The following is a 72089-nucleotide window of genomic DNA, read 5'->3' as shown; positions in this document are numbered from 1 at the left end:
AAAATAAACCTAAGAATGACCTTGGGAGCTTGCATTAGCTGGACCATCAATTCAAGACCTCTCCATGGTGCTTCTTAAATCCATGCTGCTTGAAAAGTGATATCTATAGAAATGTAGCTCCTCCTGCAGTTTGGGTTTTTTTTTTTTTTTTTTTTTTGGAAGGAGTTACAGTATATTCATCTTAGTGAGAAATAGCAACATGTGTTTCAGAGAGAGACCACAAAAGGAAGAATGCATTTTACAGTGGTTGTTAAAAGCTGTTTAAATTCTTAGTAATCAATTATTGAAAAATTGAGCCACAACCCACAGTTTGATTAAACTAGGTCAAATTTAAGTTTATGGGACTTGACTTTTTGTAAAGTTAGCCAGTGTGGCAAAGCATCACCACAGAGGTTGTGCTAAACAGAGCCCACAAGACTCTGTTTATCTATATGTACTTCTGATCATGGCAGTTTTCTTTTCTTACTGTGCTTTAAGAAGCAACTAAATACACTGAGTCTATATCACTTGAAAACCTCAAAGTTCAAAGGGCTCTGCCAAATTGATCGAATTACTTACTTAACCTTTCTCAGTTTCCTCATCTAAATACACACCTCAAAAGGATATAATGCAGATTAAATAAGATAATACATCTAAAACTTTATGGAAAAGTAAAAGCACACTTAGAATTAAATAACAGTGATTATTAATTGAGCCTAGTACATTATCATATTCCCTGTTTTCAAAGGAGGAAAAGAAAGCTCAAGTGCTAAGGACACCTGTTTTAGTCAGGGTTTTTTTTGTTTGTTTTTGCTTTATTTTGTTTTTGTTTTGTTTTGTTTTTCCTGCTGTTACTAAGAGACTTTACAAGAACAATTTTAAGGAGGAAAAGTTTATTTGAGTGCTCATGCTTTCAGAGGTCTCAGTCCACATACATCCAAGTCCATTCCTCAGGTCCTGCAGTAAGGTAGAACATCACGGTGGAGGAGCGTGGCAAAGGGAAAAGGTTCATGTGATAATCAGAAAGCAGAGAGAAACTCCACTTGTGAGATACAAAATACATACCCAAAAGGCACAATCCCCAATGACCTACCTCCTCCAGCCACACTCGACCCACCTTCAGTTACCACTCAGTTAATCCTGTCAAGGGATTAATTCACTGGTTGGGTCAAAGCTCTCAGAACCCAACATTTCTCCTCTAAGCCTTCTTGCATTGACTCACATGAGCTTTTGGGGAATACCTCACATCCAAATTATTACACTGTCAGAGTAATAAGTCAAATGACTTCATAGGGCCTAGCATCTGGGCATTATGACCTGTCTTCCCACTACCCTGACATGTGGTCCATTCAAGACAAGAACACAGAAGAAGGAACCTACAGAGCTGAGAACACTGACCTCCATCAGGGCATTAAGCACATGGGAAGTCAGGTTCTGGTCACTTTATCAGGTCAGCAAGAGTGCATCAAATTATAGCAAGGCCTAAGAGGCAAGCCTGGGGTTGGGGATCAGGGAATCAGATGGAGAAGATAATATTCTGAGATGTTTAATGGGGAAGACAACACAAGAAATGTGTGAGTGTAGCAAGAGGGTTGAGGAAGTTAGTTATAAAGTTGGGAGGGCTATAAAATTCTGGAGAAACCAGGAAGATGAGGCATGCAGAGACACATTTTGTCTGGGTTATTTAGAATATAGTTGTATTCTCAGATTGAGGCTTGGAAACCAAGAAATCATGGATACAATCTTGTGGCTCAGTGAAAATTATTTCTCTTAAGAAGCCTGTGTGTTACACAGCTTTAAAAATGGTGAACAAAGGTTCTCTATCCATCTGAAATATAACTTTATGTTGAGACAGTGCCCTCACAGTGCTGCAGACTTTTGAACCACCCTGTAATTGGTATAACATTTAGCTCATCAGTAATGGTATGTACCACTTACCTCCAATGATTAGTATCCCAGAGCTCAGCATTCCCTGAGTTTTTCCTGTGTACTGATATACATTTGTATGTGACAAAAGTTAAATCTGAAGCACTCTGAATGGAAATCAGAGATTATCATAAATGTTAGCTTAGGGCTAAACTATCATTCTTTTTCAGTTTCTTAATACTCAAAGATTATTTTCACTTCATTTTTAAGTTAGAGTAATTTTACTTGCTGTGAGCTTCAAATATCCTAATATTGAAAGAAGCTCTGACCACAGCACATACTGCTTCCATATATTTCTCCACACAGTGACAAAGGTGGCAGTAATTCCTAGCTTATGGAGAAGCCTCCAGTTGGGAAAAGACCAGATTTCTCAATGGTTTCATGGTGGAGAGCTTTCCACTTGTCCAGGAAATTTTATGATAGCTAGAAATCAGTGCTGTTGTGTTACGATTCTACATTGAAAACCTTTCAAGTCTTAATTATTCAGTTGGAAAAATATTAATTCTGATGCTGATACATCTATGTTCTTGACTGAAATGAAAGAATACCTTGCTTCCCAAAGTGACATAATTAAAATATTTCTTACTACTAATAAATTGCCAATTATAATTCTAATGATAAACATATAATCTCATTTCAGTCTACATAAGTCTTAAGATGTAGGATATTTATAATTCTCTTTTAAACAAAGAGAAATTGAGGCACAGGCAAGGGAAATGTTTAGTTGTCAAATGGACAAGAATGAACATAGATTATTTTGACTGAGAGGTCATGTTTTCAACCATCAAGTTTAAACTATGCACTGACTGTACATCAATATCATATGCTATGCTTATGGCAGAGACTGCTTCCTGTTCCCTGAAACTTACTTCCTCTTCTTAGCTCAGCAATTAAACTGTATTTCCCTCTTTTACTTTTAGGTGGGTATCACTATGTGACTGAATTCTGCCTAAGGGGATGAGAGCAAAGGGAAAATTCATGCTTCTTTTAGTCTGGCCCATTACCATTCCCCATATGTGCCTTTCTGTCCTATTTTCCCTTCTATTGGGGGAATGCAAAAGACAGTGAATCCTGAGGGTATGAGGGAAAGAGGCACAGAGGGAAAGAGGCTGGGTAACTTAACTTGGAATGAGGAAGAGCTTCCCTGCCAACCTCACCATTTTATGAACAAGAAATTCATTTCCATTGTGTTAATGTACCAACATTTAAGGAATCCATTTGTTACTTTAGCTTTACCTTCCTTTAACAAATTCAGAGTTTTTTTTTTTTAATACAGTTTCATGGTCTGTACTCTAGATCTCCCACACCAAAAATTCTGGGATGCATCTGTAACTTCAAAAGTCCCTCTGTGTCAATTTAATGCATTTGGGTGTTAGCAATATTACACTTCATTTTCACCACTGAATTTTCCCTTTCCCAAGCTAAATCCTTCTACCTAGTTAGAGAGCTTAGGAAAATGTTTTTCTATTTTCAGTTTCCTTGGATTAAAAAAGATTATAACCCAACAATTTTCATAGATTCACAAAAGTTCCACTTATTTTTTTTTTGACAATTCATCCAATTAGGCTAGATTTGGTGATACATGCCTATAATCCCAGTAACTTTAGAGGCTCAGACAAGAGAATTGCAAGTTCAAGGCTAGTCTGAGCAACTTAGCAAGACTTTGTCTCAAATAAAAAATAAAAAAGGCTGAGAATGTAGCTCAATAGCAGAGAAACCCAGGTGTTTGATTCCTAGTGCCAGTAATTAATTAACTAATTAATTAAATAAAATTTATTGGACTCAGAATTTAAACTTTATCTTTTCAGTCATAATCAGGACCCCAAGTTACTATTTTTTTTCTTTCTTCTTTTTCTTTCTTTCTGCCATTATCTATGTGTTTCTCTGTCCATTTGTCTTTCTATCACAGCTGAATAGCTGTCTCAATGGATTTTCATTCTACTTTACTGCAAAGGTTTTCACTGTACATTTTCTGATAAATAACATACAGCAACTACAATATAGGACTTTACAACTATTCATGAGTTTTAGTGGGAATGAGGGATGTTTTAGTTCATTTTATGCTGCTGTCACACAATACATAAGGCTGGGTTCTTTTTGAAGAAAAGAGGTTTACTTAACTCAAGAGTTCTGTAGGCTCAAGAGAATAGCATCAGTGTCTACTAGGCTTTGGTGAGTGCTCTACAGCAGATGGCAGGAGCACATGTAAGATGAGATCACATGTAAAAAAGGAAATGAGATTCAGGAGAAGTATCAGGATTACTTATAATAATCTGCTTTCTTGGGACTTCCCTTGAGAGTAAAGCATTAACCCCTCTTATGAGGTGTAGCCACCATGACCTGTTATCTCTCAGGCCTCATTTTGTAAAGAGTCTTCCATCTCAGCACCATCATAGTAGGGACCAAACTTCTAGGGTATGAAATGTCCAGAGCCACACTCAAAGCATGTCCAAACCATATCAATCTTTAACAGATTCCAGTTATAATTAGACCTCCACTAGCTATTTTTACAGTTTGAAATTGGCATCATATTTTACATTATTTTATCCATTTTTTGACTGAAATTGATTCTTGAAACCAACTGAACACAGTAATAAGAATGATCTCCTCATAGAAAAAGCAGTCAAGAAATTCATCTGGAAAAATAAGAGACCCACAATAGCTAAATCAATCCTTAGCAAGAAGAGAGAAGCAGGTGGCATCACTATATCAGAACTTAAACTATACTACAGAGTAACAGTAACAAAAACAGCATGGTATTGGCACCAAAACAGACTGGTAGACAAATGGTACAGAATAGAGGACACAAAGACTAACCCATATAATTATAGCTATCTTACATTAGACAAAGGTGCCAAAAACATACTTTGGAGAAAAAAAGCCTCTTCAACAAATGGTGCTGGGAAAACTGGAAATCTATATGCAACAATCTCTCATCATGCACAAAACTCAATTCAAAGTGGATCAAGGACCTAGGAATAAAACCAAAGTTTCTGTGTCTATTAGAAGAAAAAGTAGGCCCAAATCTCCATCATATCAGAGTAGGCCCCTACTTCCTTAATAAGAGTCCTACAGTGCAAGAATTAAAATCAAGAATTAATAAAAGGGATGGATTCAAACTAAAAAGCTTCTTCTCAGCAAAAGAAACAATCAGTGAGGTAAATAGAGAATCTACAGCTTGGGGGCAAATTTTTACCACTTGCTCATCAGAGAGAGCACTAATCTCTAGGGTATATAAAGAATTCAAAAAGCTAAACACCAAAAAAATCAAATAACTCAATCAATAAATGGGTCAAGGAACTGAGCAGACACTTCTAAGAAGAAGATATACAATCAATAAACAAATATATGAAAAAATGTTCAACATCTCTAGCGATTAAAGAAATGCAAATCAAAACTACTCTAAAATTTTATCTCACTCCAGTCAGAATGGCAGCTATTAAGAATACAAACAACAATAAGTGTTGGCAAGGATGTGGGGAAAAATGCACACTCATACATTGCTGGTGGGACTGCAAATTGGTGCAGCCAATATGGAAAGTAGTATGGAGATTCCTTGGAAAACTAGGAATGGAACCACCATTTGGTCCAGCTATACCACTCCTCAGTCTATACCCAAAGGACTTAAAAACAGTATACTACAGGGACACAGCCACATCAATGTTTATAGCAGCACAATTCACAATAGCTAAACTGTGGAACCAACCTAGATGCCCTTCAGTAGATGAATGAATATAGAAAATGTGGTATATATACACAATGGAATATTACTCAGCAATAAAATCATGGCATTTGCAGGTAAATGAATGGAGGTGGAGAATATAATGCTAAGTGAAGTTAGCCAATTTCAATAAACTAAATGCCGAATGTTTTCTTTGGTATAAGGAGATTGATTCATTGTGTGGTTGGGAGGGGGACCATGGGAAGATTAGATGAACTCTAGATAGGGCAAAGAGAAGGGAGGGGAAGGGAAGGGCAAGGGGGTAAAAAAGATGCTGAAATGAGATGGATGTCATTACCCTAAGTACATATATGAAAACACAAATGATGTGGATATACTTTGTATATAACCAGAGGGGCAAAAAAAAAAAAAAAAAGAGATTGATCTCCTCATTAAATACCTTGAGTGTTTACGATAGGATGACACTCATTTGTTAAGAGGATATATATGAAGAAAGTCTTTGATGCATTTAGATCCACTGATAATGAGAAGATCATTTTCATGTAACGCTAGTTAATGTTTCACAGAGTGTGTGCCAATTGCCCTCTACTGACTTTGTATGAGTCCAACAGTCCTCAAAAGAATCCTATGAGAAGAACACTATATTTTTTGTCCTCATTTCATATTATGGAAATTGCATGGAGTCATGTAGGAGCAGGCCCAGGGTCACGGGTGGTAGTGCGAGAATATGAGCACATACAGCTTGGCTTTAAGCTCTATGCCTTTAACCATCACACACAATTTTTATAGATAGGTATTGACCCTATGTGATTTTCCTTATCTAAAGTATATTCATTTTTTCCATTGCTTTATAATAAGTTAACATACATTTAGGAGATCAAAACAACAGATACATTATCTCACAGTTTCGATGGTCAGCCTAAGTGGACCTTTTGCTCAGGGTTTTGCAAAGCTGCAATGAAGATATCAGGGTACCATCTGAGTTTCAAAGTCCTTTTCCAAGATCACATAGTTGCTAGAATAATCCATTTCTTCAGGCCTACAACAAATGGCAGCCTGCTTCTTCAACAACACTGGGAGGATCTCTTTTTGACATCAGTGAAGTTCAAAACTCCATTTTTAAAGGTTAACAACCTTTTAAGTAAGTTCCACAAGGTTAATCTCCCTTTTCATGACTTTTCAACTACCTTGGTGTCTTACTTACATTTGCAAAGCATTTTCATTCTTGCCATGTAATGTAACATAATTGTGGATACAGCATCAAGGAGAGAGATGATGGGGCCATCTTAGAATTCTGCCCAGACAATGGCACAGAGAGTATGACTGATCTCCTCTTCCATGAGTGAGGAAGACTGTTATATACTATCACATTTGGACAATGAGATGATATTTCCATGAGGACTTGATGCATAAATCTCCACTTATACTTGTATCATGGATTTGTTAAAAGAAGTTTTATTTATTATATTTTCTGTCTTTAACCTTTTCTAAAACTCTTTTTACACTTAAGGAAGATAGATAGCACAAAGAAACTAATGTTTGAAATTGTTTTGTAAATGTACGCTGTTGATTAGATTTCTTTGCCATTTCCTAAAACTACTCAGTCATTGTTGCTCTATAATCACCTGTTGGGTAAAAATAAAACTCCATAGTGTGACAGGTCAAAACTCCTCATACATTAAGTAAACATCCCATGTTGTCCTCATTTCTTGGCACTGACTCTCCTCTCGTGCCTCTGCATCTTTCACATGATGTGCATGTGCATGCTTAATCTTATCTGGAATTCTCTTCACACTTTATCACTCATCCCCCACCTGCCTACTGCTGAATCCTGTGGCTCTTCAAGACATATCTCTTAAGAGATATGTCTTGAAGAGATGTGTCTTGAAGAACCAGAAGAACTTTTCTATCCCTGGTATAGCTTTATAATGTTGAATTAAGTCATCACTGCTTTTATAAAATTTACAAGCTGTAGAAAAAGGATTGGAGTTTTAGTTTCAGCCGTAAGGAAGAAATGGGGGAATAATACTGATCCAAGCTGCTTCTGAATAACTTTATGTCATTCTAGATTGAAGTACATAATAAGGAAAAAACATAGGTAAAAATAAAAAGATTTTGGTAACTTTGGTTAAATAGAAAATATAACTTTAACCTGTTTTGTCAATAGGGTAACAGACATTAAAACAATTTCATATGCACTACTTAATGCCTGACACTTCACTCTATTCTGACTCTCCTTTTAATCTCTTTGAAGATTTGATAAACATTTTACTCTTGACAGAGTACATGAATGACTTAAAATATAAATGTGATAAATCTGAAATGACAAAAAAGCCAGCTTTGAGGTATTTTCACAGTCCAACTTGAAAATTTTTAACTATTAAAAAGCAATAATCCTTTTTGAAAAATACTGATTAGTGGGATAGCTGGGTCATATGGTGGTTCCATCCTAGTTTTTTGAGGAATCTCTATATTGCTTTCCAGACTGGTTGTACTAATTTTCAGTCCCACTAGCAATGCATTAATGTATCTTTCCCCACATTCTCACCAGGATTTATTATTTGTATACTTGATAATTGCCATTCTGACCCAAGTGATATAAAATCTCAATGTAGTTTTTTTATTTCTTACATACATGACAGTTGTGGAATTCATACATTTCCCTGATTGGTGAGAGGTTGCACATTTTTCATATATTTGTTGGCCATTTGTATTTCTTCTTTTGAGATGTGTCTATTTAGTTCTTTTGACCATTTATTATTTGGGCTTTTTAGAAGTTCTTTATTCTAGATATTAATTCCCTGTCTCAAGAGCAAGTTGCAAAAAATCTTCATCATTCTGTAGGCTCCCTCTTAATAAGTTTTTAAATTTGATGCCATTTCATTTATTTATTCTTGTTATTTTTTCCTTACACTTTATGAATCTTGTTAAATAAGTGAGTGCCTGTGCCAATATGTTGAGGTGTTAAGCCTACATTTTCTTCTAGAAGTTGCAGAGTTTCTGGTCTAATTCCTAGGTCTTTGATCCACTTGATTTTTGTGCAGGGTGAGAGATAGAGATGTAGGTTTTTTTCTTCTATATATTGATATCCAGTTTTCCCAGCATAGTTTGTTTAAAAGGCTATCTTTTTCTTAACAGATATTTAGGGTACCTTTTTCAAAGATCAGATTATTGTATCTATGTGTGTTTGTCTCTGTGTCTTCTATTCTATTCCATTGGTCTTCATATTTGCCTTGATGCCAAAACCATGCTGTTTTTGTAATTTAGCTCAGTAGTATACTTTTTTTTTTTTTTTGAGAGAGAGAGAGAGAGAGAGAGAGAGAGAGAGAGAGAGAGAGAGAGAATTTTAATATTTATTTTTCAGTTTTCGGCAGACACAACATCTTTGTTTGTATGTGGTGCTGAGGATCTAACCCGGGCCGCACGCATACCAGGAGAGCACACTACTGCTTGAGCCACATCCCCAGCCCCTCAGTAGTATACTTGAGATCTGGTATTATGATGCCTTCAGCATGGCTCTTGCTGCTCAAAATTGCTTTGGCTACTCTGGGTTTCTTATTCTTCCAAACGAATTTTAAAACTATTTTTTCCTAGTTCTATGAATACTGTCATTGTTATTTTGATGGGAATTGCACTGAATATAATAAATATAATGCATTTAGAAGTATGGCCATTTTGATAAAATTAATTCTTCTTATCCAAGAACATGGGAGGCCTTTCCATCTTGTAAGGTCTTATTTGATTTCTTCAGTGTTCTATAGTTTTCATTATTATATAATTCTTTCCTAACTTCCTTGGTTAGATTTATTCCCAAGTATTTTACTTTTTTGAGATTTGTGAATGGGGTAGTTTTCCTGATTTCTTTCTCAGCATATTTATTATTGAGTATAGGAAAGCAATTGATTTATGTATGTTGACCTTATATCCTGCTGCATTGCTAAATTTATCAGCACTGGAAGTCTTCTGGTGGAGGTTTTTATTTGGGGAGGGTATCTTCTAAATATAGGATCATGTCATCAGCAAATAGAGATACTTTCACATCTTCTTTTCCTACTTGTATCCTTTTAATTTCCTTCTCTTGTCTGATTGGTCTGGCTAGATTTTTAAGGATTATGTTCAATAGAAGTGGTGAGAGTGGATAGTCTTAAATTGTTCCTGATTTTAAAGGAAATACTTTCAGTTTTTCTCTGTTCATCATGATGTTGTCCTTAGGTTTGTGGAATATAGTCTTTACAATGCTGAGTTCAGTTCTTTCTATCCCTGGTATAGCCTTTATAATGTTGAATTAAGATCCTTCTATCCCTGGCTTCTCTAGTGTTTTAAACATGAATGGGTGGTGCACTTTGTCAAATGCTTTTTATGCATCTATCGAGAAAATCAAGTCCTTAACTCTATTTATGTAGTATTTCACACTTATTGACTTGTGTATGTTGAATCAACCTGCATCCTTGGGAGTTACCTGAAAAAAACTAAAAACAGCATATTATAGTAATATAACCATGAATATTTACATACAATTCACAATAGCCAAGCTATGGAACCAGCCCAAATGCCCGTAAACTGATGAATGGATAAAGAAAATGTGGTGTATACCCACAATGGACTTTTACTCAGCCATTAACAAGAATGAAATTATGGCATTTGCCTGTAAATGGGTGGAACTAGAGATCCTTTTGCTCACTGAAATAAACCAGAGTCAGAAAGTCAAGGGATGAATGTTTTCTATCATATATGGAAGGCTATAAGAATAAGGGAGGAAAATAAACAGGGGGTGGGGGGATTCTATGAAAATAGAAGAGACAACAGTGAGGTAGAGGAAGGAGATTGTGGGGAGAGAAGAGAAAAGAGATATGGTAGGAAAAGAGGGATAAAATTGACCAAACTATCCTATGTACATATATGAATATGAATTTCATCTATATGTATATCTATAAAGCACTAATTTTTTAAAAAATAGAGGTAAATAGAAGAAAGACCAGTAAAGGAAAGGGAAAGGGGAGTGGAAGGAGGAGAGGGTAAAGGGAAATAATGGCGACTGAATTAGGGCAAGTTGTATATGCCAACACGAACCCCAATATTATGTATAATTATAATCCACTAATAAAAATCACTTAAAATACTAATTCACAAATGAGTTGAGTTCATAATGCTATGAATCCATGATGATATTAAAAGTAGGAAAAAATAACATTATGAAAGAAATTGTAGCACAAAAATACTAAACATAAGTAGATGTTCTTACCTTTATTAATTTAAAAGACTTGTAGGATTGACCCATGTGAGTTTTCCATCCTTCCAATAAATTTATATTCCTTTATAAAGCATAGATACATACTTTTACCTACAGATATAAAGAAAGTAGATGAAAAGAACTGCAAATAATCTCTGGAGTTCTGAAGACATAAGAAATGAACAAATAATAAGAAAGACTGAACCTTGAAGTATAGAAAGAGATGTACACACACGATAGGTTGAAAGAAGAGAAATTTGCCCCATTTCTCAACACTGAATGCCTCATCTAGAAAATAAAAATCCCTAAAAAGAAATAGGATGTTTGTCCTTCTAAGTCAGTGGAGTGCAAGAGGGAAACAGGAAATAGAATTGGGAAAACAATTATATCCTACTCAGAAAAATCCAAAGAAGAGTATAGTTTTCCCTCATTAGCTATTTGGAGCTTTGAGAGGAAAGGGACATATTGGAAAGTTCTTTGTCAACATGTGAGATAATGGAGTAACAGTGGCCTTAGCAGGTGGCTAGACAGATGAGGTAAAACTTTGATTCCCATGGTTTCTGGAAAGTCCATTATTATTGTTATTATTATTATAAAAGTAAGAATTTGTATCATTATAAAAATATTTTTCTCTTTCTCTCATTTGCACATAGATTATTTGGCTTCTGAATTAGCTTATTTCTTGAAATAGCTATTCAAAGATTTCAAACCATGAAAGCAGAGAATCTCAAGCACAAGAGGGTCTCCTTTGGCTATTTCTTAATGTCTTATGCCCTCTGGTGGCAAAATCAGGTGATCCACTGTATTTTTTCTTTGAAATTGTAATAACTTTATATTAATGATAACTTAATGATTAATGATTTCTTAATGATTAAGTTATCATTAAGATAACATAAAGTCAGCTTTCTCTCCCTTTCTCAGCCATGGTAGTGGATGGGTGACGGCTCCATTCCTCACTACGTCTTCTAAAAAGACTTTCAGGATCAAGCAATTCCTGGACAAGAAACAGAAGCAAAATAGTTCCATTCCCCAATGAATTCAGCTGAAAACTGGTGATAATTAAAATACAACTCCAAGAGGAGATGCTGGAGAGTTGTGTCTATGGAACACCTATTTATGCTGTATCAGGGTTACTAGCATCTTACCACACCAAACTGAAAATGAAGCCAGAATTAGACAGGCAGATAGACAAGGTCAGATCCAGAGAATGTTAATTCATTCAGAGCTCTTTCTCCATCCTATCAAGATAACCTGCCCCTGCTCCAACCTGTTGCTAAAGCAACCATCCCAGGAATTGCCTTTCCTACAGGGAGTTATAAAGTTGTTAATTAATGCGTCCTGGGCTGCTCCATCTGGCCCTTCCCCCTTCTGTCCATCTGCTTCTCACCTTTTGGGCATTCCACTAGTCAGGTACACAGGAAAAAGGAAGATAAGGAAAAAAGAGTAGGAGAACAAAGGAAGCCTAAGACATATAAAAAGGCAGAACACCTCGTTTCTTAGGATACCAGGATACCAGCTATGGCCCCCCTTTCCCTCCTGAGAGATGTCTGTATCACTGCTATTAAAATAAAACCTGATTTATATGCTTGCCTCCACGAGCTTCTCTAATGTTATACTTCAACATATGAGGAAGCAGGACTCATCACTGGTAACTGGTGGTATCAAAAACACTGTCTGGGTAGCTGTACATGTTTTCTGAGAAAAATAATTTTCTCTCTGGTTCTATGCTCTGCAGTAGGTTGGTTAGTAATAAAAATGTGAGAACTTTTGTTTAAAAAAATAAAGACAGCATTCATCATAATTAGCAACTAAATGAAAATGTGTGGTATATATAAATGATGTGGTTCAGGTTATTTGATGCTAATAATGTGAGGTGAGGTAATCAAAGACTCTTGTAGTTTGTAAAATTGGCCTAAACTTTACAGATGGGAATGCTAGACCTCCATAAATTTATCTATTTCTCCCCTTTTTAAAATCGAGAAGGAATTTTTTAAATTGCACATGTGTACTTGTTAAATATGGGACAAGTCTTCATTGGTGCCAAATTATATCCGGTAGCTTACACAAAAATGAAGCTCCCTTAAGTCTAACGATTAAAAACATACACATAATATTAAACTTTAAGATGCTTAAAATTCACTGGGATAAAATGATCAGTAGGGTTGATTTATAAAGAATTTTTTCATTACCCAGATTACAGTAGGAAAATTAAAACAATGTGTCAGAGAAAGGGAACATATGTTCTGGGGAAGAATTTACATTATAAATGTCTTTCTGCATACATTTTTTAGCATTAAGAAAATAATATCCTTTTATTTTGAGAGAGAAATTTTAATATGAAATCTTGTAACTGTAGCAAGAAATATTTGTAATTATCTCTTCATTATTCTTAATATTTTTATTAATTTTTATTTTAAATAATTTCAGACTGATAAAAATTTGCAAAAATAGTGCAAAGAATTTCCATATAGTCTTTACCCAACTTAGCCAAATGCTAGTGTCTTACATATAGTATAATCTCCAAAATAAGGAAACTAACATTAATACTGTATTATTGACTAATCCACAGGCCTTATTCAACTTTTGTCAATTGTCTTATTAATGTCAATTTTATAGTCAAGCATCCAGATTATGATTAAATTAATATAAGTACAGTTGTTTATACATATTTGATAAGAATACAAAAGTGATAGCATAGGATGCTCAGTACCTAATCTCCAGGGGGTACATTCTATTGATTTTTAAAAATTATTGATGATGTTACCTTTGAGCACTTGGTTAAAGAGGTGTCTGAAATGTTTCTTCACTATAAAATAATCATTTTTACTTTCCTATCTATCTATCTATCTATCTATCTATCTATCTATCTATCATCTATCTAATCTATCACCATGAGTTCATACTAATACATGTGATTACAATCCATTACCACAGGATTTATTCTACCCTTCTTCCTTATCTGTAACTCCTTTTCCTGAAAGTTAAAAAACAACAAAAAACCAACCAAACAAACAAAAAACTGCCTCTCATTATCCATAGTTTATTTACTAATTTGAGTAATCCTAAAATATACATGAACCAGCTTGAAAATTAATATTTTATGCACCTATGGGGTCAGGAACTTACTAACTAGTGTACAATGATTATTTACACTCTATTTTTGTCTTTGAGTATAGCTTCTTCTCCTTTTGCTCATCTCCTTCAATGTAGTTTAGAATAGATTTAGGCTCAATTGTTATCATTTGTATTGAACCTGGGGTTGTCTCCTTATGCTTGGTTTTAGTCAATTTATTTTTATTTTGACGTAGGAAACATTATCCTTATTTCTAAATGTCAGAACTATTTAGAGAGTTGTATTCAGTTTTCTTTTCCTACGCTGTCATTCCTCCCTTTACTTGCTCTTCCCCCTTTCTCCGGTAGACAAGTAATTTTGTTAGTTTCTGGGTTAACTTTTCTGTGTCTTTTTTTGGGGGGGGGTACAATTTGAGTGAATATATGTATATTTTATTTCTCTTTCCTGGAAATCACAAAGTTGATATTCTTTTGCACTATCTATCTTTTTAAAATTTAATGTATCCTGGTAAACAATCCAAATTTGTTCATAGAAATCCTCTTCTAGATTTTTCGTTTCTCACAGCTGTGCAGACATACATAATTTGTTTAACCTCTCTCCATGTTTGGATATTTTTGCAGTTTTCATTGTTTTGCAACAACAAATAATATCACAATTAATAATCTTGTGAAAACATATTTTTGTATTAATAGTAAAATATCTTCTGGGTAAATTCCCAGAAGCGATTGCTGAGTTAAATAGTAAGTGTACACATATCATCCAATTTCCCTCCAAAAAGTTTGTACCAGTTTGCATTCCACCAGCAATGTATGAGAGTGCCTGTTTTCCGACAGAATGTGTTGTCATATTTTTAAAATATAACAATCATATAGGTAAGAAATAATATTCTAGGACAGTTTTAATTTGCATTTCTCTAATTATGAATGAGGTTGAACATCCTTCATTATTGTTTTTTCACTGTAGATGTTTATTGAATGGTTAGATTATGCCAGATACTTTGCTTAGAACTTGACAAGTGTTATCTACTTTCATTCTCACAAAACACTATGAAAATAGTTATCTTCACCCTCCCTTTTCTGTAGGCATGGAAATTGAGGCTTGAAGCCATTTAAAAATGGCTGAAACAGAGTTTCCTTATATAAGGTTAAAGAGGAATTTACCCAGGTTTTCAAGTATTTAAAATTTTGTTTTTACTTTTATCTCTCTCTTCCTTTTGGAGTTCATGCTTATACATGGTGACTTATGAACTAAAACTTATTTTATTTCAAATATCTATCCATTTATCCCATAATCCTCTCTCAATTTTTTTTTTGCCCCAGTAATAGTTGATGCCATCATATACTGTATTAAATTACCAAAGGTACTTGAGTTTATTTCTGGGTTTTCTAATATATTCTCTTGATTTGTTTGTCTGTTCTTACACAAATACTACACTGTTTTAATTATAAAGACTTTATAATAGGTGTTAATGTCTGGTAAAATCAGTTTTTCCTCCCAGTCCTTCTTTTTAAATGTTTTTTTTGACTATTCTTGAGTGTTTGATTTTTCCTCTATATAAAAGTTTATTCACATTTTCATTGAATTAGTGTTAAATTTATACATTAGCTTTGAATTAATGTTTATGGTATTCAGTCATATAAACCAAAACCTAGAATTATTTTTCCATTTTACTAAGTCTGCTTTTATATCTTTCCTAATGGTTTTTGCATATTTCCTATTAAGTATATTCCAAAGTATTAAATTCTTTTGTTGCTGTTACAAATGAGGATTTTTCTATTATTATTTCTTCTAATTATTTATATGTGTGAAAAATTATTCTCTATATAAACTTTTATCTTTCTATCTTTGTAACTTATTTTATTGTCTGTTTCAATGTGCTTTCTTGAAAAACCAGAAACAAATTTTTACTATGTTAGGCTTTTGGGATTTAGTTTATTTCTTATGGTACCTGTTAGCCAATTTTGACTAATATAAGGTAGACATAATTTTATTTTTATTATTAAAATAAAGAAACTGAGAGATGTTGACATACCTAAGGTCACAGAGTAAACAATGGACAGGCTTTTAAATCTAACCTCTATGCTATTAACCACTGCATAATACTCTTTCCAAGGTGTGGGTTCCCTGAGTTTCTCTGTAAGTTTCCATTTCAAAAACAGAGAAAGCAAGTTCATTCCTCCTCTTCCTATTTTTTGTCTACATGCACCCCCATTATAAACTGTAGGGAACTGAACAGGACTATAGGAGGATGGCTAGATGGTAATAGCAGCAAAGTGGACCAACAATTGCATGGCTTTATGTTGGAGTGATCTCTGCTGTTGTATTTTATGGACACAGAAAACTAGACATGATTTATGGCTATAAAATTAATAAGTTTATCTTTGGCTCACCTTCTAGTTTGCTCCCAGTGTACAAACACTGTTCCCTTGTTTAAAATCTTTCAACAGACTCACATTTATCTCAAAATAAATGCAAAACTCCTTTATTGGCCTATATTCTCCTGGCTCAACTCCATGTCTTATACTAACCCTTGCCATACTGAATTTTAATCACTTATTTACTAGAGTTTTATAAACTTTTGGGAGCAGAGACTAACAGGTAATTTTGGATTCTAAATCCTATAACATACATAACATATAGTAAGCACTTAGTATATGTTTGTTAAAAGGGTATATGAATGAATATTGTTTTCCTACTTCTTTTGGTTTAATTTTCACGGTATATGCACTCTATCAACTGGGCTATATCCAAAGCTCCCAGACCCCTCAGTTTTATACCCCCAAAACTTAAAATCAGCATACTATAGTGACAGTGCCACATCAGTGATTATAGCAGCTGAATTCACAATAGCTAAATTATAAAACCAAGCTAGGTGCCCTTCAACAGATGAATGGATAAAAATATATATATACATACACACACACACATATACATACATACATATACACACACAATGGAATATTACTCAGCCTTAAAAAGAATGAAATTATGGTTTTTGCCGGTAAATGGATGGAGCTGGAGAATATCATGCTAAGTGAAATAAGCCAATCCCCCGCAAAACCAAAGGCCAAATGTTTTCTCTGATATGCAGATGCTAATTCACAATAAAGGGGGGTGTTGGGAATAGAATTACTTTAGATTAGGTAGAAGTAAGTGAAGGGAGGGGAAGGGGAATGGGGGTAGGAAGATAGTAAAATGAATCAGACATTATTACCCTATGTACATATATAACTATACAACTGGTGGGATTGTATTGCTGGGCTCTCTCTCATCCAGTGCAGAGGTCCATGGAACGGGATAGAGGAGAGTGTGGCTGCGGAGTCACAAATCAAGACCTCCAGAGACCAAGCTGGAAGTAGGTCTGATTTTATTGTTCAGTTACCATGTATACATACTTGGGCAGTAGCCAAGCATATTATAGGCAGCCATCAATACAAATTCTTACCAACTGTCCTTGCAGCAACCAATCAAGGAGTGAGCCATGGAGCAAGCTCTAGGACCACAACATGTGGTCTCACACCCAGGGCTGTGCCTATGGGGTAAGTGTGTTTCCGCTCCTGTGCCTAGCATTAGGGGGGTGGTTTGCCACTCAGTCGTCCTTAACATATGCCACGTATGCAGTACTCCATGTACTTGTCCCCACATTGTGTGTCATGTACAATCAGAAGAAGAAAAAAATATACTCCATCTATATATGATATATCAAAGTGCATTTTACTGTCATGTATAACTAATTAGAACAAGTTTTTAAAATGCAAAATAAATAAGTAAATAATAAGACATGGAGGAAGATGGCAGAATAGAGTAGAGGAGTTGCTTCCCTGGTGTATCCATGCAGTAAACCAAGAAAAGCAGACAGCTTTTCAACAAGGTGGGTAAATAATCAAGAATTTGGGCAGGGGAGAATTAGGGGGAAATTTACTGGAATTTAATACTGGACGCTCAAAACAGATTGGGGACTTAAGAAATCTTGTGTAATAAGATAAGGGGGAAAGATCCCCAGCTCCACAGCTATCACAGCTGCTGGAGGCACAAATCAGAGAAGTCCCCATGAACATAGTAAAGCAATAAAGTAATTAAAGGAACCCCCCATTCTGGGGAAGACTTAGGTGTGTTGGGGTACAGAGAGCTTAGAGATCAGAGACATTGCTAGAAAAAAACCAATAAGCTATATTGCATACTATCCATGTTTAGCAGTCGTCTACTTTATGAATATAGCCCTTCTACTTTAAGAATATAGCCCGTCTACTTTATGAATATACTTTTTTTTGAATATAGCCCTTGCAGCCCTGCAACTACAACTTATTTTTAAAATGGACATGTTTCTTTCTCTTCCCCTCTCCATGCTCCTCTTTAATCTTTCCTCCTCCCTAATTTCAGGAAAAACAGGTTTACTTTATTCCCCATGTTGGGCAGATTTAAAGTAATCCAATCTGGGAACTGTACCAGAAGATCTCAGAAATGACTGCCTCCCAAATTAACAAGTGAATGACAACTCAACAGAGAACATGGGGAATGCAGCCTTTGAATCACCTCTTTAAAAGCCTCCTGTTCCTGCTGATGAGCAGAATAACAGCCTTTGGTACAAGAGTCCCCAGTGTTTCTCCTTTGCTAGGAAAGCAATAAACCTTCTTTTTCTGAAAACTGTGTCCTCATTATTCGATTGGCATCGGGGACAAAGATGGAGCTTTCTGCAACAGGTGTGCTGGAGGGAAGCCGCCATCACTCTTGGCAGCATGCACAGAGGACAGTGGAAGGAACCATTTAGCAGCTACAGCATGGGGGCTGGCAGCTGGGGGAGCTTATTACTGGAAGAGCTGAGTCTGGCCCTAAGAATGAAGAGGGCAAACCCACACTGCATGACAGAGAGTGTACCTAAGTGACCAGGAGAAAATCAAATCGTGGAGAGAGGTTTCACACTGGAATACTGGTTGTGAAAATCCACTTGGCACTACCCTCCCCCTCCAACTTGGCTGCTTGCAGCACCAGCTGGGAGAAAAGTGCCTGACTCCAAATTGGAAAGGGCAGGGGAGAGAGAGAATGAGTTTGGAGACTCTGAATCAGAGACCAAGAATCATGGGGTCCACAGGTGAAGCAGTCAGCTAAGAATAAGCTCATACACTACACAGTGGAACCCAAAGGAAACTCCTGGGGTGCAGTATTCCAATGTGGATAGGAAACTGCAGATCCTTATAAATGTGCTGACTTAAAATCTCCAGACCAATAGGCTCCCACCCAAGAACATCTCTAAGCCTATATCTGGTCTCCAGGAGTTCTGCCTCCAGGAGGAACCCTCTCACCATAGCAATCACAAACATCCTGAGGCTGGAACTAGTATCAAATGCCTGACAATCCCACCTAACAGCTAAGAAGGGAAGCTGCGAAACGTTTGAACTCTAACCAAAGCAACTGTTCAATTTTTCATTGAGATCTTTTTTCCCTCCTCTCTTACATCTCCAACATTTTTGAAACCAAGTATTTTTGGAGAGAGGTTTATTTATCAGTTTATTGAGAACTGGGATGTCTGAATAGTGTATTACAGTTTCATTGTGTGTTCATTGTGTATTTCATTGTGTAAATATGTAAATATTTACTTCACATGTATGTTTTCCTATCACTTTCTGTTTTCCTGGATTCTCTCTTTTCTCCTGATAATAGCCAACCTCTTTTAATTCCTCTTTCATTCTTCCTATATTTTTTACCCCTATCTTCTCTCCTCCTTCCTCATAAACATCACATTCTACACAAATTCTGTTCTCTCCTTGTCCACCATTTGAAATTTCAAATCCTTTTGCAAATTTACTGTATATATTGTAGACAATAATTGAACACACCATTTCTGTTAATTGAGACAAAATTGTAGATTTTTTAATAGGAGATATTTGGTTTATGGCTGTATATTTTTTGCACTGGGTGCTGATAATATTGGTGTCTCCTTTAAAGGTGAGGTACTGGAAACCTTCCAGGGCACTATAAGTATATAGGGTAGAAACTGTGCTGCCTCAGATATACACTGGTATATGGGAAGACACATGAACAACATGAAAAAAAAAAAAAAAGAACAAAGTTCCCCAAACAAACCACGATATTCTAATAATAGAATCCACTGACACCACAGTAGAAGAAATGTCAGAGGAGTAGTTTAGAATGAACATACTTAAACTGATGCACAACAAAAAGAACTATATATAGACTGAAATCAGAGAAAAATTTCAGGAGATAAAAGATCACTTATATAAAGAGATACAGATTCTGAAAAGAAATCATGCAGAAATCCTTGAAAAGAAGAAATCAATAAAATAAATTGAAAATTCAATGGAAAGTATCAGCTATAGTCTAGACCACTTGGAAGACAACCTCAGGCAATGAAGACAAATATATAATCTTGAAAATAAACTTGACCGCTCAGAGAAGATGGTAAAAAACCATTAACAGAAATTCCAAGAATTATGATATAACATGAAATGGCCAAATTTACGATTTATTGGGATAGATGAAAGCATGGAGATACAAATCAAAAGAATGTACTGCTGAGAGCCATGGCCGAGTCTGTATGGCCTCTGGCATTAATCTTTTCAATGAAATAATATAAAAAATTTCCCAAACCGAATAAATGAAATGAAAAATCAAATACAAGAGGCTTACAGGAACGTCAATGTACAAAATTACCACAGGCCCACACCAAGTCACATTATAAAATGTCTAGCGTACAGAATAAGGAAAGAATTAATAAAATGCCTAGCATAAAGAATAAGGAAATAATTTTAAAGGCTATGAGAGAAAAATGTCAGATTACACACAGGGGAAAACAATTCAAATCTCAGATGATTTCTCAGTCCAGATCCTCAAAGCTAAGAGGTCCTGGAAAAACATGTATCAAGCTCTGAAAAAAATGCATGCCAACCAAGAATTTTATATTCAGCAAAATTAAGCTTCAGATTGGAAGAAGAAATAAAAACCTTCCATGATAAACATAAGTTTAACGAATTCACAACTTAGAAAGCCTGCACTACAGAACATCCTCAAAAAAATATTTTATAAGGATAAAATGAAAAACAAAAAGTGACATCCAGCAAGAGAAGAACTACACTAAAGGGAAAGTCAATCAAAGGAAAAACTAAGTCAATTTAAAAACCAAAAATGAACCAAAGTTACTGGATATACAAATCATATCTCAATAATAACCTTGAATATTATTGGCCTAAACCCAACAATCAAAAGACATAGTCTGGAAGACTGGATTAAAAAAACAAGACCTAAGGACTCACCTCATAGGCAAAGAAATCCACAGATTGAGGGTTAAAAGCATAGGAAAGAACAAATCATTCACATAAATCACCTAACAAGCAGGACTTTCCATCCTAACATCAGATAAATTGAACTTCAAGCCAGAGTTACTCAGAAGGGACAAAGAATGACATTACATACTGCTTTAAAGAATTATACATCAGTAAGACATAACAATTGTAAATATTTATGCCCAAAACAATGGAGCATCCATGTACATCAAACAAACCCTTTTCAATTTTAAGAATCAAATAGACCACAACACAATAATACTGGGTGATTTTAACATACCTCTCTCACTCCTGGATATATCTTCCAAACCAAAACTAAACAAAGAAACTATAGAACTAAATAATACAATCAATAATTTAGACTTAACGGGCATATGAAGAATATTTCATCCATCAATGAGCGAATACACTTTCTTCTTAGCAGCACATGAATCCTTCTCTAAAATAGATCATGTTGTACCACAGGACAACTCTTAGTGAATACAAAAAAATAGAGATACTACCCTGCATTAGGCCAGCTCATAATGGAATGAAATCAAACAATGACCAAAAAAAATATATAGAAGCTACTCTAACCTGCAGACTAAATAAATGGCTAGCAGAAGAAATCTGGGATGAAATAAAAGAAATACTTAGGAGGTAAAGGAGAACACTGATACAACATATCAAAACCTCTGGGACACTATGGGGTCCTGGAAAAATGCTAAGAGGAAGGCAATGCTAAGAGGAAAGTTCATTACATTGAGCTGATTCATTAATAGAATAGAAAGTCAACAAATAAATAACCTAACATTACATATGTCAATGCCCTAAAAAAAAGAAGAATAAATCAACTCCAAAAGCAGCAGAAGACAGAAAATAATTAAAATCGGAGCTGAAATCAATGAAATTGGAACAAAGAAATAATTTAAAAAATTGACAAAACAAAAAGTTGGTTCTTTGAAAAAAATAAAATTGATAAACTCTTAGCAAAGCTAATGAAGAGAAAGAGAAGGAAAACTCAAAGTACTAAATGCATTATGAAAAAGGAAATATCAAGACAGATACTACTGAAATACACAAGATAATTAGAAACTATTTTGAAAATTTACACTCCAATACAATAGAAAATCTTGAAGATATCAATAAGTTTCTAGAGACTGAATCAGGAAGGCATAGAAAATCTAAATAGATCAATTTCAAGCAATGAAATAGAAGACTCCAGCAAAAGTCTACCAATCAAGAAAAGCCCAGGAAAAGACAGATTCTTAGTTGAGATCTATAAGACCTTCAATGAAGAAGTAACACGAATCCTCCTCAAATTATTCCATGAAATAGAAAAGGAGGAACCTTTCGAAACTCATTCTAAGAGGCTAGTATCATACTAAAACCAGACAAAGACATATCAAGGAAAGAAAACTTCAGGTCAATATTCCTGTTGAACATACATGCAAAAATTCCCAGTACAATTCTGGCAAATGGAATACAAAATCATATTTTTAAAAAATGCACCATGATCAAGTGGAGTTCATCCCAAGGATGAAAGGTTGTTTCAACATACAGAAATCAATAAACACAATTTATCATCTCAATAGACTTAAAAACAAGAATTGAGCTAGGTGTGGTGGTGCACATCTGTAATCACAGTGGCTCAGGAGGCTAAGGCAGGAGGATTGAGAGTTCAAAGCCAGCCTCAGCAACTTAGCAATGCACTAAGCAACTCAGTGAGTCCTTGTCTTTAAATAAAATACAAAGACAACAATTGTATGGCATTTGACAAATACAGCACCCCTTCATGTTCAAAACACTAGAAAAACTAGGAATGGTAGGAAAGTATTTCAACATTGTAAAAGCTATATGTGCTAAACCCAAGGCCAACATCATTCTACATGGAGAAAAATTGAAAGCATTTCCTCAAAAAACTGGAACAAGACAAGTATGTCAACTTTTACTACTTCTAGCATCCTTGAAACTCTAGCCTGAACACTTACACAGAAGAAAGAAATTAAAGGGATAGGAATAGGAAAAGAAGAACTCAATCTATCACTATTTTCTGACAACTTGATTCTATATTTAGAAGAACCAAGAAAATTCCACCAGGAAACTTCTAGAACTCATAAATAAATTCAGCAAAAATAGTAGGATATAAAATAAACACCCCCAAATCAAACATATTCTTATACATCAGTGATTAATCCACTGAAAGAGAAATTAGAAAAACTACTCCTTTAACAATAGCCTCAAAAAAATAAAATACCTGGGAATCAATCTAACAAAAAAGGTGATGACCCCTACAATGCAAACTATAGAACACTCAAGAAAGAAACTGAAGAAGAAATTAGACAATGCAAAGATCTCCCATGCTCCTGGATAGGCAGAATTAGCATTGCAAAATGGCCATATTACCTCCTGAATCATTATGTAGATTTAATGCAATCCTATTAAAATCTCAATGACATTCTTCATAGAATTAGAAAAAGCCAATAATAAAATTCATTTGCAAAAATAAGAGACCCAGAATAGCCAAAGAAATCCTGAGCAAAAAGAGTGAAGCAGGAAACATCACAATACCAGATATTAAATTATACCACAGAGCCCTTGTAACAAAAATGGCATGGTATTGGCACCAAAGCAGACATGTAGACCAATGTACAGAATAGAAGACACAGAGACAAACCCACATAAATACAGTTATCTTATACTAAAGATTTATACTAAAGGCACCAAAAACATTTATGGTGCTGGGGAGACTGGAAATCCATATGTAAAATGAAATTAAACCCCTCTCTCTCACCCTGCATAAAACTCAACTCAAAGTGGATCAAAGATTTAGGTAATAGAACAGAAAGAGACCTTAAGCCTAATAGAAGAAAAAGTAGGACTAAATCTTTACCATGTCACCTTAGGAACTGATTTCCTGAACAAGATTGCTAAAGCAAAAGAAGTAAAATCAAGAGTCAATAAATGGGATGGATTCAAACTAAAAGCTTCTTCTTAGCCAAGGAAATATAAATAACATAAAGAGAGCATGGGAGAAAATCTTTGCTACCTGCAACTCAGATACAGCATAATCTCCATGATATATATGGAACTCAAAAACCTGAACATGAAAATAAACAAATAACCCAACCAATAATTGGGTAAAGGAACTGAACAGACACTTAACAGAAGAAATACAAAGAACCAAAAAAATATCTGAAAAAATGTTCAACAGCTCTAGCAATGAGAGATATGCAAATCAAAGCTATGGTACCCTCATACACTGCTGGTAGGACTGTGATTGGTGCATCTGCTATGGAAAGCGGTATGAAGATTCCTCAGAAAACTTGAAATGGTACCACCATTTGACCCAGTTATCCCACTCCTCAGTTTATACTCAAAGGACTTAAAATCAGCATACTACAGTGACATAGCCACATCAATGTTTATAGCAGCTCAATGCACAATTGCTAAATGATGGAACCAACCTACGTGTCTTTCAGCAGATAAATGTATAAAAAAATGTGATACACACACACACACACACACACACACACATACACATACACACAGAGACACAATGGAATATTACTCAGCCTTAAAGAAGAATAAAATTATGGTACTTACTGGAGAATATCATGCTAAGCAAAATAATGCAATCCCAAAGAACCAAAGGTCAGATGTTTTTTCTGATAGGTGGATGCTAATTCATAATGGGGGGTGTGTGGGGAAGAATAGAGGTACTTTGGATTAAACAGAGAGGAATAAAGGAAGGGGGGGTGGGTATGAGGGTAGGAAGGATGATTGAATGAATCAGATATTATGATCCTAGGTTCATATATGATTACACGACCAATGTAATCATACATTATATACAACCAGAAGAATGAGAAGTTACACTCCATTTATATATGATGTGTCAAAATGCAATCTATTGTTGTGTATAAATTAGAAAAAAAACCCAGAATAAATGTGCATGAAGATTCATGAGGAAATAGCACACGCACACACACACATACACACACACACACACACACACACACACACACACACACGACAAAAACCAAAACCCTAGAAAAGATAATTTTTTTGTGTGTGTGAAAAACTCCAGAACCTAGATGCTTAGTTGAGCTTTATCAAAGTAATTCAAGTCCTATGACACCTGTTTGTGTCTGAACACTCTAACCAGTATAGAAGACTAGAAAAGTGCCAAAAACATATCCTTTTTAGATTTTCAGTGACTTGATTTTCTCAACCAAGCAGCAATATCCCACATATAACTTTATAAGCAGTATTTTGTGTGTTCATGGTTATCAATTGGTGGAAAAACTTAAGGGAAATACATTAGAGGGAAAAATCAAGGATGCTTCCTAAAACTTACTGTTGGCACTGCAATATCAATTCTACTTGTGTAAATAAGGTATCTTTTGAGGTTACTCAGAATGTAAACACCTGCTGTGAGATTTATTTACTCAGGAAAAAAATGGTGACTAATCTGGCATCCAAAGTAATATAAACTCAGAGGAGTTAGATTTGAACAAACAGAGATTTAACTGGGAGATGTAGGGAGAGAAATAAAAGAAAGATTTCCTTTTAGTATTCCATATAATAAACCAGAAACGTCTTGGGCATCTTGAAAATGCAAATTAAAATAATATACCCTTTTTATGATTATCAAATTGAAAATGATGAAAATATTGCATGTGGGCAAAGATATAAAGAAATGGAGACTGTCATGCAGTTCTGAGGAGTAGCTATGCACTATCTTATGAAGCTAAAAGAATAGATGCTGTACAGTGGTTCCTAGGAAAAGTGTCCTGTATGTACAAGAAATACATGCAAGGGCATCTCTGCAGTGCTGTTAAACATAACAATATACAGCAGGCAATTTAATTGAATATTAATAAGAGAACAGATTGACAAATTTTGCAATAACTGTTCTATGGTATATTTTACTGTATAACATTGAAAATAAATGAAAGTACTAATAACCTTCAACAATCTAATGTTGAATGATCAAAGAAAAATATGAAAAATATAAAAAAACATAATACCTTTCATATAAAGTTTAGTAACACAAAACCATACTCCTTATTATTTGTCACTATCTATGCATTATAGATGCAGAAACATCATGGGAATGATACATTTAAAATTAAAAATAGTGTTTGCTCTTGGACAAAGGGAGGAAGAACTGAGTTGAGAGGAGGTATTCAACTTGCTTAAATTGATCTTTAACACTTAATTTTTTTGTAAAAAACTGAAATAACTGTGAGAAAATGTAAATATTTAACAAAGCTCTATGACAGGCACATAGCCACTCATTTTATTCTAAATACTTTTCTCTAGTCTTGAGGTGTTTTACATAAACAAGAAATAAATATACAAACTTTCTAAGGTCCTGGAGCTAAGAAGTGTTAGAACTGGGGTAAAGGTTGGTCTGAGTCCAGAGTCCATGCTAATTTTCCATTTCCTACTGCTTATTCCATCAAGAGGCATTTCTGAATTCTTCCTTTGTTCCATCACTGAACCCTGTAGGGACTTCCTCTCACAGTATCTGCAAGTGGTGTAACCTTTTCTTGTTCAGGAGTCTACCTTCCCTTGCTTGATTATAAGTTCCCAAAGGCTCATTTGCTCCCACTGGGAACAGTGCTTGGCACCTAGTTGAATTTATGTAAATGTTTAGTGAATGTAGGAATGAATTATGGGTAGGACAACCAGGGGAGAGTATTGTAATACTACAATGGAAAACTAATGAAAGAACTAGGAAGGAATAATTGGAATAAAAAAAGAAGAAAGTAGACCAGATATGACTTTGCAGTTTCTAGGACATGGGGTGTGGGAGAGATGTAGAAGAATAAGAAACATGGAAGTATTGGCATGGCTCCATTTTAAATGTTTATTTTGTGTCAAACTTATTTCTAAGCAACATACGTATTCATTTAACTGTCCCCTACCCCAAATACTATGGCACATATATTTGTACTATCACCACTTTGCAAAGGAGGAAATGGAAACACCAAGAGGCTTGATTAGTTGGGCTTGAAGACTGAAAATTGGCTTAGTCCATGCTATTGATCACTATGCCCAAAGACCCCCCCCCAAAAAAAAAAAACTGGGGAAGCCAGAGAAAGAATGGAAATGTTTTACATTTGCTTTAACATAATATGACAGATGAATGTCAAATATTGGAATACTGGTGACCAGGGCAGGCAGTGGGAGTAGCTTCCTCAGGGACAGGTTGTGGGAAAATGAATATAGAGAAGTCAAAAACAAAATTAGAGCACACAAAATGTCTGCCTGCCTTTTTATTACTGGTATAAGCCAACATTTCTAAGTAACAACATAAATCTTCTCTTTCTAGTTTTTTTAGTCTAAATTCCACGCAATTGCTGTAGTCAGTATATATTTTAAAAGTACTCATCATTTAATTATCATTGTTTTCTATATGGGATATTTTTCAAATAATTTTTGTTATAAAGTTAATTTGGTCCCATTGAGGTTTCAAAGAAATTCATGAGGACCCACTCAACAAAATTCCAAATTTCTCCTCTAATTCCTAGTAGCTTAGAAATAGAATTGAGAACAACCAGTGGAACTGTTGGATGGCAAAGGATATAGCAGATGTACAAAGTGATGGGTTTTAAGGAGCTGGTATGAACATCTAGAAATAGCTGGCCATGGTACCTGAGTTCTAATGGAGGCAAGAGAGACCATGCAGGAACTTAGTGACTGAGAGAAGAGAATGAGGCCAAAGGGCAAAGAGCAGGAGCTGTGCAGATCCACCTGAAAATAGGAAGCTTCACTCTGTTGGTGGATAGTGTCAATGTATCTTTAGTGACTCCTTTCCCAGCCTAGCAACAAATGATAACCTATGCTGTTTTACAGTTTTCTTTTAGGAAACCTTATTTTCTGAATGTCCTTAAGAAGCAACAATTTAGAAGGGAGGAGTTAAGTGTGCATTAGGCAGTACAAACAGAGAACTCCCCTATACAGAACAGTCAAAAAGGTTTTGACCAGCACTGTAGGTTTAAAATTCAGTCCCTCTTGGTGGCTTTCCTCCAAGGACACTGTGCTGATTGTATCATCAGTTTCTGCAGGTAACCATTATTATTCTCTTCAGGAAACAAGGTACAGGATTTGTTTAGCACTCAAATGTGTGACGGGGCTCTGTCTAGATATAGTCATTCTTGAGCATCCCCTGGTCTTGTGAACTCCTGCCCCTCATCTCTGCCTTCTCAGGTTCTGTTTTCTAGGCCCCACACCTCTCAGCCCCAAAGAGGCTCAGCAGCTTTCCCAGTTGCTATAGCACTTTAGTTTCATACTTCTCAGAACCATATAATGACACATCTACCACTGAGCATGAGCTTCTTTTATTCCAGGTCTACTGAAGCCTATGAAAATCAGTGCATTTCAAAGCCAGAGGAGGTTTCACAGAATACTCAATGCAATTCCTTTATTTTACTAATGAGAAAATTAAAACTCAGAGAACCTGAGTAAATGACAGAATCAAGACTGATTCCAGTCCTCCTTTGTTGTTATTTGGTGACTTTTTACTGTGTTATGTGTGTGCCCTAAAAGGATGAGTATATTCCTCAGGAATGGGACTTGTCTCAATGTACAGCATGTACATGTTGGGTCCTCAACAGATATTTACGCACAGTAATATGGTGTGTTACTAAATCACACAAGGCAGGTTGAAGAATAAACTCTTATGAGGACAGATCTTACAGTTTAAAAACAAAATCACTAATGTTTCCAATGCTTATATGTGTAAAATTTCCTTAAAAAAGAATTAAAGGGCTAGGGCTGTGTAGCTCAGTGGCAGAGCACTTGCCTAGCATGTGTGAGGCACTGGGTTTGATTCTTAGCACCGTATAAAAATAAATAAAATAAAGGCATTCTGTCCATCTACAACTACAAAAAAATTAGAAGGTTTCCATTTTTCATATAGAATGATCAAGTGCTTCTATCTTGTTTCTACCAACAAAATTACATTCATCCCTCTTAACATTGTTCCCTTAATTCACTGTTAAGGGTGATCTTGTTTAGGATTTATATAAACCATTTCTGACCAGAATAGTAACATATATTTGAATCCTAGAAGAGAATGATTCTACCATGGAGTTCTTGTACCAGTTAACTTTTTGAATATTAATTAATTTCAGAAAAAGAGCATCAAGGAGTGAATTTAATAAACAAAAACATACACAATTTCACTTAATTGGAACAATATGGACTGGAAAAAAATGGATGAAACCAAAGCAAATATAAAGTCACATGCTGCTAGCTGAAATAAAACTGATACTAGAAATTGTCAATTTCACCGTTATGGATTTTATTATCCAAAAATCAATCTATTACTCAAGATTATCCAATATCTATGATGTATTATTTGGTATTCATTACCCTGAATTACTTTGAAAGTGAATACAGAGCTCTGCCATTTCCATTACAACTAGTCCACCTGTGACCATGTGAAGGAGAAATCCCCTAGAATACTTCTGTTAAAGCTTGCTATGATATTATCACAATATAAGCAGTGATCTACCTGCTTATTTCAGGGTGGATGTGAAATTTCAGGAGGGGCTTGTGAGCTTCCAGAAACAGACAAATTGTTAAGAGTAATTCTCCCCCAGAGCTCAGTTGGGACATTATTCCAGCCATGCAGCCTCCTTCTGACTCCCCAACCTAGCTTTCCTCTTTCCTCCTCCTCTTCATATAGAAGAAATGACAAACACCACCAACATCGCCCACTCATAGTCAGTTCTCCTAATTTCACCCACAGGAGCTAAATATCTAAAGAAAATACATTTATCTGTTTAAAAATGTAAAATGGAGACAGCATTTTCACAGAAAAGTGTTCTCACCCTCTTGTTGCTAGTCCTTGGGGTATTTTTCTTCGAAATGTGTTTCTTCCCGAATGACTATAGTTTTTGCTGTCATTTCTGTGAAAGTATATTCAAGACCTCCATCAGAGTCAGAAAAGCTACCTGAACTTGCAGGCAGTTTCCTGTTGGGCTTACATTTTGCAGAATGCACACTTGGTGTGCAGAAGGTGGGCAAGGTGTCTGAAAAAACAGGAAGCACCTGTGAATGTGTGACTTTATTTGTGGAAGCAGAAGGTTCCCTCTTAGATGGCTCTAGATGCTTCCTATTTTACCTGTGAGCATTTTTCAAGGCCTTATTCTTTAGAGTTCAAGAACAGACTTCTGAGTGGCAGGATTATTTTATAAATCATATGTATCCATGGGCATAGGGTAAATTCATGACTTTTTCTTTTTACTGGAGATATTGATTTGCAGGGAAATGAGGTTGGCTTTTAATTGCAATGGGGAAATTATAATCAAATGAAAATTTGAGGTAACAGATCTGCGTAGCTTTCAAGGTTTTTATTTTAGTGAAAAACAAGTTTTCATTCATTGATTAATTTAGTTGGTAAAGAGTACTGAGATAGACCCTAGGAATATGCTGGAGACAAAACAAAATGGTTGCATCCCTGCATGCCACTGAGATAGACCCTAGGAATATGCTGGAGACAAAACAAAATGGTTGCATCCCTGTTTTCTATTTCAGCTTTAAAATTATCTATAACAAAGTTTCATATTTCAAGTTAGCATTTTTTATTAGCATGTGTTTCTATGATTTAAGTGAAGTGTTTAATACATATGTAACTGATAAAAGTCTCCTCCTCTGTTGGGTACTCTAAACTGGTGGTGGTGGCAGTCCCTGCCAGTGACACCTAGGCTACACATTAATGTCATTGTTGGATAATTAAATTAACCCTGTTTCTTGCTGGAGATAACACATAAGTTATTAACTTTTCAAATATACACTGAACCATACACAAACTAACTTTAGGAAGTGTCTCTGGATTGTCAGAGATATTATTACCACTCCGTTCAACAATTTGTCAGTAATTCTATTTTTATATTTGAGCAAAAAAGAATGGGATATGGGAATGAATGCAGTTCCTCTCTTCATATAAATGTGATAAGAAAAACAAGAAACATGTGTGTGACTTGAACAAGTCATGCTATCATCAAGAACTTCAGTTTCCTCATCTAAATACAAAGATCTGGATCTGCTCCATGTCTTTCAAGACGTACTATTTTGCAATTCTAGGTAAGTCTCTTTCCTGCATTTCCTTGGGAGATATAGAACTCACATTATGCCCAGTGAGGAAAGTCACAAGTAATTGGTAGAAAACTGGAACACACCTGATTTCCTTGTGTACTTAAACAAAGCATCTGAGGGTAGATTAGTGATTGTGGAGGAGTAGGGTGATGAAGGTATTTCTAACACTTTGTCTGGCTCTTCTCTGGATGTAGAGTGTTTCAGAGTAGGCAGGCAGTGTGGCTGACTTCCAAGGTCATTCCTAGAGGACTGAGATGACCCTCACAGCTTTATGAGGTTTTGAAGTTTGTTTCTATTAGGTTGCTTTGCTTATATTACGGTAAGCAATGCTAAGCGAGTCCTCCAATCTTGCCAGTTCCTTTAATTTGAATAATTATTTCCTGAATTTCCATGGCAAGGGTTTCCAGTTGTAGAGTCAGATCAATGTCTCTCCCTCCTGCTCCCCACCATACATTCACAGCCAGGAAGCAGGAACACTACAGTAACTACAGTATCTGAAAATGAGGCCCTCCTAGCTGGAGGAGGTGTAGAGTCCCTGGAGGCCTCTCAATAATAACATGTGAGCCAAAGGAGATGCATTAACATTTAAGGATCACCTCTTGTTATGTATACTGCACTTGTTAGGGTAGAAAGTTTCATTTTTCACAGCAAGATTGAAAAGAAGAGGTTATCATGGTGAAAATCCATTGCCGCAGTCTCTGGCTGGGCACAAATCACGAGTCACCACACAGCTTGTAGATTCAAACAGCAATTCTTTATTCCCGAACTCACACCGGCCGTCTACAAACACGTCCTGGGGGAATCCACGTTCTCTGCCCAAATCCACCACTGCCCAAATCTACTACTCCTGGGCTTCTGTCTCCCAAATATACTGTCTGACCCTAAGAACTCAAGAGGAACTCAGCAGCAGGATATGCCCTATTCTAAAGGGGGAACACCCTAATCTCCTATTATGCTAAACCAGGAACACCCTAAACACGGATCCGCCCTGGTCCTTGAGCAAGGTCACCTTACATGCAATGTCCTGCAAAATGTCCTCTTTCCATGAGTCCTTCCACTAAAGAAACATGGGGGTACGCTGGCAAGGAAATTGTCATACCTACTTGGCTGATGGCTCCCAGCAATCCATGGACCTTAGCACCTGCCATCAAGAAGCAAGAGATGACTGAATTGGAAATGATCCCCAAGGATGGGGCACTTGGAAAATAAAGAGAGATGATAAGTGAACTATTTTCAGTGACCCTACAGGCATAGCTGTGTGAATGTTGCAATCAGAACTCTTTGATGCCTTGAATTTGAAAATCTCTTAAGTAAATAATGCTGATCTTTTGGCAGTATATCTTGAAGAAAATATAGAATGGATGAGGAGGAAGAAATCTGGGTTTATTTATTTTTTATTTAAAAAGTAAATTTTATTATATGTATTTTACCATAATAAAAAATGTATATGGAAATGCTAAGGTCTTAGAGTACCCAAACAATTTTTTTAAAATAATAGCACCATTTGAAGATCCATTATACCAGATCTCAAGACTTAAGTAGTCAAGACAGTGTTGTTGACAGAGGATAGACATGTATTCAATAGAATAATGACTCCAGATATAGACCTACACATTTGTGGACAATTGATTTTCTAGAAAGATTTCAAAACTATTCAGTCAGTCAAGAATTAGTTTTTTCTACAAATGTCACTATAACAATGGGATGTCTGTATGAGGAAAAATATATGTCAACCTGAGCTAACCCATGAGCCACTATAACATAATATAACTTTCCCTTTCCTGTATAACTTTGTTTTCCTTTAGTTAACAACTGTAGGACTTTTAAAAGGATCATGCTCATGTGCACAGGTTCTGACTACAATATCCTCTGCACCACTATTACTGTAGAGAAAGCCCTGAACCATTTATCCAACAATGGGAAACTGGTTCTTCTCTCACTGGAATGTGGTTCTGCCATTAAAGTGCAGGAGGGCATTACATCTATGAGGAGGAGGTGCAATCTCAAGGGAATTCTTCAGTACTGAAACTGCAAGGTGTGAAGCAGAGGGTCTCTGAATAGGTCAGATAGGGGAGACCCTGTGCCAGCCCCATTCTTAAATGCAACCTCTGATTCACTGGGTGGGCTCAAGCAGAAAGGGGCACTGGAGTAGGGAGAATCAGAAATTCAGGTGCACAGGTACATAAGCCAAAATCTATTTTCCAGAGACTAGGGATTACCAAACAGGGTGCATCTTAGTTTGCAGCTATAACGACACCTCTGTGATCGCCTGGAAAGAGTGGTCAAGGACCCCAGAATTCCCCCTTCCAGCCAGCACCGTGAGTGCCCAGCTTCCCAGGTGGAGGGCAGCCCAAGTGGCTATAGTCTTCTTTGGCTACAGGTGCACCTCAGCTGTGGCCTGCAAGTCACTTAGAAAAAGGTTCAGGGAAAGCATTCAAACAAGGTCTCTGGGTCTGCCCAGTGCCCAAGAGGCTCACCAAATATTCCACCCTTTTCTTGGGGAGCACAGAGGGCAGATTCTTATGTGGCCCAGGCCATAATGCCTTCCAAATGCCCCAAGGTCATTGGATCTACATTTTTACAGGTTTCTCTCTCTCCTCCACATGCATATAGATTTTGCCACACTACACAATGAGTCTTCTCCTCCTTGCATGGAGAACAAACATGCAGCTCTGGTGGGTGATAAGACAATTGAGGTTCCTGAAGACACTCCACCATGCAGAGAAAGGGGGTGGATGAGTCTTGAAGGAAAGAAAAAAGCAGAATGGGCCCCTTGTGCTGGAGCAGGGGTCAACTTGATCCAGTAAGTTGTGCTCATATGGGTCATGCTTCCCTGAGCTGATGGGGTCCTATCCCTGCACAGGAGGAGGAAACAGATGTGCATACATCCACACACCTGTAGTGTTTAAGGCTTTCATGGTGACATCCCCATTGTCACCTGTTTTGTCTTCCATCTAGGCAGGGAGTGCATTTCCAGGGCCTTCCAGGTGGCCTTTCCTATGGCAGGATCCTCATGTTCTGAGTTGGGAAGTTAACTCACCTGGGCTTGGCCTAGACTGAAACTGGATGGAGCAGTCAGGAATCTGCTGTGTTCTGAGTTGGCCCATTACAGATAGCACAGAGCCAGCACGCAGTGGTGTGGGTGTGTGGGTACTTCTCCGTCTCCAGCCAACGAAGGCCTGTGTTAGGGAGACCCTTCTCCTCACTCACTGGTGCCTCCTTCAGAAACCTCAGTGACTTGGGGTTTCACACAGTCACTGGTCCTGTCTGCCCTGAGATCCAATCATCCCGATTGAGAATAGGAGCTTCATTTCAAAGGCCTACTCCCACCTGCTTAAAGGGTAGAGAGGATGGGTAGAGGATGTTGATTCCCCATCAACAATGCAGCTCTTGGTGCTGAGATACAGACTACCTCCACCAATCCTCATCCCAAATTTGCTCCAAAGACATCTCAAAGAGGCCACCTTCCATTGCATTTCAAAATACACCCTTCAAGGGAGGGCTCCTGACCCCTAGCCACATCCTGTAACTCTAAAGCACTTATTTATTTAGTAACTTAATAAATTACTAAATAAATTTACTTATTGCATTTATTGTCTGTTAAGTCCATACTGATTGTAAACTCTGTGAGGGTGAGGATTTTATGTGCTCTATGCCCCACCATGTCCCCAGTGCTTAAGACACAGCAGGGGAGCAATCAGAACAATGTGGGATGGAGGAAGAAGAGCCATCTTCTGGTCCTGTTGGGCATCTGGTTCACAGAATTGTCTGTGAAGAAAACATGTCAATACACAATAGAGGGTTCCTCAGATACTTCTCCTGCCTTGGAGGCAACGATTGATTGCATTTGTCTTAAACAAGGCTGCAACAGGGACTCCTGCTCAGACTGCTCTGTGCATACTTGGGTTTCTCTAAGAAATGCTTCTCCAGCCATAACCAGAGGAACCCACAGGGTCACTGAAGCCACAGCTGTCTTATAAAAATATGAGCTGAGAAAACTGAGTTTTGCCACTTATTAGCTATCTGATCCTGGATAAATCATTTAGCATTTTCAAAGATCAAATTTCCTTTTTCATAAATGGAAATAATTATCCAAACTGTCATGAGAACTAAATTACATAAAGCATACAGAAAAGTACAATTATGTTCCATTTCTGGGGTTGTATTGGAACTTGAGCCAAGAGGCATGAGATTAATATTGGAAATGTCACCATAGTCCTCTGTGCTTTATATATCTCTAGCATAAAGATTATACATGTTCTCTGCGTGGCTCCTATGAATTTACTGAGCATCCTATAGATTGCAGTCACTGAGTCAGAGACTACTGACATGGAGAGAGGTGTCAAGGTTCTTCCCTTAATACAAATGAACAAAAGATTTTTCTAAGGTTCGAATGATATTTGAAAGTGATTAACTGGATGCCAATCACTCTTAAAGGACACTTTCTCCACTGTGTGATTAATTTTTTATTAGTGCATTTTAATTATATAGAACATGTATACTGTGGTATAGTCATAACTGCATGCAACATACTTTGATTATATCCACCCAAGAACACTGGCAGGAATGGACATTCTGAGGCTTAGAACTGACTTTTCCACTTACTAAATGGGTGACTTTGGACAGGATATTTTACTAAGTCTAGTGTACTGTTCATAAAATGTGTATAATAGTAGCACCTTTTTCAGTAGTTTCTTGAGGTGGTTCATTGAATAAGAGAGAAATAGACAGGAGAGGGAGAAAGGATGGGGAAAAGGAGAAGGAAAAGGAGGGAAACAAAGAAAGAAAGAGAAAGCTAGATAGACTTTCTATAAGACTATTCTGTTTGCAGATGTTGGAAACATCTCCTTTTTAATTTCTAATTTGTTATATATGACAGTAGAATGCACTATAATTCATATTACAGTGAAAGAGCACAATTTTTCATATCTCTGGTTGTACACAAAGTATATTCACACCCTTCGTGTCTTCATACATGTACTTAGAGTAATGATGTCCATTTTATTCCATCATCTTTCCTACCCCCATGCCCTCTGCCTTCCCCTCCCACCCCTTTGCCCTATCTAGAGTTCATCTAATCCTCCCAGGCTCCTCCTCCCAACCCCACTATGAATAGACACTTCTCAGAAGAAGATATATAATCAATCAACAAATATATGAAAACCTTGTTCAATATCTCTAGCAATTAGAGAAATGCAAATAAAAACTACTCTTAACATTTCATCTCACTCCCATCAGAATGGCAGCTATTAAGAATAAAAACAACAATAACTGTTGGTGAAGATATGGGGAAAAAAGGCACACTTATATATTGCTGGTGGGACTGCAAATGGGTGTAGCCAATATGGAAAGCAGTATGGAGATTCCTTGGAAAACTAGGAATGGAATCACCATTTGATCTGGCTATCCCACTCCTTGGTCTATACTCAAAGGATTTAAAAACAGCATACTACAGGGACACAGCCACACAATTCACAATAGATAAACTGTGGAACCAACCTAGATGTTCTTCAGTAGATGAATGCATAAAGAAAATGTGGTATATAAACACAATGGAATATTACTCAACAATAAAAGAGAATAAAATCATGGCATTTGCAGGTAAATGGATGGAGTTGGAGAATGTAATATTAAGTGAAGTTAGCCAATTCTATTTATTTTTAAGCAAACTCTAATCTTGCACCTACTGTGTGTGAGGCAATGGAGACACAGAGACGAAAGAATTTTCCAAACTGCAATCCAGTTGGAAAGTTGCTAAGAGCCACAGCCAAGTAATATGATGCATGGCATTTTTGGTTGAAAGGTGACGCCAGCAAGCCATTGAGATGATATGATTATGTTAAGATCTGCATTCATATGGATATTGGACTCCTGCTGTCCACCTTGGCCTGCTACAGGACTCCTGGAGAGTTCCCATTGATTGGGGAAGTGCAGTAGGAGGGAATTCCAGGAGGGACTTCCTGTTGGGGTCTGGGAGAAGGCCGCGTGGGTCGGTCAGCAATCTTCCCGGGAGCGTATAGGGCATTGGCGGCAGTTTCAAAAATAAAGTTTGTTCCTGCTTGAGTGGCTTGTGATTTTGTGCCCAGCCAGACTGCGGCAATTGGTGGCCCGTGCGGGGGACTCCTGAAGCTTGGAGGTGAATAAAATTGCTCACCCCTGAGGGAAGGCGAGAGAATGGGTGACCATTTCAAAAAACAATGTGTTCTTGTTTTGATTTATTTGTTTTTGTTTCAAGCTGTCTATCCCTAGAACTTTCTCAGGCAAATTGGGAAAAATGGTTGGCTCAAGGTTTGAAGTTGTTCAGCCCTGAGAAAGAGAAAAGTGATACAACGATTTTTTGTTCCGTTTTTGTTTCATTCTGTTTCGGTTTTGTTTTATGTTATCTTATTGGGTTACGTTACCATTATAGTAGATTAGAAACTAGTAAAAAACAAACCAAAAGACTGTTAAGTAAATTGTTAGAGGTCCAGACTATGGTAGAAAACATGTTAGGTCAAGCAAAAGAGAAGGTCTCTCAAGCTAATCAGAAAGAGGAAAATTTAAAGGAAGAAAACTCAAAGGACAAACAATCATCAGGGGGGGAGCTACAACAGGAGGCTACTACTAACTCCGTTCTATCACCAGAGGGCGTAATTCAACCCACAGCTCCATCTACAGCTGAGTGGCCCTCAACTCCCATAGTTAATGGACGAAATCCTGAGGCAGGTCCTCAAAGATTAGCATGCCCTGTACTTGAGCAGGAAGGAGGGCAACGAATTCACCATACTTTAGATTTCAAAACAGGAAAGCAATTAAAGGAGGCTGTAACAACCTATGGGCCACAAGCACCCTTTACCATAAGCATGGTCGAATCCATTACCAACTTGGACATGACGCCAGCAGATTGGGCTAACGTGTTGATCTGTGCTAAATGGAGGACAATATTTGTTATGGAAGGTTGCCAATGAGGAATTTTGCACGGAGACAGCTAGGCGAAATGCAGCAGCCGGTTACCCTCAAAGAAATCTAGATATGTTGTTAGGAAAAGGACCTTATGAGGGTCAACGGCAATAAATTGAATATGATCCTGGCGTATACGCACAAATTGCTGTAGATGTGGTTAGGGCATGGAAAAATTTACAGGGGCATGGAGATTTACAAGGACAATTATCTAAGGTAATACAAGGAATTAATGAACCTTATGCTGAATTTGTAGATAGGCTTATTCAAACAGCTTCCAGAATATTTGGGGATACAGAACAAGAAAGGCCATTTATAAAACAACTGGTTTATGACCAAGCAAATCGTTGCTGCAGAGAGGTCATTAGACCATGGAGACATGAAGATTTAAACACATATATTAAATTATGTAGACATTAATAAACAAGGGCAAGTCTTTACAGCAGTACAACAGGCTTTAGATGCTAGGCCAAAAACATGCTACAATTGTGAACAAACAGGACATCTTAAAAGGAGTTGCCCCATAGGAGGAGGGTTTAACAAAGCTAGGTATCAAAGGAATAAATACCGGGTATTTGCCCACGATGCCATAGAGGGAGACATTGGGCTAATGAATGCCATTCTCAAACCACCATAGAGGGTATTCCGTTATCAAAAAACAGACAAGGACCAAGCGTTTACCCACGATATCGTGGAGAAAGGCATCAGGCTCCATTGCCAAAAAACGGACTGGAGGGCCCAATGCTCTGGGGCCCACAACCACAAATATACGGGGCAATGGAGGAACCCAGCAACACCATCAGGGTAGTGCCCAGGGCACATTATCCATCAAGTCCCTCATCAGAGAAACTAGAGGGAGCACAGGGTTGGACATCTGCGCCTCAGCCAGAGCAGTACTAACTCCAGAGATGGGAGTTCAAATCATTCCCACAGGAGTAAAAGGACCCCTTCCCCAAGGAACGGTAGGCTTATTATTGGGACACAGTTCTTCTACACTAAAAGGACTTATGATAAGTCCTGGGGTAATTGATCCCGATTATGAAGGTGAAATAAAAATTATAGCTAGTTCTCCAAGAGGTATATCAGTAATTTCACCAGGAGATAGAATAGCACAGTTATTAATAATACCCAGCCTGCATGATAAATTTTCCAGTAATACTGTAGAAAGAGGTTCCAGGGAATTAGGCTCCACAGGTGTAGATTGGGCTATGTTGTCTTTAAATTTAGATTCTCGCCCAATGTTAAAACTAAATATTCAAGGACACGACTTTAATGGGCTACTGGACACAGGTGCAGACCTTAGCATCATATCTAGTAAGGAATGGCCAAAACATTGGCCATTACAACAAGCCACTCAAACGCTTCGAGGCCTAGGAGTGGCAACTAATCCCCATAGAAGTGCAATGGTATTAGATTGGAAGGATCCTGAAGGATGTGAAGGAACTATACAGCCCTATGTATTGGATCATCTTCCTATAAATTTATGGGGACGAGATGTCTGAGATCAATTAGGTTTGACATTAACAAATAATATCAATCCTAATGCGCCCACTACTAGGGCTAGACAAGGCTTTAGGAAAGAAAAAAGATTAAGAGAACAAGAACAATCAAGGAATAAATAGACATGGATTGGGTTTTCAGAAAGGGCCACTGAGACAATCAAAATTACTTGAAAATCATAAAGACCAGTGTGGGTTCCTCAGTGGCCCCTGACTAAAGAAAAGATACAAGTAGCCCATGACCTGGTCAAACAACAATTAGCGGAGGGACATATACAACCTTCCGTATCTCCCCATAATAGTCCCATTTTTGTCATTAAAAAGAAATCTGGTAAATGGAGATTATTGCAAGATTTAAGAGCCATTAATAATGAGATGGTTATTATGGGACCTGCTCAATCAGGGATTCCCCAATTGTCTGCTTTACCAAAAACCTGGTATGTTTTAGCTATTGATATTAAAGATTTTTTTTTCAATTCCAATTCATCCTGAAGATAGTCCAAGTTTTGCATTTACTATCCCTGCACTAAATCATGAATGTCCTGATCAGAGATATAAATGGAAAGTACTCCCTCAAGGGATGGCTAATAGTCCAACTATGTGTCAAATTTATGTTAATAAAGCAATCCAGCCACTTAGAAATCAAAATCCTGAACTACAAATATTTCACTATATGGATGATGTGTTATTGGCATATAAAGATAAAAATACATAGCTAGAATGTTATGCCACACTTACAAATTTATTAAAAGATTATAATCTAGAGATAGCAATAGATAAAGTACAATTAAATCTTCCAATTAATTATTTAGGAGTTCTATTATCCTCAACCATGGTCCGTACACCAAAAATTCAAATATGAGTAGATCAACTCAAATCACTTAAAGACTTTCAAAAGTTATTTGGAGACATAAATTGGATAAGGCCTTATCTAGGCATACCAACAGGAGAGCTAGGACCTTTATTTGATATCCTAAAAGGTCCATCAGATCCAAATTCACCCCGCATGTTAATGCCTGAAGCAAAAAAGGCATTAAAAATCATTGAAACATATATGGAAAATATGCATTTGGATAGAATTGATTTAAGTTTGCCTTTATTATTTATTGTACTACCAACAAAAAATATTCCTACAGGAGTATTTTGGCAAGAAGGTCCATTATTGTGGATACATTTATCTTATTCTCCTAACACTATTCTTACTAGGTATCCTGAGGCTGTAGGACAATTAATACTCAAAGGAATAAAAGCAGCGAAGGGAGTGTTTGGAATTTCTCCCAATAAAATTATTACTCCATATACTATGGATCAAATTGATGAGTTAGCTAATAAGTTAAATACTTGGGCAATAATCATGTGTAAATCTAATGTTTCATTTGATAATCACTTACCATCTAATCCTTTGTTGTCTTTTTGGTCTAAGCATCCTGTAGTTTTTCCAAAAATGACAAGAAAAACCCCTATCATGAATGCTCCAAATATATTCACTGATGGGTCAAATAATGGTACAGCACCAGTAGTTACCCCTGATCAAACTTTTACATTTTTAGTACCCAAACAATCAGCTCAAAAGGTAGAGCTTAATGCAGTATTACAAGCTTTTGTGATGTTCAAAGATTCTGTATTTATTTTCTGATAGTCAGTATGTAGTTAATGCTATAGTATCCCTTGAAGATGCTGGTAGTATTTCCCCTTCCTCTACCGTTTTCTCTTTGTTTTCCACTATACAAAGTCTAATCTGGGACAGAAAAGATCCATTCTTTATAGGTCATATCAGGGCACATACAGGATTGCCTGGAGCCCTTAGTTTGGGCAATGAATTAGCAGATAAATCTACACGACATACATATTTTCTCCACAATAGAAGAAGCTATAAATTTTCATAAAAGGTTCCATGTCAATGTTAATACTTTACAAAAACATTTTAAAATAATTAAAGAACAAGCCAGACACATAATAAAATAATGTCAAAATTGTGTGACATTTTTACCACAAGTTAATCTTGGAGTCAATCCTAGAGGACTGATTCCTAACCATATTTGGCAGATGGACGTTACACACTTGCCAGAATTTGGAAAATTAAAATATTTGCATGTTACAGTTGATACTTCTTCTGGATTTTTGATGGGCTCCCTTCATGCCAGAGAAAAAACTAAAGATGTTATAGCTCATTGCTTACAAAATTTTGCCACTGTGGGTGTTCCAAAACAGTTAAAAACAGATAATGGTCCTGGTTATACTTCTACCTCTTTTAAACAATTTTGCTCATCATTTGGCATTACTCACATAACAGGAATTCCATACAATCCACTGGGACAAGGCATAGTTGAAAGAGCTCATCATACTATTAAAATGTACTTATTAAAACAAAAGGAGGGAATTGGAAAGGGGTATATATCCCCCAAAGATAAACTTAAAATAACCCTTTTTACTCTAAACTTTTTAAATTTGGATTCATCAGGGCTTAGTGCTGCAGAAAGACATTTGTATCCAAAAAATGTACATAAGCCTAAGGTACTTTGGAAGGATATTCTAACCGAACAATGGAAAGGTCCTGACCCAGAGATTGTCTGGAGTTGGGGTTCTGTTTGTGTGTTTCCACAGGGAAAACAGCAGCCAATTTGGATTCCAGAGAGACTAACCAAAACAATTTCTACAGACCAAAAAGAAGATGATTTGACTCAAATCCATAACAGCTGATATCCAGAGCTCCAGCTTGGCTATTCTTATATCTGCGACAGTGATTAACCAGGATGCTTTTTTCAATATCTATTTTATTATTGCTTTTTCCCACATCATAAAGTTCTATTTTATTTTTGAGCTCATACAGACCTAGGTTAATGTTTTTCTGATCAGTTTTATTTTTTGACTGTGGAGTTTTTAAACATTGCAATGGAGATTTCACCTATGTAAAGCTACAAGGCCTTTACTATTGTCTTATGTGTTGTATGTTACGTGTGCACCCTTCTGTTTTGTGTTGTATGTCTGTATGTGCGTATGTCCATATATCATATATGAGGAGCGCTCATGAATAAATGGATCCAAATTTTTTTTTTATTATTCACGTGATTTTAATGGTTTAATTTAAATTGGGTAAACAGCTGTTGAGGATTGTTTTAATATGTGTACAAATAAGCAGGTTAACAGATCTGTTTGTTTACTTTCACCTTTCCTTTTCATTATATTTAATAATTCTGTTCAGGATAATGTAAATTGTTCTAAAAAATGTTTTCTTAGTACCTGTTGAAATGTTACATTTTTTTTTTTTTAACATCATTGTCAGAATTCCTATTTTCATCCCAGTGCCGGTGAAGACAAAGATGAATCCAAACTACAGTTTCTTTGATAGTTATCACAACAAACTGTATAAACTGATGCATCAATGAATAATAACTCAACAAGTAATGCTCATTCAAGGAGTCGATTTATTTTGGGAGGAAATGGACATATTGATAGATTCCTCCGCTTTGAACTGCTTGCAGAACTTGCCTGGACTATGTATCACTTGTATGCATTGTGATCTATCTGTTGATGCAGCGAATTATGGTAGTGCTGGCGTATCTTTGCTGATGTGTCACCAGTGTGGAATTTTTCCTAAGGAGCTGTCAATTGGCTTGGTGTCGTGGCATTTCTGTATTCTCCTCCCTTCTACTAGTGATGGTCTAATTTTGGGGGCCAACAGACGTGAGGCAAAGAACCTCACGCCCCCACCAGCACCAAGGCCAAATTTGGGGGCCAACAGAGGTGAGGCAAAGAACCTCACCCCCCCCACTGGTGCATAGGCCTATCCACAAGTATGGCTATATGCTGGACCGGTAGTCAGTGACGGGTATGATCCAATTGCAGTGGTATCAACCTAAGACAGAAGGCTGACGCCTAGAGGTCAGTTCATCTGATGATGGGTAAGAACCATATGTTGAATTGGACAAACCTAACAGGCACGGTCCCTAGCCACATTGCTTGTTGCTTAATTAAACAGAAAGGGGGAGATGCTAAGAACCACAGCTAAGTAATATGATGCATGGCATTTTTGGTTGAAAGGTGAAGCCAGCAAGCCATTGAGATGATATGATTATGTTAAGATCTGCATTCATATGGATATTGGACTCCTGCTGTCCACCTTGGCTCCTGGAGAGTTCCCATTGGTTGGGGAAGTGCGGTAGGAGGGAATTCCAGAGGAGGGACTTCCTGTTGGGGTCCGGGAGAAGGCCGCGTGGGTTGGTCGGCAATCTTCCCGGGAGCGTATGGGGCATTGGCGGCAGTTTCAAAACTAAAGTTTGTTCCTGCTTGAGTGGATCGTGATTTTGTGCCCAGCCAGACTGCGGCAGAAAGTATGTATAAATTAATTAGTACATGATAAAAATTATAAGGTAAGCCTAGAAGAGGTCTTAGAAAGCAAGAGAAGAAATTTTAACATTCTAACTGGAAGAATAAGCATTAGAAACTAATGATTAAAAGTGTTCACAAAGATGGGCCTTATAGGCTAAAAAAAAGGGCAATCAAACTGTCCTCTTATTTTTTATCCCATGAAGAATGCTGTGTCCAGAGAGGAAAGACTTCTAGCATGTTACATCCTAACCAATGACACATGAGATTTTTTAGGTTCTGTAGAAGCAGCTGTAGCTGCAGCAGCAAATTTTTCTCAGATGAAACAGGAACCCTTGGAATTGGACAGACCTAGTGTCTTATAAACTGTGAGTTAAATGATTTTTCTAACCTCTCTTGGCAAGCTCCTCACTTATATAGTACTGCAGAGCTTAAAAGTTATTGTAAGAATATGAGACAACATGTCTGGCACACAGCAGCTACAATATATATTACAGAACATTTTAACTGGAATACAAAATGCTTCCCTAGAAAATAGGAAGGTTTTGTGTGCTATTTGTTTTAGTCTAAGATTAATTTCTTCACCAATGTATTTGATTCCATCCCTGCTGTCCCCACCATCTCTTTTGAACCCCACTATACTAACTGAATGGGTTTTTTGCTAGTATGTACTATTGAGTATTTCTGTGCCAGTAAGAAAAGGGTCCTTCTTTTTCTGGGATGATGAAAATCCTGCCTTGGATATAAGGCTTGGTGAGGGAAACACGGGTGCTTTGCAGACCCACGTGCACCTGACTACCCAAGAGCCTTGAAATAGAGCAAAACCTTCACATTCAGACACTAGGTACTTCTTTACTTCTCCTCCACCACTTCAAAACTAACTGCCAGGGTGGGTTGTTATGGATGGAATCATGTCCTTTGCTTAGCAAATGTATATGCTAAAGTCTATTTGTCAGGTTTCTCCAGAGAAACAGAGGTGATAGGACAGGTAGACAAAGAGATTTATTATGAGTCATTGGCTCATGTGACTATGAATACAGAGACATCCCATAAGTCTGTAAACTGGAGACTCAAGAAAGCCAAAGGTACAGCTTCAATTCAAGCCCTAAGGAATATTTCTGGAATAGATTAGCATTTGAATTCACAGGCTAAAAAAGAAGATTCACCATCCCCAATGTGAGTAGTCATAATCCAATCCATTGAAGACAGAAACAGAAGAAAAAGATGGAGAAAGAGTGAAATTGCCCCCATGTTCTTAAGCTATGATATTCATCTTCTCCTACCATTGTATATCATCACTCCTGTTTTGTCATGTTCCGAATGACTAGAACACTTAGGGTCACTCCAGGTGAACTGGGCTGCATGAAATAACCACACAAGAGACAGAGAGACCTTTTCCTTTGGGGTCCTGTGATGGCTCCTCTGAACTTAAGGATCAGCATGAGCAGGTGCTGAACCCTTTTATTGAGAAGCCATTCAAATGAGGCAAGGGGTCAGGTTTTAGGGGATTGAGTCTAGTGATGTCTGCTGTCAGCAGGTTGGCTGACATCTAAGAAGACCATGCCCAAAGGGAGAGCAAGAGAAGGGGACACACAAAGGGCATTTCTATGGAACATTCTATCCCAAACAGGGCAAAAGGGTAGTATTACAAAGGAATAGGTGAGTGTAGCTCAACCCCATGAGTGACACGCCTACATCTGAAGACACGCCCTCAACTTCCTGAGCCAGGACAAAGCCCAAGTCACTACAAAATTGTAGCGATCTGTCAGAGCCTCTGCTTCAGGATAGAAGGCGTAGGTCATTCAGAGTGGCTCCCCTCACTGTTTTATTGACCTTAAGACTCACAGTAGGATTTATATATTGATCTCCCTGGTTCTCAGAAAACCCCAATAGCTACAAGTAAAAGATGAAACAGATTCTCATTCAGAGCCCTTAGAAGAAACCAATCTTGCTGAGGGTTGCTAATTTTAGACTCATGCTTTCAGATTATGAGAGAATAAATTTCTATTGTTTAAGCCACCCAGCTTACTTATTTAAAATTTGGTGCTTAGTTAAGGCAACCCTAGAAAACTAATACAGGGCTCTAACTGGATCTAGATGAGGGGGGACCAGTGTCTTGAAGTTCCAGTAATATTCCAGCTACTGTGTTAGATCAATTCTCCACCATTTCTGTACCTATGCTCTTTGCCATGTAATAATGCAGTACTCCCTTTCCCCTTAAAGGTGGTATGTTTTCTCTGCTCCTGTACTTTGTGACTTTTCAACCAATGAAACTGGGAAGACATGACATGGTGGCAGTTGCAAGCATGGGCCTTAAGAATCCTTATTTGTTTCTACTTTTCATCTTGACAGAGTCAACAGAGGAGAGTGCTGAATTTTGCTTCTGGGTCCCAGAAGGAGAATGATGGTCTCAAGGAGCAGAGGCCTCCAGCAGAGGTGTCTTCACTAACCCCCAAACTTGTGAGAAATAAATATTTACTTTTACAAACCCTTCATACTTTAAAGTTTGTTATCTATAGTATCATTGACCAATATAGCTACTTTAATTTTCTTCTTTTATTCTATTCTAGTTTTGTCTATCAAAAATTATATCTTATTATGAATTTTATTTCATGTTTGCTGAGAGGGCATTACAAAGTACTTATTATAAAAAGAGAGCATTTGATCAGATAGAAATTAGAGTAACATACTATATGATCTCTAAAAGTTCCTACCACTATTGATATATTGTGTGTTCTTAAATGTTGAATACATTAAAACCATAGCAACTTAAATTTTAAGCTGAAAAGAGATAAAACTATTTGCATAATCAGCAGTAACCTTGATTTAACTTTTACTTAAAAATTTATTTTATTTAATTTTTCTGAACTCTTAATTCTTCATTGTAATGTGGAAACAAAAAAATATCAACTTTTAAGGTATGTGGGTATAAAATTCACTATTATACCAAGTATAAGTGATAATAAATAACCTGAGTCCAGTTTTCAAAGTTGACTTCAGGCTACAGTTACAAGATCTGTAGTAGAGACAAAATGTGTGTTTCTACATCATTTCCTCTAGTTGAAAACTTAGGGTAGTCTACTGGTTTGATCAACAAAATAATGTGAGTTATTTCCAGACTTGGATCTTAAAATCAGAGTGACTCTCTAATCCTCACTTCCACAGCACCAGGTGACCTGTGGAGTCACATGGAACAAGTGGCTTGGCCGCAAAATGGAGGATAGTTTCCAGACATTTTCTCAACTGTAAGATAACAGTCACTGTGGCTGGGACTTGGGGGTTTGTTTGGTAGAGTAACAAACATGACTTTGTGTATCTATACAACATCATAAACCACATTCACAGGAGACAGTTTCTGTCTAAGGAAAGTGATAAGCTCCTTTCTATGACTGGTTTGGGTCTGAACTCACACCTTAAGGGAAATAATTTTGTGGGAGGAAAAAAAAAGTATGATGAAAGAAAAATCTGTAAACAATGAAATTATAAGGAAAATACCTGTGTGATTGTCTTTAAATAGTTCAAGTTTAGGAGAGAAGTTTTCTTCTTTTCATGTTTTTGTAGGTATCCATATACAAGCTAATGGGCTGAAGAGAGGGTTACATTTTGGCTTAATATACAGTAGAGGGGCTGGGGTTGTGGCTCAGTGGTAGAGCGCTTGCCTAGCATGTGTGAGGCGCTGGGTTTGATTCTCAGCACCACATATAAACAAATAAATAAAGATCCATCAATAACTAATAAAAATTTTAAAATATATACATACAGTAGAAATTTCATTCTCTCTCTGAAAATGACATGAATTGCTTCTTGATAGAATATGTTTTTTGAAAGAAAACTCATGTATTAGATAAAAAATTGAATTCAGTACCATCTAAATGTACTTCACTGTCAAAGATTATATTTCTAGCTCAATGCAGTGGTACACACCTGTAATCCCAGCAACTCAGGAGGCCCTAAGTAACTCAGCAAGACCCTGTCTCTAATAAAAAAAAAAAAATATATATATATATATATATGTGTGTGTGTGTGTGTGTGTGTGTGTGTGTGTGTGTGTGTGTGTTTGATGTTACAATTTGTTTAAATCAAAGCATACTTGAAATGCAGGGCAATATACATGCACTTGCTCTAATCACAGATTCTGCAAATGCATAGTAGGTTCAATCTGGGTTCCAGCAAATGCTGGGCTCCTTTTCTGTAGTCTGATTCAAACATCAACAGCCCTGAGCTGACAATGGGGCAGCACATGGAGTTTCAGCTCCTCTCAGGGCCAGAGGACATGTCACCAACAGGTGGCTCCAATTACTAGAGCTGCTGATGCCAGGGAAAACAGAGGGAAATAATCAACCTACCAAGGAAACAATGATAGGTAGACAGGGTCAGATCTGGAGTCCTCTGGAGCATTGCCAGAGAACACAGTGCCACCTGACCAGATCAGCAAAGATTTATTGAAAGAAAAGCAAAGAAGCACTGTGTATTCTGTGGGTGTTTCTGTCTGTGGTACACTCAACTCCCTTTGCAAAGATTTAGGACAAAGTTAAAAAAAGAAAAAAAAAGCATGAAAAAAATACAGAGAGAATGAGGATGGTATGAGATGAGACCAGAGATGTTTTTTAGATAATGACCTGCAAATTGTGAATGAGCCTGTAAAACCCTGAGCACAGCCCATGTGGACTACACTTAGAATGTTCTCTGTGTGTTTAGAGCCCTCCTGTCCCTGTGCCTGCTGGAATACAGGGCCAACTCATTTGCTCAAGTCAGCCCTGAACAACAACACTACCTCCCTCTCTTTTTAGAGTGTAATGACAAAGCAAATGTTCTCTAAGCACAAGGCCAGGAACAAGCTCTAATAAAAATATCACAAGTTCATTTTAAGGGAAAAGGATGAAAGGGTCAAGGAAGAGGACAAATTGGAACATGTCTTTGGTTGATAGCTGCTTCAATTTATTCCATATTAAAAAGTCCTCTTCAGAGGACTCCTCTGATCACAGGAGCATTTCTAAAAATCATTTTTAGTTATGGCAGATCCTACATGACCAAAGCATTTGAAGAACTAATTCAGGCAATTCTATGTCCCTGAAGAATGAAAATCCAATAATCAACAAGTAAGCACTCTGCAAACCTGGTACTCTAGGTAAGCATCTTCTCTATTATCTTATTAATATTACCAAAAGTCTGTGTGACCTGTGAGTCAAAATATCTGGTCATCTTTCAAGTCAGATGACTTCTGACTTGCTCTGGATGTAACTAAACCTTTTGCTGCTGCAGAGGAAACACAAGAAGTCTGAACACCACTTAGCAGTTTCATGAAACCCTGAGGATCAGTCCCATGCTCCTGAGAGGCCTCAAAGACAGTCTTCCATTCCTGCCAAATTTTCCTTTCATGAATTTCATAATTGAAGAAAATAGCTTTGTAAAACTTAATTGGCAAGCACAGGAATTTTGGTTCTAGGATACATGAATTTCTGATCACTTGATATTATCACTGGATAATTTTTAAAAAGTACAAAATGAGGACTGAAAATGGAAAATAAAGTTATTTGGAGAAGCAGAGGGTGTGGAGAGGTTCAAGAAAAGAAAAATAAGCTTTATTTGAGTTGTCTGTACTTCCTGTGGGGGCAGAAGAAGCATAACTTTGATCCCCCCAAGAGATTCCCTAAATTAGAACAATTTATGTCTCTGAAGCTATTATATTGTAACCATAATGAAAATTTTATGATACCATGAGACAAGAGACCAATAAAAAATGCTATTTGTATTTTTATGGTTTATGTTTTTCCATATATTTATTTATTATTTATTTAATAATAATAATTCATTATTAGGCAAGGTGATGCTAAACCAAAGAAAGATACTATGATGATTGTGTCCACCTTTTGCTAGGAGTAAATGAAGAGACCTCATATGGCTTGCAAAATTTAAAATATTTACTCCCTAGTCCTTTCCAGAAAAAATTTGCTGGCCCTTGATCTGGAAGGAACCAATATTACTTTGATATTATCTTTTTTCCAATTTCTAGCAAGGAACCGTGCAAATTTTTAAGAAAAAATCCTGCAATATTGCTATGTTGGATTTATATCTTGCATTTTTCCTCTAGTTTAATGTTACATCATGAATATTTTCCTGTATCTTTTTTTATAAACTGAAAGCACATTTTAATTATACAAGTCAAATATGAACAATTACTTTATTGAAAAGGACTTTGGTAGTTAGGTTTCTCTCTTAGGTTTTAAAATTTTCAAAAGATAAATATATGGTCATCTTTACCAAACTAATTACATTCACATTAGTTGTATTCACATTAATTGGCTTGTGGCATTAACTGCATCCACATTATTGTGCAAAAATTACCATTATCCATTTTAAAAATTCTTTTCATCTTGAAAAAATAAATCTGTGTACCCACCAAACAATAACTCTCTATTATCTGTTTCCATTAAAAACATTTAAAAAAGCTTTTTTTTTAAAAAAAAAGCTATTTTTTGAGCACTGCTATTTGAAGTAATGAAAGGAAAGTAAATGAAGTCTTAAAACTGTCAGCAAAAGTTAAATGTTTTGTTGTTTTAGTTAGCTTTTTTGCTGCTGTGACTAAAAGACCGAACCTGAACAATTAGAGGAAGAAAAGTTGATTTGGGAACTCATGGTTTCAGAGGTCTCAGTCCATAGGTGGCTGACTCCACTACCCTGCACCCTGTGTAAGGTAGAGCATCAGGGCAGAAGGGCATGGCAGAGAAGAGCAGTTGGCAGTGGTGGGGGTGAAGTGGGAGGAGGTTGGGGGGTGGATAGACAAAGAGAGAGAAAGAGCACTTTCCATTCTTCAGGAACAAAATATATATCCCAAAGGCATATCCCTCACTGACCCACCTCCTCCCATCACAAGCAACCTGCCTAGGCTACCACCAAGTTAACCCCTATCAAGAGATTAACTCACTGGTTAGGTTAAGGCTTTTGTAACCCAATCACATCACCTCTAAGCTTTCTTGCATTGTCTCACATATGAATTCTGTGGGGACACCCTATATCTAAACCATAACATTTGTTTTTTGCTAAAAGTTAATTCAATGAAATGGTAATTTCAGGTTTAATAAAAAGTTTTGGAACTGCAGTTAAAATTCTCACTCTGTGACTAAAAATTTAAGATTATTTAACAACTATGAGTCTCAATGGTCTTGTCTGAAACCAAGGATATAAAGCAGATAGGGTTGATGTGATGCTCAAATGAGATAAAGTAAGAGAAAATCACTTAAAAGAATAATATGAAGCAAATATCAGTTATTGTTTTGTTGTCAAGACATTTGCTATCAAAAAAAGTTATTACTTATCAGAGAAAAACATTTTAATGTATATTTTTTGAGTGATAAGGTCATTACACTAAAATAATGAGAAACAGGACAATTTCAAAAATATTTTTACATAGCTCAATTTTTTCCTGGAAATTTACTATTGTCCTGGGAATACTGGAAAGTTCAAAAGCTGGGTACTTCTATATGGCAGTTAGTTAAAATGCAATCTGACCATATTACGTGAAGAATTTTAGACAGTCTTGCTCTCTATAAAAAAATGCCTAATGTCAGCATATTATACCTGTTTTTACTGATCATTTTTCCATCAGAATACAGTAACAGTAAACCTGTGAAAAACACAGTTGGGGATGTAATGCCTTTTATTTATACTTCTTAATATTGTGTCTCTGTTTTTTAAACATTTATAATTTTAACCCAACCCGTTTATAATCATCTAGGAGATAAAAACTTTAAAATACTTATAAAAATTACATTAACAATCTCCATAAAACTCGAGTTCTCAGGTGTATAAAGGCATAAGATGGGATAAAATAATCTCAAAGACATGTTTCACAAGTATCACTCTAAAGCTTCATCTATGCAGATAATGTAAAATGGATTGTCATATTTTTATTAAGCATTTGAAGATTTGCTAGACTGTCAACTATCCACATCATTCATCACTATTGATGAAGTACACCAGATAAATTTTCAATTCACCTGTTCTTCAGCTTCTTATTTCTACAAAACAGTGTGGAAATTTGAATTTAAGTGTCAGATGGTGACAGTAGTGATTTGGCATTATTAGGACTCTAGCAGGATGGTGAAACTAAGTTTATGCATCTTTGGGTGTCGTGAAAAGTCTATGTTATTAACAAAACAAACGTGTGTCTTTTCACAATGTCAGAATTTATTAATTAACAACAAATTCCCAGGCTATACCATTTTCATCAGTGGCAATTTACTGAAGACTTGTAGGTCACCTGGTAGACAGAAGCAGGACAATTATAGGATTTTTAAAATTCCAGACTTAATTTTTAATATATGTAACACTCAAGTCACAGATCACACTTTACACAACCACATATACAGATTACTGAAATGCTAAGAAAGGATTAAGGCAGCCACAGGGGTTTAAAAGGCTGAACTACGAGCAAAGGCAGAGGGTAGATATGAATGCAAAGAGTCACTGTAGGTCAGATAAAATTAGGAACCAATCTAAGAACTTGTTTAGGACACAGAGTTATCACAGCTCAGGAACTTATTCTAGGCCAAGATCTGAATGGATGGTAGTTTCACAGTGTAAGCTTGGAGTGGGACTTGCGTGGTCATGGGCAGGAGAAACCACTCTCTGCTAATGTCTGAGGACAGAGATTTGGAAGTTCATCACTATGGTGATTTTCTTGGGCAAAGGGTGGGACAAGTGATCAGGTGATGGGGTCACAGTGCCATCACATTTAGTGTTGGGATGCTCTTTTATTAATGGGTCTCAAGTGAGGGGGTTGCATCATTTGGTAGACTGGTGTTTGTTGGTGTGTTTGATAAGCTCATGAACCTAATTTTGGTATATGAGTTTGACATACTCATGTATCCATGTGCTTCTGATTAATTCAATAAGTTCACAGGTGGACATTATTATTAGCACAATTAATTAATTTTTTCAGTTTATGCCTCATGATAGTGCCTCGCAGATGGTGGTTGTTTACTTGCACAAACAAAGTATTAAATAATTCTACCACAGCATTTAAACTCAAAATAGAGTAGCTTATGGCAAACTACTGCTTTATAAAATGGAGTAACAAAGGTTTAGACACAGTCTGAAAAGTGCTGTTTTACACATGATAGAGTAACTCAGAGCAGAATACAACCTACTCTCCACATTAGGGTTTTTTCAATTTCTTTTAGGATAAAATCTAAGGTTTATGAATTTAAAAATATGTAAAAAGAAGAATAATTGTTTGATGAAAGCAAGTAGAGGACATCAGAAGTTTCAGCCTCAGGGAATCCTCAGAGGAAAGCTGCTTCTGCCCAGGCAACCTGATCTGGGTGCTTCCTTTCCTGGAGGCCTCTTGTTTCTCTCCCTCTGCTTCTGCTTGCTTCTTGCCTTAGTGTAAGACCCAGACAGGTGGTAATGGAGAGGTACTCAACTGTCATATTAAGGACCATAGAACTCAAGAGTGTGCTTCCTGGAAGTGGTAGCTGTCCTGCTGAAGCAAATATTTCTCATGCTTCAGGCTATGGTTGGAGGAACAAAGACCAACTGAAGATTCACGCCAACTGTACAAACAGAAGTTAGGTTACAGAGATTTTCCCAGCTTTTATTTATTTTTAATTGGAGAATCTGGCAGCCCATAGATTTAATACCACATCTGGAGCTATTTCCTTATGTCATATATATACGTGATGAATGGTTGGGGAGGCTATCAAGGGGGCTTGCTGGTAACTTGCTGCGTATGTGCTTGTGCACTCTGAGTATATCAAGTTGATGTATTTTAGGAAAATCACAGATTAACTTCCACAATAGCTGTGAAGAAGGAAGTTTCAGAGAGCCATTCAGGTGACAAATTGCAGATAAGGTGGCTTTTTTTTTTCTGTCTAAATGACAGCATGCTCAGTGGTGGTGAGATTGTGTGATGACGGCTAGGAAGCTCTAAATAGCAGGGTATTCTCCATCAAAGCACATGTACCTGGTATAGATGTTAAATAACAGGAATTATATAAGCAAGGGAGAAGGCTTAGCAATAATTTTAAAATTAATAAATGCACGCATTTTGCAGAAAGTTCTGTTGTTTAAAAATTGATTTATTTGCTTGTAAATTTCATGGTGATGGGATGTCCAAAGTACAAATGTGGATCCATACAGAATGGAAGTAAGATTAAGTTTGATTGAATTTCATAGTTCTTCCCAACTAATTTATAACCTCTATAAATACCACTGTTTTAAAGTGTCATGTCACTATTCCATGGAAATCATCTACCCATACATGATTTGGGGGCCATTCTAGGCATTGCATAAAGTAGGTTCCAGACAGAAAAAAAAGGAAAAAGCCTGTTTTCCACATTCTCCTTCTTCCCCCTTACCCTCATTTTTAATTTCTCTCCTGGTCCTCATGTTCTTTTATTCCTCTACCTGTCTTCACATGTTCACCCTCCTATATTCTGCTATTTCGTCAACTGAGGTGTTTGTTCATTTAGCAAGCCTAATTCTTCAAGGTGACACTCAGCAAAATGGGTACATGATATAAAATGAAGCTATACTATTAAAATGACCAGCACTAGGGATTGAATGAGGAAAGGATTCCCTCAGTTTCTTCTCAATAGAAGCATGGGATTAGCTTCCTACCTCACTCCCTAGCATAGCTCTGTGGAGAGACTTTAGGAGGGAATAATGTAAGACAAATGATAAAATAAACTCAACATAGAGGCAGCCAGGCTTCAAGTTGCACCTTCGAAGTTGAAAGGGTCCTTCAAGTTTGTTTTGCTAAAGTATAGATTTTCTTCTTCAGGAAATTTGCCCTCAGAGAAGCTAAGTGAATTATATGTGCTTGTTTAGCTAGTGTATTCATAAATTTGGTACAAGAATTCAGGTCTCACATAATTTCTACTCCAGTGCTACTTTTATCAATCATATCATGCTTTCCCAAAATGTATGTTAGTATGATAAAATAAGTGAATTGTGTCATATATGTGTTTTTATTTTCAATATGAAATAGAAAAATAGAAATTATAGGAGAGGAGAGATGAGTTTTATGGGGGGTCATGAAGAGATAGAAGGGAAATTATTAAATAATTATAATAGATAAGGACGGTACTTCTGTAAAACACAATAGAGTATTGAGGGGAAACATGTATGAATACAGACAAGATAAATATTGTCTGTACACTTATCATTCAAATACTGATTGTCTTCCTTTCCTTTGCCAATGTAAGTCAAGGTCATATGATAATACTGAATGCATGCCATTTTCATTTTACCATCAACTTTAAGCACAAAAAGATAATAGTCAATGCCTCTTAAGACACATTTATAGGATTTATGAGGGACACAGGAGTTTGACTAGATCTAGTTCCTGTTAAGAACCTCTACAATGTCTCTTAGGAGAGACTAATGCAGTGAATATATCTACTAATGCAATAACTGTATTTATCTATAACAGCACCTCATTAATTGTAGACACAGAATTTAAGTGTACTCCAGGTGGACTTCCAACTTCCAGTTCCTGCATTTCTTTTCCAGAGGGCTTTTTCTGACTGCTAAATCCAAGTTTGACTCCTATATGGTAGAGAGATATGCCAGGGCATTAATGTTTCCTCAGAACAGGTCACAACTATAAATAATAAAAGTTGGCATAAAAATATCTCAGTTCTCTTACTCCTCACTTAGATATTCTCCTTTGGAACAGGGTCTTATGACTTGGTCCCACACCGTTTATTAGCTGTCTGTATCCTTCTCTGTCTTACTTCCTTAACCTCTGCCTGATTTTTCCTTTACCTCTCAAATGAGTTGCTTGCACCCTAAACCTCAGAATTGACTTTTAAGGAACTCATTATGTTAGTAACAGATTTCCACAACATACCTCAGGAGAACTCACACCTACATTAGACATTCATTTTCAAGAAACAGAAAACCTAAATTTCAGTAAATTTAAAAAATAGGAGGTTAATTTGGGAGAACAGACTCAATTAATTGCTCAATGATCACATCAAGGAACCAGGGCTTTTCTATATTTCTGTTTCATTATCTTTACCTTTCTTCCTTGGGCTTCAGACTCATGTCACAAATATCCATTGTACCTCACAAACTAGAGCCATAGTCCATGCATACAGAAGGGGAGAAAGTCAAAACTTCCCTTCCTACACAGCTTTGTTTTTTGGGTCAGTAAAACAGACTCTCACTCGGTTTCTTCATAGCTCATAGGCTGAACTAGGTCACCTGCCCATCATCACATCATTCACATCCAAGAGGGGTGAGATCAGAAAGCCTGGTTTAGATCAATTATGTATAGTTCATCTCTGGGAAAGGTCCCTATCTGAAAAAATTGGGATTCTATTAGATGAGAAGAAGAGGCATATGGCTTGGGTAAGAAATAGACAATATCTCAAACAGTGTCCCAATAAATTGTACTTAGTATGGTCATCATCATAAATATATCAGTTCTCTGTGTCCACATGACCTACTTGAAAGTAACGGCACATCAGCAGACATACTCAAGGGCAATGAGAATACAGTAGCAGAGGAGAATAGCTTTAATGTGCTATTTTGATCTGTTTTCTATTCTCTTTTATTGAATTTTAACTTTAGAAAATATTTTCTCATTCAATCTAGTCAAATAACATTTTTCTATAGCCTGAAAACTACAAGCAGTGCTAATTAACTATTGCGTGCAAAGAGGACTCCTACTCAGACAAGAGCACTGTGTGAAAAGAAGATAGAATTTTAAACCATAAAGTTATTTAGAGGAAACTGTTAAATGAAATTGAAGGCCTATACATTCATAGAAAAAAAATCTGAGCGCTGGAGATGTGGCTCAAGCAGTAGCGCGATCACCTGGCTTGCACAGGGCACTGGGTTCGATCATCAGCACCACATAAAAATAAAATAAAGGTGTTGTGTCCACCGAAAACTAAAAAATAAATATTAAAAAATACTCTCTCTTTCTCTGTCTTTAAAAAAAAGAAAAAAATCTGAGTCTTTATTTAGTTATCATGAACATTTTCTTGCAAGGATGTCTGTAAAAAAGTTTCAGAGAAAGAGTTGGACTTCTCACATCGATGTTATATCCTGTGAAATGTAAGCATTAATCTAAAAACACTGCATGCTAATTGGATGTTCAAGAAGAATGCACTCAACTTGACATTTGAAATCTCTAAGAAAATTTTAAAAATTACTTTGTTTTTAGAGGGGAACAAAAGCCTCAAGTTTTGCCTTTCTTTTCACTGCCAGAAGGGGAAATTAATGAGTCAATGATTTTGTTAGATACCCAATCAACTGGTTAATCACCCAACAAAATACAATGATGGTGAATATGTATGCCCAAAACAATGGTTAATCTACATATATAAACTCTTCTCAATATTAAGAATCAAACAGACCACAATCCAATAACTATATAATGACTTCAACAGACCTCTCTCACCACTAGATAGATTATCCATACATAAACTAAGATTCTTCAGAACTAAAAAAAATACTATTAGTCAAATGTACCTAACAGACATCTATAGAATATTTCATCCATAAACAACAATCCACTCTCTTTTCAGAAATGCATGAAACATTTTATAAAATACATCATATTTTAGGTCACAAAGAAATCTTAGTGAATACAAAAAAGAAAAGATAATTCCTTGAGCCTATCAGATCATAATGGAATGAAATTAGAAATCATTGACAAGATGAAATACAGAATCCACTCTATCACCCAGAGACTACATAATAACACATTTTAATGATGAATGGATAGCAGAAGAAATCAGGGGAGGAATTTAAAAACTCTTACAAATCAGAGCAGAGACACAACATATCAAAATTTCTGGGACAATATGAAGACAGTTTATAGGGGAAAGTTTATAGCACTGAGTTCATAAATTTAAAAAAGGAAGATGCCAAATAAATTATTTACCATTACAGTGCAAGGCCTAGAAAGAGAACAACAATCAAACATTAAATTCAGTAGAAGACATAAAATATTTAAAATCATGGCTGAAATCAATAAAATTGAAGCTAAACAAACAAAAACAAGAAAAATACAAGGGATCAATGAAACAAAGAGTGTTTTTTTTTTTGGAAAAGATAAACAAAATTGATGAAACCTTGGTCAAATAACCAAAATAAAGAGAGTGAAGACTCAAATTAACAAAATTAGAGATGAAAAAGAAAATATCACCACAGACACTACTGAGAATTACCAGAAACTATTTTGAAAATTTACATTCCAATAAGCTAGAAAATCTTAAAGATATGAATAAATTCCTAGACACATATGACCTGCCCAAATTGAACTATGAAGATATAGTAAACTTAAAAAGACCAACATCAAGTAATAAAATTGGAGCAAATATCAAAACCCTTACAACAACAACAACAACAAAGCCCATAAATGGATGGATTTTCAGCCAAATCTTAGGAGACATTTAAAGAAGAACTAATACCAATCCTCCCAAAATTATTTCATGAAATAGAAAGAGAGGGAACACTTCCACATAAATTCAATGAAGCCAGTATCATGCTGATACCAAAACCAGACCAAGACACATCAAGGAAATAAAACTTCAAGCCAATATTCTTGAAGAACACAGACGCAAAACATTTTAATAAAATATTGAAAACCACATATAAAACACATTGGCCCATTTATTGATTGGGTAATTTGTGTTTTTTTGGTGTTAATTTTTTTTAGTTCTTTATATATCTTGGAGATTAGTGCTTTATCTGAGGTGGTAAAGATTTTTTTCCCATTCTATAGGCTCTCTCTTTATATTATTGATTGTTTCCTTTACTGAGAAGAAACTTTTTAGTTTGAATCAATTCCATTTATTGATTCTTAGTTGTACTTGTTGCTCTTCAGAAGTCTTGTTATGCAACTCAGGTCCTAAGCTGACATGATGAAGATTTGTGCCTACTTTTTCTTCTTAGGTGTAAGGTCTCTGTTCTAGTACCTAAGTCTCTGATCCACTTTGAGTTGATTTTTGTGCAGGGTGAGAGACAGAGGTTTAATTTCATTTTCTACATATGGATTTCTAGTTTGCCCAGCACCATTTGTTGAATAGGCTATCTTTTCACCAATGTATGTTTTTGGCACCTTTGTCTAATATGAGATAACTGTATCTATATGGGTTTGTCTCTGTGTCTTCTATTCTGTGCCACTGCTCTATATGTCTGTTTTGGTGCCAATACCATACAGTTTTTGTTACTATTGCTCTATAGTGTAGTTGAAGGTCTAGTTTTGTGATGCTTCCTCCTTCACTCTTCCTGCTAAGGATTGCTTTGCTTATTCTAGATCTCTTATTTTTCCAAATGAATTTCATAATTGCTTTTTCTAGTTCTATGAAAAACATCATGAGGATTTTAGTAGGAATTGCATTAAATCTGTAAAACAGTTTTGATAGTATGGCCATTTTGACAATATTAATTCTGTCCATCCAAGAGCATGGGAGATATTTTGATCTTTAAAGTTCTTCTTTAATTTCTTTCTTTCTCTTCTTAATTTTCATTGTAGAGATCTTTCACCTCTCTTGTTAGATTGATTTCCAAGTATTTCTTTTTTTTGAGGCTATTTTGAATGGAGTAATTTTCCTAATTTCTCTTGCAGTAGATTCATCCCTTACGTGTAGAAATACATTTGATTTATGGGTATTGATTTTATATCCTGCTACTTTTATTAATTCATTTATTATTTGTAGAAGTTTTCTGGTGAAATTTTTGAATGTTCTCAATATAGACTCATGTCATTGGCAAATAGTAATAGTTTGAGTTTGTCTTTTTCTATTTATATCCCTTTAATTTCTTTTAACTATCTGATTGTTCTGACTAGAGTTTCAAAGACATTATTGAATAGAAGTGATGAAAGAGGGAATCCCTATCTAGTTCCAGTTTTTAGAGGAAATGCTTGCAATTTTTCTCCATTTAGAATGATGTTGGCCTGGGGCTTAGCATAGCCTTTTAAAATGTTGAGTTATGTTCCTACTATCCCTATTTTTTCTAGTGCTTTGAACATGAAGAGATGCTGTATCTTGTCAAATGCTTTTTACTGTGTTTACTGAGATAATCATGATTCTTTTCTTTAAGTCTATTTATATGATGCATTGCATTTATTGATTTCCATATGTTGAACCAATCTTGAAGCCTGGGATGAACCCCACTTGATCATGGTGAACTATATTTTTAATATGTTTTTGTATGTGATTTGCCAGAACTTTATTAAGAATTGTTGCATCTATCTTCATCAGGAATATTGGTCTGAAGTTTTCTTTCCTTGAGGTGTCTTTGTCTGGTTTTGGTATCAGGGTAATACTATCCTCATAGAATGAATTTGGGAGGATTCCTTCCTCTTCTATTTCATGGATTAATTTGAGGAGTATTGGTATAAATGAGCTAAGGAACTGAAAAGATACTTCACAGAATAAGAAATACAACTGGTTAACAAACATATGGAAAAATGTTCATCATCTCTAGTAATTAGAGAAATGCAAACCAAAACTACTCTAAGATTTCATCTCCAGACAGAATGGCAATTATCAAGAAAACAAGCAATAATAAGTGTTGGTGATGATGTGGGGAAAAAGGTACACTCATACATTGCAGGTAGAACTGCAAATTGCTTCAACCACTTTGGAAAGCAGTATGGAGATTCCTCAGGAAACTTGGAATGGAACCATATTTGACCCAGTTATCCCACTCCTTGGCATATACCCAGAGGACTCAAAATCTGCATGGTATATTGACATAGTCAAATCAATTTTTATAGCAGCTCAATTCACAATAGCTAAACTATGGAACCAACCTGGGTGTCCTTCAACAGATGAATGGATAAAGAAAACGTGGTATTATATACACATGGAATATTACTTAGCCTTAAAGAAAAATGAAATTATGGCATTTGCAAGCAAATGGATGGAACTAGAGAGAATCATGTCAAGTGAAATAAACTAATCCCCAAAACACAAAGGCCAAATGTTTTCTCTGATAAGTGGATACTGATTCATATGGGATGGGGGTTAGGGAAGAATAAAGGAACTTAAGATTGTGCAGAGGGGAGTGAGAGGAGGGGTGGGGCTGTGGGGATGGGAATAATGGTAGAATGAGACAGATATTATTACCCTATATACATATATGATTACACTACTGGTGTGACTCTGCACCATGTACAGTCAGAGGAATGAGAATTTATGCTCCATTTGTGTACAATGTGTCAAAATGCATTCTATTGTCATATAAAATTAATAAGAACAAATTGTGTGTGTGTGTGTGTGTGTGTGTGTGTGAATGTGTGTGTGTGTGTGTGTGTGTTTGTGTGTGTGTGTGTGTGTAGTACACCATGATCAAATACTTTTCATTCCAGGTGTGGAAGGTTGGTCCAACATGCAAATCAATAAATTCATTCATCCCATAAAAAATATTTAAGGACAAGAATTACATGATTATCTCAACAGATGCAGAAAAAGCACTTGACAAATCCAATACCCATTCATGTTTAAAACACTAGAGAAATTAGGGATAAAAGGCTCTTACACTCAACATTATAAAGACTATATATGACAAATCCTAGGCCAACATCATACTGAATGGAGAAAAACTGAAAGAGTTTCCTTTAAAAACAAGAACAAGACAAGGATCCCACTGCCATCACTCCTATTGAACTCCTTGAAACTCTAGTCAGAGCAACAAGGTAAGAGAGAAAATTAAAAAGATACAAATAGGTAACAAAGAACTCAAATTATTTCTATTTGCTAATGACATGGTCCTATATTCAGAAAACCCAAAATTCCACCAGAAGACTTTTAGAACTGATATACCAATTTTGTAAAGTAGCAGGATACAATTTCAACATACATAAATCAATTGCTTTCCTATACTCCAATGATAAAAAAGAAATCTGCTGAAAAAGAATTCCTTTTTCTGCTGCAAAAGAAATTAGGAAAGCTATACCATTCACAATAGCCTAAAAGGAATAAAACAAACACTTGGAAATCAATCTAACATGAAAACTATAGAATACCAAAGAAATAAATTGAAGAAGACCTTTGAAGATGAAAAGACCTCCCATGTTCTTGGATAGGCAGAAATAATATTATCAAAATGGCCATACTACCAAAAGCACTATATAGATTCCATGCAATTTCCATTAAAATTTCAATGAAAATTATCACAGAATTAGAAAAAGCAGTTATGAAATTCATTTTGAAAAATAAAAGACCTACAATAATCAAAACAATCCTTACTGAGAGAAATAAGCAGGAGACATCACAATACCAGACCTCAATTATACTACAGAGGAATAGTCACAAAAACAGCATGATACTGGCACCAAAACAGGTACAAAGGCCAACGGAATAGAATACATAAAGACAAACTCGAATAAATAGAATTATCTCACACTACACAAAGGTACCAAAAAACATACACTGGAGAAAAGATAGCCTTTTTAATAAATAGTGCTGAGAAAATTAGAAATCTATATGTAGTAGAACAAAATTTAAACCCTTTCCCTTACCCTGTACAAAAGTCAACTCAAAACAGATCAAAGACCTAGGAATTAGACAAGAAACCCCTACACTTGCTAGAGGACAATGTAGGTCCCAAATTCCTAACATATTTACACAAGAACTGACTTCCTTAAAAAGACTCCTAGGGCTAGGGTTGTAGTTCAGTGGTAGAACACTTGCCTAGCACATGTGAAGCACTGGGTTCAATCCTTAGAAACATGTTAAATTAAAATAAAAATCTTTAAAAAAGACTCCTAAAGTACAAGAACTAATATAAAAAAATTAAGTGGGATGGCATCAAATTAAAACTCTTCCTCACAACAAAGAAAACAATTATGAGCATGAAGAGAAAACCTACAGAATGAGAAAAAATCTTTGCCACTTGTTCCTCAGATAGGGGATTAACATTCAGGATAAACAAAAACCTCAGAAACTTTAACAATAACAACAACAACAACAAAAAAAACCACAAATAACTCAATCAATAAATGGGCAAATGAACTAAACAGACATTTCTCAAAAGAAAAAATATATTCTACAACACATAAAAAAATATTCAACATCTCTAGCAGTTAGGGAAATGCAAATTAATACTACATTGAGATTTCATTTCTCTCCTGTCAGAATGACAATTATCAAGAATATGAATAACAATAAGTGTTAGTGAGGATATAGAGAAAAGCATACACTTATACAATGTTGGTGGAACTGCAAATTAGTTGCAACCACTCTAGAAAAGAATATGGAGATTCCTCAAAAAATAGAAATGGAACCACCACATGATCCAGCTTTCCCACTCTTGGGATGTGTGTGTGTGTGTGTGTGTGTGTGTATGTCTGTGTGTGTGTGTGTGTGTGTGTGTGTGTGTATATATATATATATATATATATATATTCAAAAGTTTAAAATCAGCATACTACAGCGACACTGCCATATCAATGTTTATAGCAGCATAATTCACAATAGCCAAGCCATGGATCCAGTGTAGGTGCCCTTCAAAAGATAAATGGATAAAGAAAATGTGACACACACACACACACACACACACACACACATACACAGAGTGGATTATTATTCAGCCATAAAGAAAGAAACAGGGAAGGGAAAGGAACAGAATAAAGGTAGGATAGAGGGAGACAGGCTAGGGAAGAAAAGCAGGAGAGGAGGAGTGAGTTTCCAGCAGTGGCCAAAGAGGTAGACTGTCCACCTACCGTATTAGATGTAGACTTAGAGTTCTCACCAATTGAGGGTGAAGAACTGTATAGTGTGTTTGGCAATGGAGACAAAGATGATAGGACAAGTGGAAGAGAAAGAGGTCTTTTAACCCTAATAGGTACCAGGATTCAGGGACCTATAATCACTGAACTTCAGGTTCCACTAGCGTGTTGCTCCAGCCAGAAACCTTTCAGTTGTCCATGGTCAAGACCTGCTCACCACAAGTCTGAAATGAAAGTCTCATGAAAATTTTAGAAAAGGTTGAACTGGAGGAAAATGTTGCAGAGTGGGCCAGAGAAATTGCAGGAGCCCTTGCCCACTAGCTCTTTGTGATCTTACAGGAAGAATTTCAAGCAAGTTTCAAAGATAGGCAAGAAGGAGTTTATCAGAAATATAGAGAATAGAAAAGGTCATAGGGAAGTCAACACAGGCCTTACAAAATCTAGGGTTGTTTTAAAGACTGAATTTGGAAGCCCTCCCACTCTGACACTAGAAGATACAGGTGCTGGCCTCAGGAAGCCTTGTTCCCCTTCACATGATTAGAAAAGTTCCTTGGAGGGACTCAGAAGGAGTTAAAATCTACACAATTCCTGGAAGTGAAAACTTGTGAAATTTCATTTTTTGTCCTAATATATCTCTCTACCCTTTTAAAAAGCTCTCTTTTCTCTAGAGCTTTTGGAGATGGAACTTTTGAAACAATATAGATCTCCCTCTCTCCCCGATCTTATCTCAAGGCTGGCTTTGAACAAAACCCACTTTCCTACCAATCTGACTTTGAATATGAGGCCAGAGAGATTAGGGACCCTTGTCCCAGACTCACCCCACCTCAATCAGCAGACCTGACTGTAAGGAGCTCCTTTTTACACTTCCTTATTGCTATTATCAGAGGAGCTAACTTTCCCAAATTATAAACAGCAAGATCCTGTTTTTTAAAAGGATTGCCCAACCATCCCAAGGAGCATACACAGAGATTTGGCACATGTGCAATAAGGATTAAGGGGCAAGACACAGAGATCTATCAATCACCCCTGACTTAGCATAAGCCACTTCTAGCAAAAAAAGAAGCTCACCAAGGTTGAATAAAACCCATAAGTGGAGTTAAGCTCAGACATTTTCAGAGTGTACATGCAGATGCCTTTGTTCTGTCCCTGACCTGCTGTCCCAAGTATCTTCTTCCAATAAGCTCTTAACTTATTTTCTTTGTCTCAGTGAATTCTCAGGCATACCAGCTGTCATTTAAAGGTCTTGTGACATTTTGGTTGCCATAAGGGACTTCTCTTTCCCTCTTGTCTCACACTCTGTTCAGGGGTCTGTTCCTATCCCTTCTTCTTTGTTCCCCGCCCCCCTTTCCCTTCTCTTCCTTGTGGTCATAGGTCAAGAAAGGCCTCCCCCAGCCCTGCCTTCCTCCTCACAGGCTTGGATACTATGTAAAAGCTACTTGAGATCTCTGATACTATCTCTGAAGTCCAGGTCTGGCCAGTCTATGACAGACCCCTGCTTCCCCCCATCCATTCAGCAGGCACACTGTGAGGTATCCCCCTTTCTCTGAGATGCTGTTGGACTGGTGACTCCTTGTACACCTTTCCTGGTCTTAGGGGTTGCCTCAGGATGAGGACTGCATCTGTGAACTTTCTGTTGGTCAGAGGAAGGCTCAGAGTCATCTCTATGCTCAAGGAAGAATTCCTCTTTTTGGAGAGAGGATGCTTAGTCTCCTTCCTAAACTTCTAAGTGGAGTTAGATTTAGGAAATAAGAATGGGACAGGGAAATTCAAGACCAGCTGATTCACCTCTGGGGTATATTCTTAAGAAATGAACAAAATTTGACCCCCAGAAATTAAAGAAGATGTACAGCTGCTCTTCCTTTGTAATATAGTTTGACCACAATATAAACTACCATAACAGGAGAAATGGCCCATAAATTGGACCATTAATTATAATACAATCTTCCAAATAGATCTTTTCTCAAAGCAGCATGAACTCTTATTCATGTCTAAGGCAAAGAGGTACCCACCATCTCTTTGGGTCAGGATGGTTTACTTAATGTCATTTTTAATTCCAAGCTGCTATGAGATATGAATGGCTGTTTTCTCTTTTCTTGTATTCTGGGATTCTGCTTTAAGTTTCTTCCTAAATGCTCACAGAGAAGAAAAATGGAAAGATGCCATATGTACAAATTTCCTTTTCCTTGAAAACCATTTCCTGAGGTCAACCCTTCCCAGACTTCATGAGCTACTACATTCTTTAGATATAAGAATTGACTCTAATCTGATCTGAAAGCATACTCTGGTCTGATATAGATGTTCTATGTGCTCTTTTACTAGAGTAATTAAAACACACACACACACACACACACACACACACACACACACAAATCTCTCTCCTTTTTTTTTTGAGCTTATGATTCACCTTTGTTCCTGTACACCAAAATTAAGATTTTTTTTATGACTTGTATTGTCTAACTGAGGTTTTCTAACTCTGTCTTTTCTGCTGTCATTCTGAGGCGAAGAGGCTTCTCATAAATTCCCAAGAGTAACACCTGAGGAATATCAGTTGAACTTAACAGCAGATAAGAACAAAGTCAATTTTTGACCAACTTGGTCAGAAACACTTGGTAGGGAAGTATAATGAAATGACATTCATACTTGAACATTTCAAAGGAAAAATAATGTAACTTTGAGATGAACACATGTGTCAGTCCTCCTAAAAGTAAGCAAAACTGGGATGTTAGAAAGCAAATGGTCTTGTGTGGGAGTGCCTAATAATAACTATCACAAAGGATTCAGAGTCACAAATTGGTCCTGAGTCAAATTTGAGCCTAATCTCACAAATCTACAAATCTTCCTTACCTCCTACATAGGAAGATTTGATCTATGTTCTGGTATTTTTGTTTTGTTTTGTTTGTTTGCTGGTTTGATTATCCAGCCCCTATATTTATCCCTCAAATTGTTCTAAAAGACTTTATGTGACGCATAAAAGCCCTAATTTTATCAAGAGAGCCCTAAATAACACAGCTTAAGGGATCCCTTTATTACACTCTGAAGTAATGTTAATGAAAAGGCTATTTTACAGAAATTAGATAGCAGCCTCAGGATAGATTCCAAACTTGGGCTCCTTTCTGTACTATTCCCTTCAAAGACTGTGCAGAATTTGTCTGGGATATAATTTTCCCCAAGACTAGAGAGGTCATGCCCATGATAAACCCACCCTAAGAAACCTTGAAATAGGATATTCTATCTTTAGAGGACTCTTCTGGTTTGCAGAAATCCCACTCCTTGAATGATTCATACTTAATTTAAGTATCATGGTTCATGAGTCCTGGAAGACTACTGTAGCTGCCATTGAAGAAGAGTAGATTGCTATTAATTCCTTGGCTACATAGTCCTTCAAAATCATCAAGGATTAGACTTCTTTACATTAGAAGTAGGGGGGCTCTATGCACTTCTCAACGAAACCTGCTGCTTTGGGATTAAAATTAATGGGCAAGTCAAAGAAAATTCCAAGGTCATCAATAAAAATATCCAAATCATTGATAGCCTAAAAGAATGTGTGGGCTCTGGCTCATGGCTACTCTAATCTGCTCTCAGGCTGGGGACAAAGAAAATGTTCATGATTCTTTCCACTCCTGGCTCCCTGGCTCTTTATATTCCTTCTTCTATGTTTTGGTCCTTGTTTTAAATCTGTTTGTTCATTTTATTTCTTCCTGCCTGCAGACTATCCTCTGGATGTTGGTTCCACAGGGTTTAACTCCATTCTCAACTGTACAATGTTAGACCAGCTAGACATCCACTTTCAGGGATTGGGATAACCCCAAGTATGGGGAAGAGCCAAGGCCCCTAGTTAGCCAAGGACAACACCCAAATTCAGCAGAAAACAGATCTTGCTTCACGGTCCCCTCAAGAAATTTAAGGGCAATGCCTCCCAGGATAGAATGAGGCAGAGAGACTGGAGGAAATCTTTGATGAAGTCTATCCTTTACACTAGCTTGCTGACATGCTTCATTGCCTGCTATAAGCCTTGTCCTTGGAGCACAACCCAGAGGGTTCCAGAGGGAATCTTTGCCAGATGAGTTTTGCATTCTGAGCGAGCCTGTTGACATCCTGTAGGGTCAGCATCTGTCCTATTGTTTGAATGGGCAGAATTCTTCTGCCCTAGCTCATTCTGGCTTACAGGACAGATGAGAATTAATCCAACTGCTTCTAGATACAAATCAATTCCTCTAGTCCCATGGAAAGTGCCACAGATGAAAGAAGAATGGGGTGAACAACCTTCAGCTTTTGCTCTGTCCAAGGAGCATACAACCTAAGAAAACAGAGACATGCTCTGATTGACATAAGTTGTTGTTTTAACCTGCTTTTTCCTGGCTGGGACTAAAAGGCCTGACAAGAACAAAAATTATAGAGAAGAAAAAATTAATTTGGGGGCTCACTGTGTCAGAAGTCTCAGCCCATAGACAGACTGCTCCATTCCTTGGGACATAGGTGAGGCAGCACATCATGGCAGAAGCGTGAGGTAGAGGAAGGCAGCTCAGGACATGATCAGAAAGCAGAGACAGACTCCACTCACAAAAAACAAAATATATGCCCCAAAGACATGCCCTCATTGCCCACCTCCTCCAGTCACACCCTACTTGCTTTCAGTTACCACTCAGTTATCACTGATTGGGTTAAGTCTCTAATAACCCAATGATTTCATCTCTGAATATTCTTGCATTGCCTCACACGTGAGCTTTTGGGGGATACCCAATGTCTAAACCATAACAGTTGTGAACATCCACTCTTGCCTGTTCAATCAAGTACCTTCACACAGAGGATATTTTTATTAACATTTTTGTTGTTTCTGATTTTATATATATTCTCTCTTTGGTATTTAATTTCATTTCTCCCCTCTTCCTCTTTTCACCTTTCTTCACTAATTTGTACCCTTAACTCCTCATCACCTACTGGATACAATCTGAACTCTAGCCTGGCATATGAAGTCCTTCCCCACCCACTTTCCCCATTTGACAGGAGAAATGAATACTAATATATATATACTCCATAAGTATGTTAATTTTCTACACTTCATGTCCTTAAGAAATCAGTTGTGCTCTCTGGAATACCTCATTCTACAATGCTTTGTGACATACCATGCCTCTTGCTTGAAATGTATCCTTATTATGTCTTCTCAATCTTCTTTTTTTCTCTCCTTTCCTGTCAAGTTATTTGACAACTTATCAGGCAATACCATGTTGGATATTTTGTACCTATTTTTTCACTTCATTATCACAGTCATCCTATAAGACATGTCCTTTTATTGCCTGCATCAGGAAAATATCAGAATCATCAATTAAGGCAATATTGTAGATTAAAGAAGACTTAGGGAAATACAACAACGAAATACAATATGTAATCCTGACTAGATCCTTGACAAGAAAATTAAAACCTGTTACTAGTGCCATTGTTGTGACAACTGACAGAATGTGAATAAAATCTTTTGATCTAGTAATAGTATATAAATATTAATTTCCTGATTTTGATCATTGTACTACTGTGGTTATAATGTAAGAGAAACCCCCAAATGCATACAAAAGCAATAGAAGTAAGTATTTAATTCTGTAATTTACTCAGGTAGAAGAAAAATATTAACAAAGGAGGACGTGGGTGCCAGACAATTCTTTCTACAATTCTGGGACTTTTTCTGTAAATATAAATTATTTTAAAATTAGAAGTTATAAAGGAAAAAAATCATGAAGGCTACCTGGTCTCTTGGGCTACAGCTGGAGGGAGGCAGTGAGCAAGTACTTCTCTTCTCCAGGGCCTCAAAGACCCACCCCCAGGCCTCTGAGTCAGAAGAGAGGCAAGCAGCCTCCGCTTTCCACAGCCCATGTGCCCTATAGCCCAGTTCCACACGCAGGCGCAGTGGGCGGCCCCTCCCACTGTGTTCCGCCTTCCTGCCCTGTCCTCCAATTGGCCGAGGGTGCAGTGACATCGCATCCTTTTTCTTAGGCAGGTGCTTGAGCTTCTGTGGACTGCAGCTGTGAGAACCCCCGCACAGAAGGTGGCTAGAGGAACTTACCTACAGTAACAAAGCGAGAGTCTATAGATGGCTTGATCTGTTGGGATAACTGGCATTCATCCTCATCTGTTGACCACTGGTTATATGAAGACATTTTGCTCTCTAGTAACAGTAGGAGATCAGTGTCATTGCTGTGAATCACACTGCTTGCTGTCTCCTAATTAACTGTTGATTATGTTCTCTGCTGTCTTTGTTTGTATATGCCCTGGCGCTTCAGCCTGGGATCCCAACTGTGGGTGCTTTCCTAAGGACAATGAAAATACTGGCTTGAGATGGCCGTTTCCTGACACTTAGTCCCTACCAAAACCCGATGTGGTCATTCTGTGCTCTATCCTCCATCAATTTTGGGGCCCAGGCATCAGATACTCACAGCACAGAGGGAAGTTGGGACTCCCATGAAAGGCAGACTTAAGTAAATGCATCCTCTTCTGAAGCCTTCATTTTTTAAAAAATGTTGTCATGGGAAGCTAAAATTATTGGCCAGAGTTTCTATTGCGGTGATGGAAACCGTGATCAATATCAGCTGGCCACTCCCTGAAGGAGGGGTGTTGTTTTTTGGATTCCCTGTTATCAACTAGTTGGAAATTTAAGGGAAATGGGTCTAGGCCTTATAGCACTTGTTCAGATTTAGTCTCTTGCTCAAAGAACACCAGGAGAAGGGAAGTGTTGGGATAGTGTGCTTCTAACAAGTGCTTCTTGCTGTTTACCAGGTTATATTTTCTAATGAAATCTAATTCACAGAATGAAGCCCCTGTGTTTGAATTTGAGGGTGAAAATAGTGAGTCACATGGATAACAGATTGAGGTGTGGCTAAACCTGTTGTGATTGTACTTTTTCAAATGTGTTCATTCATCCTGTGTAGACAAGGAAAATTATCTGCCATTGTCTGGCCTTGCACCTGGCACATAGGAGGTACTTTCTAAATATCTGAATGATTCTATAATGTCCTGCATATTCTGCAGAATTGGAGTGATTGTCCTCCCATAGCTTGTAAATGTGGAAGTATTTTTGCCTATGTTGACTCTGCCTTTGTAAAAGAAATTCTGTTCTTACTCTTTCAGAAAGAAGTCCTGAGGTTTCTGATGATTTCAAATGTGCAGTGACAGGAGATTGAATAATAGAATTATGATCTATGTAAATTTATATCTGTATTCATGGAACCTGGTTATCAGTTTCTCTCTACATATTTTACTTTTATACTTCTTCCCCCCATAATGAAAGGATTCTGTAGTGAAAAACATAAAGAAGAGGAAAGATAACTATTTATTTCAGTTGTTCAGGTAGGTGTGTAAAGCAAATGAAGACACACAATAATGAAAGACACACCTTTTATCTCTGTGGCTAGTATAATTCTTGACTGAATCCTGAAAAATTATAATACAGTGATGGCTTACACAGTAATCCTTAAGAATTTAAATGTTTCATATAATTGAAGTTTTTTAGATGGTTGAAGCTAACTCTACCCAAGCATGAATATAAGTCAACCTTCCAGAGTGGTTACTAGTACATATTAAGTACCCAATAAATATTTACTGTAATTATTTGAAGTATCCAATTTTATTGTTTTACCCATTTCATTAGCGGTCAATCTAAAATTATTAGTTCCCAGATTTTCTGTTATGACTTAGAATTAACAGCAGCAACAGTTTATTATCACCGCTCTCAAGGACTGAAAGTCTTCTAAGGACTATTGGGACCATTGAAGTGTAAGTCTCTCTATCCTGTAAGTACTCCAGTCAGTACATTTCTTGTGTCTGTCATTTATGAATTTTTCTGTTTCTTCCATTACTAGTGGACATCATGAAAAACTTCTACTTCTAATATTCCATGAACCCAAAAGCTAGATACCCAAGCTTGAAAGACCTGTGGTCAATACACAGTCAACCTTTGAGTGAAAACGTGTGCCTATATGTACTCTTGAGAACAAGCACCCTGTGGTTCCTTTTGGCTTCTCTGTGTGTGTTCCAGATGTTGACAATGATGGCTAAGTAAACTCTGAGTTAAAGAAGTGGTATAATAATTAGATCTGAACTCTTAGCTTCTTTTTCCTCTCCCCTTAGATATTTAGTATGTTTTATTTTTTCCACAAGTTCTAGATGTAGGTGGACTTTTTTTTTTTATCAGCTGGGCTGGGGATATAGTTCAATGGTGAGGTGCTGGTCTGATATGCTCAAAGTCCTGGGTTCAGTCCCTAGTACCACAAAAACAAAGGAACAAAAAGCACCAATATATTTTAAAATCTGAACTTTCTCTTTCATCCCCTCTGGATGCTTCAGTTACCCTGAGTATTA

This window comes from Callospermophilus lateralis, chromosome 4, assembly GCF_048772815.1.
Source record: "Callospermophilus lateralis isolate mCalLat2 chromosome 4, mCalLat2.hap1, whole genome shotgun sequence".
Classification (NCBI taxonomy): domain Eukaryota; kingdom Metazoa; phylum Chordata; class Mammalia; order Rodentia; family Sciuridae; genus Callospermophilus; species Callospermophilus lateralis.
Note: the sequence above shows the minus strand (reverse complement) of the source record.